The sequence below is a fragment of the Pseudophryne corroboree genome, chromosome 10 (genome assembly GCF_028390025.1).
Source record: "Pseudophryne corroboree isolate aPseCor3 chromosome 10, aPseCor3.hap2, whole genome shotgun sequence".
NCBI classification, from domain to species: Eukaryota; Metazoa; Chordata; class Amphibia; order Anura; family Myobatrachidae; genus Pseudophryne; species Pseudophryne corroboree.
In genome coordinates this window covers 380,157,811-380,228,873 of record NC_086453.1, presented here as the reverse complement: position 1 = coordinate 380,228,873, position 71,063 = coordinate 380,157,811, and the positions used below count along the sequence as shown (strand labels likewise).

Below are 71,063 nucleotides of genomic sequence, written 5' to 3'. Positions count from 1 at the left end.
ATCGCATGATACTACAGACGTTTTGTCCCTGACTTTAGTTCCGTGGCCAAACCCCTGACTGATCTGACGAAGAAGAAACTCCCCAAGATAGTTGACTGGATGACCGCATGTGAGTTGGCATTCCAGTCGTTGAAAACTGCTCTAGTACAAGCCCCAGTACTGATGGCGCCGGACTATAGTAAAAACTTTTTTGTACAAACTGATGCGTCACAGTACGGACTAGGGGCAGTACTGAGCCAGGAGGGGCCGGATGGACAGGAGCACCCTGTGGCCTATTTGAGCAGAAAGCTGCTACCGCGGGAGGTGGGGTATGCCACAATTGAAAAGGAGTGTTTGGCTATTGTTTGGGCTGTGAAGAAGCTTCAGCCCTATTTGTATGGCCGCCATTTTACGGTGGTAACGGACCACAATCCATTACGGTGGCTCCAACACACCACGGGGGAAAACGGCAGACTGTTGCGGTGGAGCCTTGCTCTTCAGGTTTATGACTTCCATATTATCCACAAGCAAGGCAAGGCTCATAGCAATGCAGATGGACTGTCACGTCAGGAGGAGCCTGAACCCCCAAAGAACTCCCGGTAACCTCATTAAGGACTGCGGGACCAGGACCCAAATCGTTGGGACATGGGTCCCTGGTTGACCCGCTTGAATGGGGGGGAGGGGAGTGTGGCCGGAGGGACCCCAGCCACGAGTAGAATGGCCGCCTGCGGCACTGAAGGGGTTAACCCCTAGTGCCCGGCGCCATTTTTAAAGAACAAAGGCCGCTTGGCGCCAGATTTTAAATGTGTTGGGCGCTAGGCGCCGTGTTTGTAAAATATTGCAGCAAATGTATTTTTAAACTGTGCCGTGGTCCCGGACCCCTCCGGAGACCACGGCAGTGAGGACAGCCCCCCGGCACGCTCAGCAGAGTGTGCACGCCGGGGGAGAGGGAGCCGCCGACCGCCGGAGTCCAGGAGCTCCGCTCCCAGCAGCGGTCGATGCAGCCCCGGGCGCACTGGAGTGTGCGCGCCGGGGAGAAGGGTGAGCGCTGCGGCTGGGAGCTCGGCTCCCGCTGCAGTGTTCTCTGTGAGAGCCGCCGCTGGGGGCCGGGAGCTCTGCTCCCGGCGCCTCAGCCCAGCACGGGTGGCCAGCCGCAGCAGCCGGGACTGCTAGCCGGCGAGGGGGGGGGGGTGCGCCGCAGCCCGGCTCCCCGCCGGACGCTGCGGCGAGGCTAATAGTCAGCGCCGCTCATGGGGGACCGGGCTAGCCGGCTCCCTAGCGGTGTGGGGGAAATTAGGCTGCCGAGCAGGATGGTGAGCGCTGGGGTCCGGGAGCTCCGCTCCCGGCGCCTCAGCGCTGAAACAAGCGAGGGTCACGGCGGCCGGGACAAGTGTCCCGGGCCGCCGGACTTCGGTACAGGGGGGTGCGCCGCTGCGTGCGGCGAGGCCACTGGTTAGTGCCACACTGGGAGGACAGGGAGAGCCAGCTCCCTGGAACCCCAGAGGCAGGAAGGCAGGCTGGAGGATGGGGGAAGCCAGCCCCATACCTCCAGCACTGAGAGAGAGCCCTAGCAGCCAGGCTGCAGGGCTAGGGAAGCCCAGCGCTGAGCGCTGGGCACAGTAGTTACAGAACAGGACATTGTGTCAAACATGCAGTGCCTAGGTATGTGGAGCCTGTGCAGGCTCAGAGTGTATTTAAATGTATAAACATGTACAGTGTGATTTAAATGTAATGTATTTAAAGATAAATTGCACTTACTTGATTGTGTGTCCCAGGAGGGGGGAATCCATAGCTGTGCAGGCTGATGGATTCTCCCAGACCTTTTCCCCAAAAACGGAATGTTTTCCCATCCAGCCTCACATTTCCAAGGGGCACAGGGAGAGAGAGAAGCAGCTTAGCTATGAAACAAGCTGAGTGGTTTCTTGGAGCTCCATGGAGATCAGCCGTAGTGCCAAGAAACCTGGACCGGGGAGCCAGGCTGCCCAGCTCTGGAGCCCAAATCCAGGCTGCAGGCAGTGAGAGGGGTCCCGGGCAGGTTTCTGGAAGTCAGATTAGGAGGGAAAACTTCCCCCCAGCCAGACTGAACGGCACCGTGGGAGTATCCTGAATCTCCAAGATGGGAGAGTCAAAGGAGACCGACCACTCCCCACTGTCCATAGGGAACAATGTAAAGCTGTGCATGAGACCAGAGCATGCACAGCTCATGGGTAAACATTGATTGGTTGTGCACCACAGGGCGGGCTTACCCCCTGTGGTAAGGGGTCTTGGAGAGGGATAAAAGAAGGGCAGTTGGCCCATAGGAGTGTATATTGTAACATCTTCTTCTGCTGAAAACATCTGATTGTATGCTGTTGCCCCTAGCAATAGGGAGGAGCCTTTTTAAAGGTTATTATCATTGAGCAAATAAACATCATTGCCTCAAGAAGACTGCTTCATCTTGTGACCAACAGGGTTAGGCCAAACCTAGCCCCGTCCTCCGGCTGTCCAGGGAAGCACCTAGCGTCTCCAAGCTCCGCCTTCCGCCAGCTACCGGTAGAGGCCTAGCAAGTGGCTAGTGGGGATTCGTCAGCACCACACAGCTGTGGTAAGGCAGTGCGTCAGCACATACATAGCAGAACCGTGGTTCCAAACGCCACGGCAGGTTAGGAGTTTGGTGGTGGCAGCAAGAACCCGCCCACAACGCAGTGGGTGGAGTCAGTAACAGGCGGTTACTGACAATAAGCGGGAATCCCCTATGTGGTCAGGCCTCGTGCGGCTTGACCTTCCAATCTGTGCGCAGTCAACGGGACGCGAAAGCGGCGAGTGCTTTCGTACGGTACCGTCCTGTCACAGACGCCAGTTCCCTTTGAAAGAAAATGGATAGGGCCGAAATCTGGACCTTTATGGATCCCAACTTCAAGCCCATAGTCACTCCAGACTGTAGAAAGTGCAGAAATCTGCCCAGTTGGAATTCCTCTGTAGGGGCCTTCCTGGCCTCACACCAAGCAACATATTTTCGCCATATGCGGTGATAATGCTTTGCTGTCACGTCCTTCCTAGCCTTTATCAGCGTAGGAATAACTTCCTCCGGAATGCCTTTTTCCGCTAGGATCCGGCGTTCAACCGCCATGCCGTCAAACTCAGCCGCGGTAAGTCTTGGAACAGGCAGGGCCCCTGTTGCAACAGGTCCTGTCTGAGAGGCAGATGCCATGGGTCCTCTGTGAGCATTTCTTGCAATTCCGGGTACCAAGGTCTTCTTGGCCAATCCGGAACAATGAGTATTGTTCTCACTCCTCTTCTTCTTACGATTCTCAGTACCCTGGGTATGAGAGGAAGAGGAGGGAACACATAGACCGACTGGAACACCCACGGTGTTACCAGGGCGTCCACAGCTATCGCCTGAGGGTCTCTTGACCTGGCGCAATACCGTTGCAGCTTTTTGTTGAGACGGGACGCCATCATGTCTACCTGTGGCAGTTCCCATCGACTTGTAATCTGAATGACGACTTCTTGATGAAGTCCCCACTCTCCCGGGTGGAGGTCGTGCCTGCTGAGGAAGTCTGCTTCCCAGTTGTCCACTCCCGGAATGAACACTGCTGACAGTGCTTGTACGTGATTCTCCGCCCACCGAAGAATCCTGGTGGCTTCCGCCATCGCGACTCTGTTTCTTGTGCCGCCCTGGCGGTTTACATGAGCCACCGCGGTGATGTTGTCTGACTGAATCAGCACCGGTTGGTTGCGAAGCAGGGGCTCCGCTTGACTCAGGGCGTTGAATATGGCCCATAGTTCCAGGATATTTATGTGCAGACAAGCCTCCTGACTTGACCACAACCCTTGGAAGTTTCTTCCCTGAGTGACTGCCCCCCACTCTCGGAGGCTCGCATCCGTGGTCACCAGGACCCAGTCCTGTATGCCGAATCTGCGGCCCTCGAGAAGGTGAGCACTCTGTAGCCACCACAGAAGAGACACCCTGGCCCTGGGGGACAGGGTGATCAGCCGATGCATCTGAAGATGCGATCCGGACCATTTGTCCAACAGATCCCATTGAAAGATCCTCGCATGGAACCTGCCGAAGGGAATGGCTTCGTACGATGCCACCATCTTTCCCAGGACTCGTGTGCAGTGATGCACCGACACCAGTTTCAGTTTTAAGAGGTCTCTGACTAGAGTCACAAGCTCTTGAGCCTTCTCCGTCGGGAGAAACACCTTCTTCTGGTCTGTGTCCAGAATCATGCCCAGAAAGGGCAGACGCGTCGTAGGAATCAGCTGCGACTTTGGGATATTCAGAATCCAGCCATGCTGTTGCAACACTTCCTGTGAGTGCGCTACGCTGATCTGCAACTGCTCCCTCGACAGAGCCGGTCATAGGCATAGGCAAACTAGGCAATTGCCTAGGGCATTTGATATGCCTAGGGGCATCAGCAGCTTCTGCTGATTAAAATGATATGCAGCATGCCTATATTCTGTGTGTAGCATTTCATAAGCAGATACAGCCACAGTCTCACACAGTATATAGGCATGCTGCATATCATTTTAATCAACAGAAGCTGCTTGTGCATCCTAGCTACATAGCAATGCAAATAAGATGCATTTTAATAAAAAAAGGTGCCCGACGTTAGCATTGAGGCAAGATTTATGAAGACACATCTGTATCCAAGCAGAGGCAGAGGTCACAGTGTTAGTGGCAGTGTGAGTGCTGTGTGCAGTAGTGTTCGGAATATGTGTAAGGAGCATTATGTGTGTCATGTAAAAATGCATTAATAATGTGCAACATATGTGTAAGGGGCACTATGTGTGTCATTATGTGTATAAGGGCATTAATAATGTGCAGCATATGTTTAACAGGGTACTGCTGTATGTGTGTCATTATGTGTATAGGGGCACTAATAATGTGCAGCAAATGTGTAGGGGGCACTATGTGTGTCATTATGTGTATAAGGGCATTAATAATGTGCGGCATATGTGTAACAGGGTACTACTGTATGTGTGTCATTATGTGTATAGGGGCACTAATAATGTGCAGCAAATGTGTAGGGGGAACTATGTGTGTCATTATGTGTATAAGGGCATTAATAATGTGTGGCATATGTGTAAGGGACATTATGTGTAAAGGGGCATTAATAAAGGTTGTCATAATGTGTAAGACGCATTATGTTTATAAGGACATTAATGATGTGTCTCATGATGTGTAAGGGGCATTACTGTGTGGAATTATGTGTATAAATGCATTACTAATGTGTGGCATTATGTGTTTAAGGTGCTCTACTATGTGGCGTTGCGTATAGAAAGGGCACTACTGTGTCGTCCAATGTGAATAAAGAGCAATAGGGTGTGGTGTAATGTAAAAAAGGAGCAATTCAGTGTGATGTAATGTGAATAAGGGGCTCTACTGTGAGGAGTAACGTTTATAAGGTAAAGTGATACTACTGTGGGATGTAATGTGAATTATGGACACTATCGCATGATCAAATGTGAATAAAGTTGCAGTACTGTGTGGCGTAATTTGAATTGGGGGTACTATTGTGTGGCCATGCCCCTTGCCAGCAAAAGCACACCCCTTTTTGGGCTGTGCGCCAAATGTGTGAACTGTTCCTATTTAAAATATAGGGGGTACAAACACCAAAATAAGGACTGTTATGGGTGAGGGGTGATGGTGCTGGGAAAGAGGTGCAAGGTCAGAGGCGGAACCAGCGGTGGTGCTAGGGGGCACCAGCCAAAATCTTGCCTAGGGCATCATATTGGTTAGGGCCGGCTCTGTCCCTCGACCTCGCCTTTATGAGGAGATCGTCCAAGTATGGGATAACTGTGACTCCTTGCTTTCTCAGGATCACCATCATTTCTGCCATTACCTTGGTAAATATTCTCGGTGCCGCGGAGAGCCCAAACGGCAACGTCTGGAATTGGTAAGAGGTACTCCTGATGAGGCGGATAAATGGGGACATGCAAGTAAGCATCCTGGATGTCCAGAGACACCATAAAATCCCCCTCTTCCAGGCTTGCAATGACCGCTCTGAGCGATTCCATTTTGAACTTGAATTAGAGATGAGCGGGTTCGGTTTCTCTGAATCCGAACCCGCCAGAACTTCATGTTTTTTTTCACGAGTCCGAGCGACTCGGATCTTCCCGCCTTGCTCGGTTAACCCGAGCGCGCCCGAACGTCATCATGACGCTGTCGGATTCTCGCGAGGCTCGGATTCTATCGCGAGACTCGGATTCTATATAAGGAGCCGCGCGTCGCCGCCATTTTCACACGTGCATTGAGATTGATAGGGAGAGGACGTGGCTGGCGTCCTCTCCGTTTAGACACTTGATTTACTAATTTTGGGGAGCATTAGGAGTACTCAGTAGTGTACAGTGCAGAGTTTTGCTGATAGTGACCAGTGACCACCACTTTTATTTATAATCCGTTCTCTGCCTGAAAAAAGCGATACACAGCACACAGTGACTCAGTCACATACATACCATATCTGTGTGCACTGCTCAGGCTCAGGCCAGTGTGCTGCATCATCTATATATATTATATATCTGTCTGACTGCTCAGCTCACACAGCTTATAATTGTGGGGGAGACTGGGGAGCACTACTGCAGTGCCAGTTATAGGTTATAGCAGGAGCCAGGAGTACATAATATTATATTAAAATTAAACAGTGCACACTTTTGCTGCAGGAGTGCCACTGCCAGTGTGACTAGTGACCAGTGACCTGACCACCAGTATATAATATTAGTAGTATACTATCTCTTTATCAACCAGTCTATATTAGCAGCAGACACAGTACAGTGCGGTAGTTCACGGCTGTGGCTACCTCTGTGTCGGCACTCGGCAGCCCGTCCATAATTGTATATACCAGTGACCTAACCGTGGTTTTTTTTTCTTTCTTTATACATACATACTAGTTACGAGTATACTATCTCTTTATCAACCAGTCTATATATTAGCAGCAGACACAGTACAGTGCGGTAGTTCACGGCTGTGGCTACCTCTGTGTCGGCACTCGGCAGCCCGTCCATAATTGTATATACCAGTGACCTAACCGTGGTTTTTTTTTCTTTCTTTATACATACATACTAGTTACGAGTATACTATCTCTTTATCAACCAGTCTATATATTAGCAGCAGACACAGTACAGTGCGGTAGTTCACGGCTGTGGCTACCTCTGTGTCGGCACTCGGCAGCCCGTCCATAATTGTATATACCAGTGACCTAACCGTGGTTTTTTTTTCTTTCTTTATACATACATACTAGTTACGAGTATACTATCTCTTTATCAACCAGTCTATATATTAGCAGCAGACACAGTACAGTGCGGTAGATCACGGCTGTGGCTACCTCTGTGTCGGCACTCGGCAGCCCGTCCATAATTGTATATACCACCTAACCGTGGTTTTTTTTTCTTTCTTTATACATACATACTAGTTACGAGTATACTATCTCTTTATCAACCAGTCTATATATTAGCAGCAGACACAGTACAGTGCGGTAGTTCACGGCTGTGGCTACCTCTGTGTCGGCACTCGGCAGCCCGTCCATAATTGTATATACCAGTGACCTAACCGTGGTTTTTTTTTCTTTCTTTATACATACATACTAGTTACGAGTATACTATCTCTTTATCAACCAGTCTATATATTAGCAGCAGACACAGTACAGTGCGGTAGTTCACGGCTGTGGCTACCTCTGTGTCGGCACTCGGCAGCCCGTCCATAATTGTATATACCAGTGACCTAACCGTGGTTTTTTTTTCTTTCTTTATACATACATACTAGTTACGAGTATACTATCTCTTTATCAACCAGTCTATATATTTGCAGCAGACACAGTACAGTGCGGTAGTTCACGGCTGTGGCTACCTCTGTGTCGGCACTCGGCAGCCCGTCCATAATTGTATATACCAGTGACCTAACCGTGGTTTTTTTTTCTTTCTTTATACATACATACTAGTTACGAGTATACTATCTCTTTATCAACCAGTCTATATATTAGCAGCAGACACAGTACAGTGCGGTAGTTCACGGCTGTGGCTACCTCTGTGTCGGCACTCGGCAGCCCGTCCATAATTGTATATACCAGTGACCTAACCGTGGTTTTTTTTCTTTCTTTATACATACATACTAGTTACGAGTATACTATCTCTTTATCAACCAGTCTATATATTAGCAGCAGACACAGTACAGTGCGGTAGTTCACGGCTGTGGCTACCTCTGTGTCGGCACTCGGCAGCCCGTCCATAATTGTATATACCACCTAACCGTGGTTTTTTTTTCTTTCTTTATACATACATACTAGTTACGAGTATACTATCTCTTTATCAACCAGTCTATATATTAGCAGCAGACACAGTACAGTGCGGTAGTTCACGGCTGTGGCTACCTCTGTGTCGGCACTCGGCAGCCCGTCCATAATTGTATACTAGTATCCAATCCATCCATCTCCATTGTTTACCTGAGGTGCCTTTTAGTTGTGCCTATTAAAATATGGAGAACAAAAATGTTGAGGTTCCAAAATTAGGGAAAGATCAAGATCCACTTCCACCTCGTGCTGAAGCTGCTGCCACTAGTCATGGCCGAGACGATGAAATGCCAGCAACGTCGTCTGCCAAGGCCGATGCCCAATGGCATAGTACAGAGCATGTCAAAACCAAAACACCAAATATCAGTAAAAAAAGGACTCCAAAACCTAAAATAAAATTGTCGGAGGAGAAGCGTAAACTTGCCAATATGCCATTTACCACACGGAGTGGCAAGGAACGGCTGAGGCCCTGGCCTATGTTCATGGCTAGTGGTTCAGCTTCACATGAGGATGGAAGCACTCAGCCTCTCGCTAGAAAACTGAAAAGACTCAAGCTGGCAAAAGCACCGCAAAGAACTGTGCGTTCTTTGAAATCCCAAATCCACAAGGAGAGTCCAATTGTGTCGGTTGCGATGCCTGACCTTCCCAACACTGGACGTGAAGAGCATGCGCCTTCCACCATTTGCACGCCCCCTGCAAGTGCTGGAAGGAGCACCCGCAGTCCAGTTCCTGATAGTCAGATTGAAGATGTCAGTGTTGAAGTACACCAGGATGAGGAGGATATGGGTGTTGCTGGCGCTGGGGAGGAAATTGACCAGGAGGATTCTGATGGTGAGGTGGTTTGTTTAAGTCAGGCACCCGGGGAGACACCTGTTGTCCGTGGGAGGAATATGGCCGTTGACATGCCAGGTGAAAATACCAAAAAAATCAGCTCTTCGGTGTGGAGGTATTTCACCAGAAATGCGGACAACAGGTGTCAAGCCGTGTGTTCCCTTTGTCAAGCTGTAATAAGTAGGGGTAAGGACGTTAACCACCTCGGAACATCCTCCCTTATACGTCACCTGCAGCGCATTCATAATAAGTCAGTGACAAGTTCAAAAACTTTGGGTGACAGCGGAAGCAGTCCACTGACCAGTAAATCCCTTCCTCTTGTAACCAAGCTCACGCAAACCACCCCACCAACTCCCTCAGTGTCAATTTCCTCCTTCCCCAGGAATGCCAATAGTCCTGCAGGCCATGTCACTGGCAAGTCTGACGAGTCCTCTCCTGCCTGGGATTCCTCCGATGCATCCTTGCGTGTAACGCCTACTGCTGCTGGCGCTGCTGTTGTTGCCGCTGGGAGTCGATGGTCATCCCAGAGGGGAAGTCGTAAGCCCACTTGTACTACTTCCAGTAAGCAATTGACTGTTCAACAGTCCTTTGCGAGGAAGATGAAATATCACAGCAGTCATCCTACTGCAAAGCGGATAACTGAGTCCTTGACAACTATGTTGGTGTTAGACGTGCGTCCGGTATCCGCCGTTAGTTCACAGGGAACTAGACAATTTATTGAGGCAGTGTGCCCCCGTTACCAAATACCATCTAGGTTCCACTTCTCTAGGCAGGCGATACCGAGAATGTACACGGACGTCAGAAAAAGACTCACCAGTCTCCTAAAAAATGCAGTTGTACCCAATGTCCACTTAACCACGGACATGTGGACAAGTGGAGCAGGGCAGGGTCAGGACTATATGACTGTGACAGCCCACTGGGTAGATGTATGGACTCCCGCCGCAAGAACAGCAGCGGCGGCACCAGTAGCAGCATCTCGCAAACGCCAACTCTTTCCTAGGCAGGCTACGCTTTGTATCACCGCTTTCCAGAATACGCACACAGCTGAAAACCTCTTACGGCAACTGAGGAAGATCATCGCGGAATGGCTTACCCCAATTGGACTCTCCTGTGGATTTGTGGCATCGGACAACGCCAGCAATATTGTGTGTGCATTAAATATGGGCAAATTCCAGCACGTCCCATGTTTTGCACATACCTTGAATTTGGTGGTGCAGAATTTTTTAAAAAACGACAGGGGCGTGCAAGAGATGCTGTCGGTGGCCAGAAAAATTGCGGGACACTTTCGGCGTACAGGCACCACGTACAGAAGACTGGAGCACCACCAAAAACTACTGAACCTGCCCTGCCATCATCTGAAGCAAGAAGTGGTAACGAGGTGGAATTCAACCCTCTATATGCTTCAGAGGTTGGAGGAGCAGCAAAAGGCCATTCAAGCCTATACAATTGAGCACGATATAGGAGATGGAATGCACCTGTCTCAAGTGCAGTGGAGAATGATTTCAACGTTGTGCAAGGTTCTGATGCCCTTTGAACTTGCCACACGTGAAGTCAGTTCAGACACTGCCAGCCTGAGTCAGGTCATTCCCCTCATCAGGCTTTTGCAGAAGAAGCTGGAGGCATTGAAGAAGGAGCTAAAAGGGAGCGATTCCGCTAGGCATGTGGGACTTGTGGATGCAGCCCTTAATTCGCTTAACAAGGATTCACGGGTGGTCAATCTGTTGAAATAAGAGCACTACATTTTGGCCACCGTGCTCGATCCTAGATTTAAAGCCTACCTTGGATCTCTCTTTCCGGCAGACACAGGTCTGCTGGGGTTGAAAGACCTGCTGGTGACAAAATTGTCAAGTCAAGCGGAACGCGACCTGTCAACATCTCCTCCTTCACATTCTCCCGCAACTGGGGGTGCGAGGAAAAGGCTCAGAATTCCGAGCCCACCCGCTGGCGGTGATGCAGGGCAGTCTGGAGCGACTGCTGATGCTGACATCTGGTCCGGACTGAAGGACCTGACAACGATTACGGACATGTCGTCTACTGTCACTGCATATGATTCTCTCAACATTGATAGAATGGTGGAGGATTATATGAGTGACCGCATCCAAGTAGGCACGTCACACAGTCCGTACTTATACTGGCAGGAAAAAGAGGCAATTTGGAGGCCCTTGCACAAACTGGCTTTATTCTACCTAAGTTGCCCTCCCACAAGTGTGTACTCCGAAAGAGTGTTTAGTGCCGCCGCTCACCTTGTCAGCAATCGGCGTACGAGGTTACATCCAGAAAATGTGGAGAAGATGATGTTCATTAAAATGAATTATAATCAATTCCTCCGCGGAGACATTGACCAGCAGCAATTGCCTCCACAAAGTACACAGGGAGCTGAGATGGTGGATTCCAGTGGGGACGAATTGATAATCTGTGAGGAGGGGGATGTACACGGTGATATATCGGAGGGTGAAGATGAGGTGGACATCTTGCCTCTGTAGAGCCAGTTTGTGCAAGGAGAGATTAATTGCTTCTTTTTTGGGGGGGGTCCAAACCAACCCGTCATATCAGTCACAGTCGTGTGGCAGACCCTGTCACTGAAATGATGGGTTGGTTAAAGTGTGCATGTCCTGTTTTGTTTATACAACATAAGGGTGGGTGGGAGGGCCCAAGGATAATTCCATCTTGCACCTCTTTTTTCTTTTCTTTTTCTTTGCATCATGTGCTGATTGGGGAGGGTTTTTTGGAAGGGACATCCTGCGTGACACTGCAGTGCCACTCCTAGATGGGCCCGGTGTTTGTGTCGGCCACTAGGGTCGCTAATCTTACTCACACAGCTACCTCATTGCGCCTCTTTTTTTCTTTGTGTCATGTGCTGTTTGGGGAGGGTTTTTTGGAAGGGACATCCTGCGTGACACTGCAGTGCCACTCCTAGATGTGCCCGGTGTTTGTGTCGGCCACTAGGGTCGCTAATCTTACTCACACAGCTACCTCATTGCGCCTCTTTTTTTCTTTGCGTCATGTGCTGTTTGGGGAGGGTTTTTTGGAAGGGACATCCTGCGTGACACTGCAGTGCCACTCCTAGATGGGCCCGGTGTTTGTGTCGGCCACTAGGGTCGCTAATCTTACTCACACAGTCAGCTACCTCATTGCGCCTCTTTTTTTCTTTGCGTCATGTGCTGTTTGGGGAGGGTTTTTTGGAAGGGCCATCCTGCGTGACACTGCAGTGCCACTCCTAGATGGGCCCGGTGTTTGTGTCGGCCACTAGGGTCGCTAATCTTACTCACACAGCTACCTCATTGCGCCTCTTTTTTTCTTTGCGTCATGTGCTGTTTGGGGAGGGTTTTTTGGAAGGGACATCCTGCGTGACACTGCAGTGCCACTCCTAGATGGGCCCGGTGTTTGTGTCGGCCACTAGGGTCGCTTATCTTACTCACACAGCGACCTCGGTGCAAATTTTAGGACTAAAAATAATATTGTGAGGTGTGAGGTATTCAGAATAGACTGAAAATGAGTGTAAATTATGGTTTTTGAGGTTAATAATACTTTGGGATCAAAATGACCCCCAAATTCTATGATTTAAGCTGTTTTTTAGTGTTTTTGGAAAAAAAACACCCGAATCCAAAACACACCCGAATCCGACAAAAATAATTCGGTGAGGTTTTGCCAAAACGCGTTCGAACCCAAAACACGGCCGCGGAACCGAACCCAAAACCAAAACACAAAACCCGAAAAATTTCAGGCGCTCATCTCTAACTTGAATCTTTTCAGATAAATGTTCAGGGACTTTAAATTTAATATAGGTCTGACCGAACCGTCCGGTTTCGGTACCACAAACATTGTGGAATAGTATCCCTTCCCCTGTTGATGAAGGGGAACCTTTACCACCACCTGCTGGAGAAATAGCTTGTGAATTGCCGCTACCACTACTTCCCTTTCTATGGGGGAAGCTGGCAGGGCCGATTTTAGGTAACGTTGAGGGGGCATCACCTCGAATTCCAGCTTGTATCCCTGAGACACAATCTGTATAGCCCAGGGATCCACCTGTGAGCGAACCCACTGGTGGCTGAAATATCGGAGACGCGCCCCCACCGCTCCTGGCTCCATCCGTGGAGCCCCAGCGTCATGCGGTGGATTTAGTGGAAGCCGGGGAGGACGTCTGTTCCTGGGAACTAGCTGTAAGGTGCAGCTTTTTTCCTCTGCCCCTGCCTCTAGCAAGAAAGGAAGCACCTCTGATCTTCTTGCTTCTTTGTGCGCGAAAGGACTGCATTTGGTAATACGGTGCTTTCTTCGGTTGTGAGGGAATATATGGCAAAAAGTTTGACTTCCCAGCAGTAGCTGTGGAAAGCAGGTCCGAGAGACCGTCCCCAAACAATTCCTCACCCTTGTAAGGTAACACCTCCATGTGTTTTTTGGAGTCGGCATCACCTGTCCACTGCCGAGTCCACAGGACCCTCCTGGCAGAAATTGACATTGCATTAATTCTAGAGCCCAGTAGGCAAATGTCCCTCTGGGCATCCCTCATATATAGGACAGTGTCTTTTATATGCCCCAGGGTCAGCATAATGGTATCCCTGTCTAAGGTATCCATTTCCTCAGACAGATTATCTGTCCACGCTGCTACAGCACTACACATCCACGCCGACGCAATTGCCGGCCTCAGTAGAGTCCCTGAATGTGTATAAACAGATTTCAGGATACTTTCCTGCTTTCTATCTGCAGGATCCTTTAGGGTGGCCGTATCCTGCGACGGCAGGGCCACCTTCTTAGACAAGCGTGTGAGAGCTTTATCTACCCTAGGGGAGGATTCCCAGCGCACCCTGTCCTCTGGCGGGAAAGGGTACGCCATAAGTAACCTTTTGGAAATCAGGACTTTCTTATCTGGGGAATCCCATGCTCTTTCACATAACTCATTTAACTCATGTGAAGGGGGAAAAGTCACCTCTTGCTTTTTCTCCCCATACATATAAACCCTCTTGTCAGGGACAGGGTTTACCTCTGATATGTGTAAAATATCCTTCATCGCTATAATCATGTAACGTATAGCTTTTGTCATTTTTGGTTGCAATTTTGCATCATCGTCGTCGACACTGGAGTCAGAATCCGTGTCGACATCTGTGTCAACCATTTTGGATAGTGGGTGCTTTTTATTATTTATTATTATTATTATCCTTTATTTATATGGCGCCACAAGGGTTCCGCAGCGCCCGATTACAGAGTACAAATGCACATAAAAAATAGGAAAACAGTGACTTACAGTTGAATACAATATAGGACAAGTACAGGGCAGCTAAGCATAACTACACCAGTAAACATAGAGATAAGTTCCAGGTGGTCAAAAAACTGTGGGATCTGGGCGGTTGAGGATTATTAAAGTAAGAAAAGTATAAGCACATGAGGGAAGAGGGCCCTACTCGTGAGAGCTTACATTCTAAGGGGAGGGGTAGACAGACAGGGATGACACAGATGGGGTACATAGAGAGCGTGGAACAGAGGGTTATGTTGAGATTTGGCTACGTTTGGTAAAGAAATGGGTCTTAAGAGCCCGTTTGAAGTTTTGTAGAGAGGTGGAGAGTCTGAGGGGGAGAGGTAAAGAATTCCAGAGAAATGGAGCAGCACGTGAAAAATCTTGGAGATAGGAGTGGGAGGAAGTAATCAGAAGACAGGAGAGACGGCGTGCATTAGCAGAGCGAAGAGGACGGGTGGGAGAGTAAAGGGAGATAAGGTCAGAGATGTAGATGGGAGAGGAGTGGGTGAGTGCTTTGTAAGTGAGTGTGAGAAGTTTGAATTGGATTCTGAAAGGGAAGGGAAGCCAGTGGAGGGCCTGTAGGAGGGGGGAGGTAGACGTAGTGCGTTTGGTGAGGAAGATGAGCCGGGCAGCAGCATTGAGGATAGATTGGAGTGGAGAGAGGTGATTGTCAGGGAGGCCAGTTAAGAGGAGATTACAGTAGTCCAGTCTGGAAATAATCAGTGAGTGAATAATGATCTTAGTGGCATCCTGTGTGAGAAAAGGTCTGATTCTAGAAATGTTTTTGAGATGAAAATGACAGGTTTGTGAGAGGTGCTGAATGTGTGGTTTGAAGGAGAGGGAGGAGTCAAGGATTACGCCAAGACAGCGTACTTGGGGGCTAGGGGAGATAGTTGTGCCATCAATGGATAATGAGATTGTGGGAGGTGAGGCTGTGCGGGAGGGTGGGAAGATGATCAGCTCAGTCTTAGACATGTTGAGTTTAAGAAAGCGCTGAGACATCCAGGAAGAGATAGCAGAAAGACAGTTTGAGGTACGAGTGAGGAGAGCCGTGGAGAGATCAGGGGAGGAGAGGTAGATTTGAGTGTCATCAGCATAGAGGTGATATTGGAAGTTAAAAGAACTAATGAGTTCACCTAAAGAGGACGTATAGAGAGAAAAGGAGAGGACCAAGAACAGAGCCTTGGGGGACACCAACAGTTAGTGGAAGTGGGGGGGAGGTAGCATCATGAGAGGAGACAGAGAAGGAACGATCAGAGAGGTAGGAGGACAGCCAGGAGAGGGCAGTATCACGCAGACCAAGAGAGTGAAGGATTTGCAGAAGGAGAGGATGGTCCACAGTGTCAAAAGCAGCAGAGAGGTCAAGAGAGTAGTGGCCCTTAGATTTGGCTGCATGGAGGTCATTGCAGACTTTTGTGAGGGCAGTTTCAGTGGAGTGGAGAGAACGGAAACCAGACTGGAATGGGTCAAGCAGTGAGTGAGAGGAAAGAAAGGCAGTGAGGCGATTATAGACAATACGCTCAAGAAGTTTGGAGGCAAAGGGGAGGAGAGAGATGGGTCGATAGTTGGAGAGAGTGTTAGGATCAAGGGTAGGTTTTTTAAGAATAGGGGAGACAAGAGCATGCTTGAAGGCAGAGGGGACAGTGCCTGATGAAAGGGAGAGATTGAGAAGGTGGGCAAGATGGGAACAGGCAGAAGGGGAGAGGTAACGGAGGAGGTGGGAGGGGATAGGGTCGAGCGGGGAGGTTGTGGGGGGGGAGGAACGGATGAGGGCCATGACTTCCTCGCCAGATACATGGGAGAAAGATGTCAGAGTTGGTAAGAGGGAAGGGGAGGGGTGGCAAGGGATGGGTGGTGGCTGGTTGCTGGTCTGGTGGGAAGTGATATCCTGACGTATGGAGTCAATCTTGGATGTGAAATAAGTGGCAAAGTCAAGAGCAGACAATGAGGAAGGGAGAGGAGGTGGTGGTGGGCAGAGGAGGGAGTTAACAGTGGCAAAGAGGCGCCGGGGGTTGGAAGACTGTGTAGAAATGAGGATTTTGAAGTATGATTGTTTAGCAAGGGAAAGGGCAGTACTGAAGGATGAGAGCATGAATTTGAAATGGAGGAAGTCTGCTTTAGAGCGTGATTTCCTCCACTGTCGCTCGGCAGTACGTGAGCATTTTTGTAGGTATCTGGTGCATTTGGTGTGCCAGGGTTGAGGTGTTGATCTGCGAGGGTGAATAGTGGTTGGCGGAGCAACAGAGTCAAGGGCAGAAGTAAGAGATGCATTGTATAGGGATGTGGCTTGTTCAAGGCATGTGAGAGAGAGAAGAGGAGAGAGAAGGGAGTCAAACAGGGAGGACAGGGATGAGGTGTCAATAGCCTCAATGTTACGCTTCGTGATTGTAGCCTTAGGAGGGAGAGATGGGGAAGCAGAGATAGATAAGTTGAAAGAGAGCAAATGGTGGTCAGAGAGGGGAAAAGGGGAATTGGAGAAATCAGAAATATCACAGCGGTGAGTGAAAACCAGATCCAGTGAGCTCCCGTTCACATGGGAGGGTGAGGTGGTCCACTGGGAGAGACCAAGTGAAGAGGTGAGGTTAAGGAGTTTAGAGGCAGGTGATTTTGTGGGGTTATCGATAGGGATGTTGAAATCACCTAGAATAATGGAGGGAATGTCAGAAGAGAGGAAGTGAGGTAGCCAGGAAGCAAAGTTGTCAAGGAATTTGGAGGAAATGCCAGGTGGACGGTAAATTACAGCAACTCGAAGATTAGTTTTGAGACCCTGAGGGCCTCTGCGCTGTAGGATCAGGCATGGGCTGAGACCCTGACTGACCCGAGGTATCAGCTTTATCCAACCTTTTATGTAAGGAGTTTACATTATCATTTAACACCTTCCACATATCCATCCAATCAGGTGTCGGCACCGTCGGCGGCGACACGTCAGTCAACTGCACTTGCTCTGCCTCCACATAGCCCTCTTCGTCAAACATGTCGACACACGCGTACCGACACACCACACACACAGGGGAAGCTCTAAATGAGGACAGGACCCCCACAAGGCCTTTTGGAGAGACAGAGAGAGAGTTTGCCAGCGCTATATAACCCAGGGATTACACAGTAACTTAGTGTTTACCCAGTAGCTGCTGTAATATGATTATTTGCGCCTAAATTTATGTGCCCCCCCTCTCTTTTTAACCCTTCTACCGTGATTCTGCAGGGGAGAGCCTGGGGAGCTTCCTCTCAGCGGAGCTGTGGAAGGAAAATGGCGCTGGTGAGTGCTGAGGAAGAAGGCCCCGCCCCCTCAGCGGCGGGCTTCTGTCCCGCGATTTCTTGTAAAATAAATGGCGGGGGCTCATACATATAACAGTGTGCCACTGTTTATATGCAGCATTCGCCAGGAGGTAACAATTGCTGCCCAGGGTGCCCCCCCTGCACCCTACAGTGACCGGAGTGTGTGGGTTAGTGTGGGCGCAATGGCGCACAGCTGCAGTGCTGTGCGCTACCTCATGTGAAGACAGGAGTCTTCTGCCGCCGATTTCGATGTTTTCTCCGCTTCTGCCGGCGGCTCTGCGAGGGGGACGGCGGCGCGGCTCCGGGAACGGACGACAAGGTCAGGTCCTGTGTTCGATCCCTCTAGAGCTAATGGTGTCCAGTAGCCTAAGAAGCGCAACCTAGCCGCAGTTAGTAGGTTTGCTTCTCTCCCCTCAGTCCCTCGTAGCAGAGAGTCTGTTGCCAGCAGAGGCTCTCTGAAAATAAAAAACCTAACTAAAATAAGAATTTACTCACCGGTAATTCTATTTCTCGTAGTCCGTAGTGGATGCTGGGAACTCCGTAAGGACCATGGGGAATAGCGGGCTCCGAAGGAGACTGGGCACTCTAAGAAAGAATTAGGACTACCTGGTGTGCACTGGCTCCTCCCTCTATGCCCCTCCTCCAGACCTCAGTTAGGGAAACTGTGCCCGGAAGAGCTGACACAATAAGGAAAGGATTTGGAATCCCGGGTAAGACTCATACCAGCCACACCAATCACACCGTACAACTCGTGATACTATACCCAGTGAACAGTATGAAATACAACTGAGCCTCTCGAATAGATGGCTCCAATCAATAACCCTTTAGTTAGGCAATAACTATATACAAGTATTGCAGACAATCCGCACTTGGGATGGGCGCCCAGCATCCACTACGGACTACGAGAAATAGAATTACTGGTGAGTAAATTCTTATTTTCTCTGACGTCCTAGTGGATGCTGGGAACTCCGTAAGGACCATGGGGATTATACCAAAGCTCCCAAACGGGCGGGAGAGTGCGGATGACTCTGCAGCACCGAATGAGCAAACTCCAGGTCCTCCTCAGCCAGGGTATCAAACTTGTAGAATTTTGCAAACGTGTTTGAACCCGACCAAGTAGCAGCTCGGCAAAGTTGTAAAGCCGAGACCCCTCGGGCAGCCGCCCAAGAAGAGCCCACCTTCCTTGTGGAATGGGCTTTAACAGATTTAGGATGCGGCAGTCCAGCCGCTGAATGTGCAAGTTGAATCGTACTACAGATCCAGCCAGCAATAGTCTGCTTAGAAGCAGGAGCACCCAGCTTGTTGGGTGCATGCAGGATAAACAGCGAGTCAGTTTTCTGACTCTAGCCGTCCTGGAAACATATATTTTCAGGGCCCTGACTACGTCCAGCAACTTGGAATCCTCCAAGTCCCGAGTAGCCGCAGGCACCACAATAGGTTGGTTCACATGAAAAGCTGATACCACCTTAGGAAGGAATTGGGAACGAGTCCTCAATTCCGCCCTATCCATATGGAAGATCAGATAAGGGCTTTTACATGACAAAGCCGCCAATTGTGATACACGCCTGGCCGACGCGAAGGCCAACAGCATGACCACCTTCCACGTGAGGAACTTTATCTCCACTGTTTTAAGTGGCTCAAACCAATGCGACTTTTCGAAATCCAACACCACGTTGAGGTCCCACGGTGCCACTGGAGGCACAAAAGGAGGCTGAATATGCAGCACTCCCTTTACAAAAGTCTGAACTTCAGGCAGTGAAGCCAGTTCTTTTTGGAAGAAAATCGACAGAGCCGAAATCTGGACCTTAATGGAACCCAATTTTAGGCCCATAGTCACCCCTGACTGTAGGAAGTGCAGAAATCGACCTAGCTGAAATTCCTCCGTTGGGGCCTTCCTGGCCTCACACCAAGCAACATATTTCCGCCATATGCGGTGATAATGTTTTGCGGTCACATCTTTCCTAGCTTTAATCAATAATTAATTTTACACATAATAAGAATTTACTTACCGATAATTCTATTTCTCGTAGTCCGTAGTGGATGCTGGGACTTCCGTAAGGACCATGGGGAATAGCGGCTCTGCAGGAGACTGGGCACAAAGTAAAAGCTTTAGGACTAGCTGGTGTGCACTGGCTCCTCCCCCTATGACCCTCCTCCAAGCCTCAGTTAGGATACTGTGCCCGGACGAGCGTACACAATAAGGAAGGATTTTGAATCCCGGGTAAGATTCATACCAGCCACACCAATCACACCGTACAACCTGTGATCTGAACCCAGTTAACAGTATGATAAAACTTAGGAGCCTCTAAAAAGATGGCTCACAACAATAAACAACCCGATTTTTTGTAACAATAACTATATACAAGTATTGCAGACAATCCGCACTTGGGATGGGCGCCCAGCATCCACTACGGACTACGAGAAATAGAATTATCGGTAAGTAAATTCTTATTTTCTCTGACGTCCTAGTGGATGCTGGGACTTCCGTAAGGACCATGGGGATTATACCAAAGCTCCCAAACGGGCGGGAGAGTGCGGATGACTCTGCAGCACCGAATGAGAGAACTCCAGGTCCTCCTCAGCCAGGGTATCGAACTTGTAAAATTTTGCAAACGTGTTTGCCCCTGACCAAGTAGCTGCTCGGCAAAGTTGTAAAGCCGAGACCCCTCGGGCAGCCGCCCAAGATGAGCCCACTTTCCTTGTGGAATGGGCTTTAACAGATTTTGGCTGTGGCAGTCCTGCCACAGAATGTGCAAGCTGAATTGTACTACAAATCCAACGAGCAATCGTCTGCTTAGAAGCAGGAGCACCCAGCTTGTTGGGTGCATACAGGATAAACAGCGAGTCAGATTTTCTGACTCCAGCCGTCCTGGAAACATATATTTTCAGGGCCCTGACTACGTCCAGTAACTTGGAGTCCTCCAAGTCCCTAGTAGCCGCAGGTACCACAATAGGTTGGTTCATGTGAAACGCTGAAACCACCTTAGGGAGAAATTGAGGACGAGTCCTCAATTCTGCCCTGTCTGAATGAAAAATTAGGTAAGGGCTTTTATATGATAAAGCCGCCAATTCTGAGACACGCCTGGCTGAAGCCAGGGCCAACAGCATTACCACTTTCCATGTGAGATATTTCAAGTCCACCGTGGTGAATGGTTCAAACCAATGTGATTTTAGAAACCCTAAAACTACATTGAGATCCCAAGGTGCCACTGGTGGCACAAAAGGAGGCTGTATATGCAGTACCCCCTTGACAAACGTCTGAACTTCAGGCACTGAAGCCAGTTCTTTCTGGAAGAAGATCGACAGGGCCGAAATTTTAACCTTAATGGATCCTAATTTTAGGCCCATAGACAGTCCTTCTTGCAGGAAATGTAAGAAACGACCCAGTTGAAATTCCTCTGTGGGGGCCTTCTTGGCCTCACACCACGCAACATATTTTCGCCAAATGCGGTGATAATGTTTCGCGGTTACATCCTTCCTGGCTTTGATCAGGGTAGGGATGACTTCATCTGGAATGCCTTTTTCCATCAGGATCCGGCGTTCAACCGCCATGCCGTCAAACGCAGCCGCGGTAAGTCTTGGAACAGACAAGGTCCCTGCTGGAGCAGGTCCTTTCTTAGAGGTAGAGGCCACGGATCCTCCGTGAGCATCTCTTGCAGTTCCGGGTACCAAGTTCTTCTTGGCCAATCCGGAGCCACGAGTATAGTTCTTACTCCTCTCTTTCTTATGATTCTCAGTACTTTTGGTATGAGAGGCAGAGGAGGGAACACATACACCGACTGGTACACCCACGGTGTTACCAGAGCATCCACCGCTATTGCCTGAGGGTCCCTTGACCTTGCGCAATATCTGTCCAGTTTTTTGTTGAGACGGGACGCCATCATGTCCACCTTTGGTTTTTCCCAACGGTTTACAATCAGTTGGAAGACTTCTGGGTGAAGTCCCCACTCCCCCGGGTGGAGGTCGTGTCTGCTGAGGAAGTCTGCTTCCCAGTTGTCCACTCCCGGAATGAACACTGCTGACAGTGCTACCACATGATTTTCCGCCCAGCGGAGAATCCTTGCAGCTTCTGCCATTGCCCTCCTGCTTCTTGTGCCGCCCTGTCTGTTGACGTGGGCGACTGCCGTGATGTTGTCCGATTGGATCAATACCGACTGACCCTGAAGCAGAGGCCTTGCTTGACTTAGGGCATTGTAAATGGCCCTTAGTTCCAGGATATTTATGTGAAGAGACATTTCCATGCTTGACCACAAGCCCTGGAAATTTCTTCCCTGTGTGACTGCTCCCCAGCCTCTCAGGCTGGCATCCGTGGTCACCAGCATCCAATCCTGAATGCCGAATCTGCGGCCCTCTAGAAGATGAGCCCTCTGTAACCACCACAGGAGAGACACCCTTGTCCTTGGAGATAGGGTAATCCGCTGATGCATCTGAAGATGCGATCCGGACCATTTGTCCAGCAGATCCCACTGAAACGTTCTTGCATGGAATCTTCCGAATGGAATCGCTTCGTAAGAAGCCACCATTTTTCCCAGGACTCTCGTGCATTGATGCACTGACACCTGGCCTGGTTTTAGGAGGTTCCTGACTAGCTCGGATAACTCCCTGGCCTTCTCCTCCGGGAGAAACACCTTTTTCTGGACTGTGTCCAGAATCATCCCCAGGAACAGTAGACGTGTTTTTGGAATCAGCTGTGATTTTGGGATATTTAGAATCCACCCGTGCTGACGTAACACTACCTGAGACAGTGCTACTCCGAACTCTAACTGTTCCCTGGACCTTGCCCTTATCAGGAGATCGTCCAAGTAAGGGATAATTAAGACGCCTTTTCTTCGAAGAAGAATCATCATTTCGGCCATTACCTTGGTAAAGACCCGGGGTGCCGTGGACAATCCAAACGGCAGCGTCTGAAACTGATAATGACAGTCTTGTACCACAAACCTGAGGTACCCTTGGTGAGAAGGGAAGATTGGGACATGGAGATAAGCATCTTTGATGTCCAGAGATACCATATAGTCCCCTTCTTCCAGATTCGCTATCACTGCTCTGAGTGATTCCATCTTGAACTTGAACCTTTTTATGTAAGTGTTCAAGGATTTTAGATTTAAAATTGGTCTCACCGAGCCGTCCGGCTTCGGTACCACAAACAGCGTGGAATAATACCCCTTTCCCTGTTGTAGGAGGGGTACCTTGATTATCACCTGCTGGGAATACAGCTTGTGAATAGCTTCCAATACTGCCTCCCTGTCGGAGGGAGACGTTGGTAGAGCAGACTTCAGGAATCTTCGAGGGGGAGACGTCTCGAATTCCAGTTTGTACCCCTGTGATACTACCTGCAGGATCCAGGGGTCCACTTGCGAGTGAGCCCACTGCGCGTTGAAATTTTTGAGACGGGCCCCCACCTTGCCTGAGTCCGCTTGTAAAGCCCCAGCGTCATGCTGAAGACTTGGCCGAAGCGGGGGAGGGCTTCTGCTCCTGGGAAGAGGCTGCCTGGTGCAGTCTTTTTCCTCTTCCTCTGCCCCGGGGCAGAAATGAGTGGCCTTTTGCCCGCTTGTTCTTATGGGAACGAAAGGACTGAGTTTGAAAAGACGGTGTCTTTTTCTGCTGAGAGGTGACCTGGGGTAAAAAGGTGGACTTTCCAGCCGTTGCCGTGGCCACCAGGTCTGATAGACCGACCCCAAATAACTCCTCCCCTTTATACGGCAATACTTCCATATGTCGTTTGGAATCTGCATCACCTGACCACTGTCGCGTCCATAACGCCCTTCTGGCAGAAATGGACATCGCACTCACTCTTGATGCCAGGGTGCAAATATCCTATCAATATTTTCAGTCAGGGAATCCGACCAAGCCACTCCAGCGCTGCACATCCAGGCTGAGGCGATTGCTGGTCGCAGTATAACACCAGTATGTGTGTATATACCTTTTAGGATATTTTCCAGCCTTCTATCAGCTGGTTCCTTGAGGGCGGCCGTATCAGGAGACGGTAACGCCACTTGTTTTGATAAGCGTGTGAGCGCCTTATCTACCCTAGGGGGTGTTTCCCAACGTGCCCTAACCTCTGGCGGGAAAGGGTATAGTGCCAATAATTTGTTAGAAATCAGCAGTTTTTTATCGGGGGAAACCCACGCTTCATCACACACCTCATTTAATTCATCTGATTCAGGAAAAACTACTGGTAGTTTTTTCACACCCCACATAATACCCTTTTTTGTGGTACTTGTAGTGTCAGAAATGTTCAATGCCTCCTTCATCGCCGTGATCATGTAACGTGTGGCCCTACTGGACATTACGTTCGTCTCCTCACCGTCGACACTGGATTCAGTATCCGTGTCTGGGTCTGTGTCGACCATCTGAGGTAACGGGCGTTTTAGCGCCCCTGACGGTGTCTGAGACGCCTGAATAGGCACTAACTGATTTGCCGGCTGTCTCATGTCGTCAACAGTTTTTTGCAAAGTGCTGACATTGTCACGTAATTCTTTAAATACAACCATCCAGTCAGGTGTCGACTCCCTAGGGGGTGACATCACTAACACAGGCAATTGCTCTGTTTCCACATCATTTTCCTCCTCATACATGTCGACACAATCGTACCGACACCCAGCACACACACAGGGAATGCTCTGACAGAGGATAGGACCCCACTAGCCCTTTGGGGAGACAGAGGGAGAGTTTGCCAGCACACACCAGAGCGCTATATATATTCAGGGATAACCTTATATAAGTGTTACTCCCTTTATAGCTGCTGTATTATATATTAGCTGCCAATAGTGCCCCCCTCTCTTGTTTTACCCTGTTTCTGTAGTGTAGTCTGCAGGGGAGAGTCAGGGAGCCGTCCTTCCAGCGGAGCTGTGAAAGAAAATGGCGCTTGTGTGCTGAGGAGATAGGCTCCGCCCCCTTCATGGCGGCCTTTTCTCCCGCTTTTTTCTGGAAAACTGGCAGGGGTTAAATGCATCCATATAGCCCAGGAGCTATATGTGATGCATTTCTTTAGCCACATAAGGTTTTTATCAAGTTTTATTGCGTCTCAGGGCGCTCCCCCCCAGCGCCCTGCACCCTCAGTGACCGGAGTGTGAAGTGTGCTGAGAGCAATGGCGCACAGCTGCAGTGCTGTGCGCTACCTTATCTGAAGACAGGAACGTCTTCTGCCGCCGCTTTCTCCGGACCTCTTCGCTCTTCTGGCTCTGTAAGGGGGCCGGCGGCGCGGCTCCGGGACCCATACAGGCTGAACCTGTGATCGTCCCTCTGGAGCTAATGTCCAGTAGCCAAGAAGCCCAATCCACTCTGCACGCAGGTGAGTTCGCTTCTTCTCCCCTTAGTCCCGCGCTGCAGTGAGCCTGTTGCCAGCAGGACTCACTGAAAATAAAAAACCTAAGTATACTTTTACTTCTAAGCAGCTCAGGAGAGCCACCTAGATTGCACTCTTCTCGGCCGGGCACAAAATCTTAACTGAGGCTTGGAGGAGGGTCATAGGGGGAGGAGCCAGTGCACACCAGCTAGTCCTAAAGCTTTTACTTTGTGCCCAGTCTCCTGCGGAGCCGCTATTCCCCATGGTCCTTACGGAAGTCCCAGCATCCACTAGGACGTCAGAGAAATATAGCTTCTAAGGCTATATTACGTGTGATTAGCCACTTTAAGGTACTCTAATTGCTGCCCAGGGCCCCCCCCCCCCAGCGCCCTGCACCCATCAGTGACCGGAGTATGTGGTGTGCACAGGGAGCAATGGCGCACAGCTGCAGTGCTGTGCGCTACCTTAATGAAGACCAGAGTCTTCAGCCGCCGATTTCCGTGAAGATCTTCATGCTTCTGGCTCTGCAAGGGGGACGGCGGCGCGGCTCCGGACGACCGAGGCTGGGCCTGTGTTCGATCCCTCTGGAGCTAATGGTGTCCAGTAGCCTAGAAGCCCAAGCTAGCTGCAAGCAGGTAGGTTCGCTTCTCTCCCCTAAGTCCCTCGTTGCAGTGAGTCTGTTGCCAGCAGATCTCACTGAAAATAAAAAACCTAATAAACACTTTCTTTACTAGAAGCTCAGGAGAGCCCCTAGTGTGCAACCAGCTCTAACGGGGACAGATTCTGACTAAAGGGTCTGGGGGAGGGGCATAGAGGGAGGAGCCAGTGCACACCAGATAGTACTAAATCTTTCTTTAGAGTGCCCAGTCTCCTGCGGAGCCCGCTATCCCCCCATGGTCCTTACGGAGTCCCCAGCATCCACTAGGACGTCAGAGAAATGGCGCTGGTTAGTGCTGGAGGATCAAGCCCCGCCCCCTTGACGGCGGGCTTCGGTCCCGCTCAATTTCTTTATACTAGCGGGGGTTTTATACTATACTGCCTCCACAGTATCTGAGACCTGTGCCAGTGTTATTTGAGGTATTTATTGCTGCCCAGGGCGCCCCCCCTGCGCCCTGCACCCTTGCTGTGCCGTGTGTGTGTGTGGGAGCAGTGGCGCGCAGCATGACCTCTGCGCGGTACCTGACTGAAGATCTGAAGTCTTCTGCCGCCTGTGAAGTCTTCTTTCTTTTTATACTCACCCGGCTTCTATCTTCCGGCTCTGTGAGGACGGCGGCGCAGCTAAGGGACGAACAGCGAGGACGACACCTGTGTTCCGACCCTCTGGAGCTAATGGTGTCCAGTAGCCTAAGAAGCAGAGCCTATCAGTTAAGTAGGTCTGCTTCTCTCCCCTCAGTCCCACAAAGCAGGGAGACTGTTGCCAGCAGTGCTCCCTGAAAATAAAAAACCTAACAAAAGTCTTTTCAGAGAAACTCAGTAGAGCTCCCCTGCAGTGCATCCAGTCTCCTCTGGGCACAGGATCTAACTGAGGTCTGGAGGTGGGGCATAGAGGGAGGAGCCAGTTCACACCCATCTAAAGTCTTAGAGTGTCCATGTCTCCTGCGGAGCCCGTCTATACCCCATGGTCCTTATGGAGTCCCCAGCATCCTCTAGGACGTAAGAGAAAATAAAGCAGCCAGTATTTACCCTGCACAGAAACAATATAACACACCCAAATCTAACTCTCTCTCTGCACGTTACATCTGCAGTGCACATAGGGGGTCATTCCGAGTTGTTCGCTCGCAAGGCGATTTTAGCAGAGTTACACACGCTAAGCCTCCGCCTACTGGGAGTGAATCTTAGCTTCTTAAAATTGCGAACGATGTATTCGCAATATTGCGATTACAAACTACTTAGCAGTTTCAGAGTAGCTTCAGACTTACTCGGCATCTGCGATCAGTTCAGTGCTTGTCGTTCCTGGTTTGACGTCACAAACACACCCAGCGTTCACCCAGACACTCCCCCGTTTCTCCAGCCACTCCCGCGTTTTTTCCGGAAACGGTAGCGTTTTTATCCACACGCCCATAAAACGCTGTGTTTCCGCCCAGTAACACCCATTTCCTGTCAATCACATTACGATCGCCGGAGCGAAGAAAAAATAAGAATTTACTTACCGATAATTCTATTTCTCATAGTCCGTAGTGGATGCTGGGACTCCGTAAGGACCATGGGGAATAGCGGCTCCGCAGGAGACTGGGCACAAAAGTAAAAGCTTGAACTAGCTGGTGTGCACTGGCTCCTCCCCCTATGACCCTCCTCCAAGCCTCAGTTAGGATACTGTGCCCGGACGAGCGTACATAATAAGGAAGGATATTGAATCCCGGGTAAGACTCATACCAGCCACACCAATCACACCGTACAACCTGTGATCTGAACCCAGTTAACAGTATGATAAACGAAGGAGCCTCTGAAAAGATGGCTCACAACAATAATAACCCGAATTTTGTAACAATAACTATATACAAGTATTGCAGACAATCCGCACTTGGGATGGGCGCCCAGCATCCACTACGGACTATGAGAAATAGAATTATCGGTAAGTAAATTCTTATTTTCTCTAACGTCCTAAGTGGATGCTGGGACTCCGTAAGGACCATGGGGATTATACCAAAGCTCCCAAACGGGCGGGAGAGTGCGGATGACTCTGCAGCACCGAATGAGAGAACTCCAGGTCCTCCTCAGCCAGGGTATCAAATTTGTAGAATTTAGCAAACGTGTTTGCCCCTGACCAAGTAGCTGCTCGGCAAAGTTGTAAAGCCGAGACCCCTCGGGCAGCCGCCCAAGATGAGCCCACCTTCCTTGTGGAATGGGCTTTTACAGATTTTGGCTGTGGCAGGCCTGCCACAGAATGTGCAAGCTGAATTGTACTACAAATCCAACGAGCAATCGTCTGCTTAGAAGCAGGAGCACCCTGCTTGTTGGGTGCATACAGGATAAACAGCGAGTCAGATTTCCTGACTCCAGCCGTCCTGGAAATATATATTTTCAGGGCCCTGACTACGTCCAGTAACTTGGAGTCCTCCAAGTCCCTAGTAGCCGCAGGCACCACAATAGGCTGGTTCACGTGAAACGCTGAAACCACCTTTGGGAGAAATTGAGGACGAGTCCTCAATTCTGCCCTATCCGTGTGAAAAATCAGGTAAGGGCTTTTATAAGATAAAGCCGCCAATTCTGAGACACGCCTGGCTGAAGCCAGGGCTAACAGCATTACCACCTTCCATGTGAGATATTTTAATTCCACAGTGGTGAGTGGTTCAAACCAATGTGATTTTAGGAACCCCAAAACCACATTGAGATCCCAAGGTGCCACCGGGGGCACAAAAGGAGGCTGTATATGCAGTACCCCTTTGACACACGTCTGGACTTCAGGCACTGAAGCCAGTTCTTTTTGGAAGAAAATCGACAGGGCCGAAATTTGAACCTTAATGGACCCTAATTTTAGGCCCATAGACAGTCCTGTTTGCAGGAAATGTAGGAAGCGACCCAGTTGAAATTCCTCTGTAGGGGCCTCTTTGGCCTCACACCACGCAACATATTTTCGCCAAATGCGGTGATAATGTTTTGCGGTTACATCCTTCCTGGCCTTTATCAGGGTAGGGATGACTTCTTCTGGAATGCCTTTTTCCTTCAGGATCCGGCGTTCAACTGCCATGCCGTCAAACGCAGCCGCGGTAAGTCTTGGAACAGACAAGGCCCCTGCTGGAGCAGATCCTTTCTTAGAGGTAGAGGCCACGGTTCCTCCGTGAGCATCTCTTGAAGTTCCGGGTACCAAGTCCTTCTTGGCCAATCCGGAACCACGAGTATAGTTCTTACTCCTCTCCTTTTTATGATTCTCAGTACTTTTGGTATGAGAGGCAGAGGAGGGAACACATACACTGACTGGTACACCCATGGTGTTACCAGAGCGTCCACCGCTATTGCCTGAGGGTCCCTTGACCTGGCGCAATATCTGTCTAGTTTTTTGTTGAGACGGGACGCCATCATGTCCACCTTTGGTTTTTCCCAACGGTTTACCATCTCTTGGAAGACTTCTGGATGAAGTCCCCACTCCCCCGGGTGAAGGTCGTGTCTGCTGAGGAAGTCCGCTTCCCAGTTGTCCACTCCCGGAATGAACACTGCTGACAGTGCTATCACATGATTCTCCGCCCAGCGAAGAATCCTTGCAGCTTCTGCCATCGCCCTCCTGCTTCTCGTGCCGCCCTGTCTGTTTACGTGGGCGACTGACGTGATGTTGTCCGATTGGATCAATACCGCCTGACCCTGAAGCAGGGGTTTTGCTTGACTTAGGGCATTGTAAATGGCCCTTAGTTCCAGAATGTTTATATGAAGAGATGTTTCATGCTTGACCACAAGCCCTGGAAATTTCGTCCCTGTGTGACTGCTACCCAGCCTCTCAGGCTGGCATCCGTGGTCACCAGGATCCAATCCTGAATGCCGAATCTGCGGCCCTCTAGTAGATGAGCACTCTGCAGCCACCACAGAAGAGACACCCTTGTCCTTGGCGACAGGGTTATCCGCTGATGCATCTGAAGATGCGATCCGGACCATTTGTCCAGAAGATCCCACTGAAACGTTCTTGCATGGAATCTTCCGAATGGAATCGCTTCGTAAGAAGCCACCATTTTTCCCAGGACCCTCGTGCACTGATGCACTGACACCTGGCCTGGTTTTAGGAGATTCCTGACTAGCTCGGATAACTCCCTGGCCTTCTCCTCTGGGAGAAACACCTTTTTCTGGACTGTGTCCAGAATCATTCCTAGGAACAGGAGACGTGTCGTTGGAATCAGCTGCGATTTTGGAATATTTAGAATCCACCCGTGCTGACGTAACACTAACTGAGATAGTGCTACTCCGACTTCTAACTGTTCCCTGGACCTTGCCCTTATCAGGAGATCGTCCAAGTAAGGGATAATTAAAACGCCTTTTCTTCGAAGAAGAATCATCATTTCGGCCATTACCTTGGTAAAGACCCGAGGTGCCGTGGACAACCCAAACGGCAGCGTCTGAAACTGATAATGACAGTTTTGTACTACAAACCTGAGGTACCCTTGGTGAGAAGGGTAGATTGGGACGTGGAGATAAGCATCTTTGATGTCCAGAGACACCATATAGTCCCCTTCTTCCAGGTTTGCTATCACTGCTCTGAGTGACTCCATCTTGAATTTGAACCTCTTTATGTAAGTGTTCAAGGATTTTAGATTTAAAATTGGTCTCACCGAGCCGTCCGGCTTCGGTACCACAAACAGCGTGGAATAATACCCCTTTCCCTGTTGTAGGAGAGGTACCTTGATTATCACCTGCTGGGAATACAGCTTGTGAATGGCTTCCAAAACTGCCTCCCTGTCGGAGGGAGACTTTGGTAGAGCAGACTTCAGGAACCGGCGAGGGGGAGACGTCTCGAATTCCAGTTTGTACCCCTGTGATACTACCTGCAGAATCCAGGGGTCCACTTGCGAGTGAGCCCACTGCGCGTTGAAATTTTTGAGACGGGCCCCCACCGTGTCCGCTTGTAAAGCCCCAGCGTCATGCTGAAGACTTGGCAGAAGCAGAGGAGGGCTTCTGCTCCTGGGAAGAGGCTGCCTGGTGCAGTCTTTTTCCTCTTCCTCTGCCCCGGGGCAGAAATGAGTGGCCTTTTGCCCGCTTGTACTTATGGGAACGAAAGGACTGAGTTTGAAAAGACGGTGTCTTTTTCTGCTGAGAGGTGACCTGGGGTAAAAAGGTGGACTTTCCGGCCGTTGCCGTGGCCACCAGGTCCGATAGACCGGCCCCAAATAACTCCTCCCCTTTATACGGCAATACTTCCATATGTCGTTTGGAATCCGCATCCCCTGACCACTGTCGCGTCCATAACGCTCTTCTGGCAGAAATGGACATAGCACTCACTCTTGATGCCAGGGTGCAAATATCCCTCTGTGCATCACGCATATATAGTAATGCATCCTTCAAATGCTCTATAGTTAGTAATATACTGTCCCTATCCAGGGTATCAATATTTTCAGTCAGGGAATCCGACCACGCCACTCCAGCACTGCACATCCAGGCTGAGGCGATTGCTGGTCGCAGTATAACACCAGTATGTGTGTATATACCCTTCAGGATATTTTCCAGCCTTCTATCCGCTGGTTCTTTGAGGGCGGCCGTATCAGGAGACGGTAACGCTACTTGTTTAGATAAACGTGTGAGCGCTTTATCTACTCTAGGGGGTGTTTCCCAACGCGCCCTAACCTCTGGCGGGAAAGGGTATAGTGCCAATAATTTATTAGAAATTAGCACTTTTTTATCGGGGGAAACCCACGCTTTATCACACACCTCATTTAATTCATCTGACTCAGGAAAAGCTACTGGTAGTTTTTTTACTCCCCACATAATACCCTTCTTTGTGGTACTTGTAGTGTCAGAAATGTTCAATGCCTCCTTCATTGCCGTGATCATGTAACGTGTGGCCCTACTGGACATTACGTTTGTCTCCTCACCGTCGACACTGGACTCAGTATCTGTGTCGACCCACTGAGGTAACGGGCGTTTTATCGCCCCTGACGGTGTCTGAGACGCCTGGACAGGCACTAATTGATTTTTCGGCTGTCTCATGTCGTCAACAGTTTTTTGTAAAGTGCTGACATTGTCACGTAGTTCTTTAAATACAACCATCCAGTCAGGTGTCGACTCCCTAGGGGGTGACATCACTAACACAGGCAATTGCTCTGCTTCCACATCATTTTCCTCCTCATACATGTCGACACAATCGTACCGACACCCAGCACACACACAGGGAATGCTCTGATAGAGGACAGGACCCCACTAGCCCTTTGGGGAGACAGAGGGAGAGTTTGCCAGCACACACCAGAGCGCTATATATATATATATATATATATATATATATATATATAGGGATAACCTTATATAAGTGTTACTCCCTTTTATAGCTGCTGTTTATAATTTAGCTGCCAATAGTGCCCCCCCTCTCTCGTTTTTACCCTGATTCTGTAGGGACTGCAGGGGAGAGTCAGGGAGCCGTCCTTCCAGCGGAACTGTGAGGGAAAATGGCGCTTGTGTGCTGAGGAGATAGGCTCCGCCCCTTCACGACGGCCTTATCTCCCGCTTTTTTCTGGAAAACTGGCAGGGGTTAAATACATCCATATAGCCCAGGAGCTATATGTGATGTATTTCATTTGCCATCCTAAGGTATTTCTGTTTTTATTGCGTCTCAGGGCGCTCCCCCCCAGCGCCCTGCACCCTCAGTGACCGGAGTGTGAAGTGTGCTGAGAGCAATGGCGCACAGCTGCAGTGCTGTGCGCTACCTTAGTTGAAGACAGGAACGTCTTCTGCCGCCGATTTCACCGGACCTCTTCGTTCTTCTGGCTCTGTAAGGGGGCCGGCGGCGCGGCTCCGGGACCCATCCAGGCTGAACCTGTGATCGTCCCTCTGGAGCTAATGTCCAGTAGCCTAAGAAGCCCAATCCACTCTGCACGCAGGTGAGTTCGCTTCTTCTCCCCTTAGTCCCACGATGCAGTGAGCCTGTTGCCAGCAGGACTCACTGAAAATAAAAAACCTAAAATAAACTTTTACTCTAAGCAGCTCAGGAGAGCCACCTAGCATGCACCCTTCTCGTTCGGGCACAAGAATCTAACTGAGGCTTGGAGGAGGGTCATAGGGGGAGGAGCCAGTGCACACCAGCTAGTTCAAGCTTTTACTTTTGTGCCCAGTCTCCTGCGGAGCCGCTATTCCCCATGGTCCTTACGGAGTCCCAGCATCCACTTAGGACGTTAGAGAAAGCCGTAAAAAAAACTATCTTCATAGCAAAATTACTTGGCGCAGTCGCAGTGCGAACATTGCGCATGCGTACTAAGCAGAAAAACGCTGCGATGCGAAGAAAATTACCGAGCGAACGACTCGGAATGAGGGCCATAGTTTTGCCCAACTGCTAACAAATTTGCTGCTGCGATCAACTCTGAATTACCCCCACAGTTCCCATTGCTGTCTATTACCAATACTAAGCACAGTAATAATAGTGAAGGAACAGGCGTGCTGTTCACCACGGTCTCTCACTCCACTGTAGCACGCTGCATGCTAGGACAAGCTTCCTGACTGTGGGTGGTATTGCGTAGTGACAGAGCAGCAGCTTAATACACTGCAGTCTCCATCTTTACACAGAGCAGCAGCTTAATACACTGCAGTCTCCACTTATAACCTGTATCAGACACATTAGACGTAAACACTGTAAGAGGCTCTTCAGTTCTCTGATGGGATGGTGAGGTATCCACATTACAACACACATGGCCTGCCCCCTCCATCATGTAAGTAGTCAATGGAGCCCTGTTGGGGTAACATTGCCATTGAGCAGTAACAAGGGACTGGTTCCCAGCTGGGCGCCCCTGAATGCTTGCACACGATAGGTTAATCTGGCTGGAATGGACACCCCTTAGGGACTGCAGGACAGCTGCAGGGTGACTTTACACAGTCCAGCACCATCTGGAATAGGGGAGAGCCGAAATAAAAGTGCACAACCCCCTACAATGTGAGTGTAAGCAGAGAGGGGAGTCCGAATATAGCCCAAGATAATTATTCCTCCCGCAGCAGCAGTACTGATCTGCGCAGGACACATTCCCCCAGCATCTTCCAAACCCAATTCCATACATCATACTGCCTGGCGGTGAAGAATAGTGCAATGGCGGTTTAACCACTCCAACCATCACTTGGCACTGCACGTGATCTGTGACTGCTCGACCGGGTGACACCCAACCCGCAGCGACTGCTCCAACTGATTAAATGTACAATACATTCTCTCCACCTGTGTAGCCTACACTTTTACTGCTGAGCTGCTGCAGCACCTCGTCCGCTGGTTCCCAGGACCCCACACAGTCCACGTCCACTGGTAGTATGGTATGCCGGCTGTCGGGGTCCCAGCGCACAGCATACCAGCGGCATGATCCCAACAGCGTGGTGACTGCAAATGAGCCCCTTGCCGGCTCGCTGCGCTACACTATCTATTCTCCCTCCAGGGGGAGTCATGGGCCCCCAAGAGGGAGAAACAGTGTCAGTATACTGGCGCCGGGACCCCAACAGCAAGCAAACTGAAGACCACCCCACTGGAGCCAGCCAGGGGTAAGACACGGCACATGCACTAGGCTTATATGCTGACTGGCATCTCCGGGTGGGGTGGTTTCAGAAGTGTGTGGAAGTGATTGGAGCATCTGACCATCACAGAGCTCCTTAGTACCACACTGCTTACTGCCAACGTTTATATGGGGACTAGTGCTATGCCCATCAGGAATGTGGACATGCCACACTGCTTACAGCGAGGTGGCGTCATACTCCCAACCGTAGTGTCCAAACTGATAATCACCTACACCAGATGTTCCCAAACGCAGCCCTCAACAATCCAGGTTTTAAAGTATATCCATGCTTGGCCACAGGTGACAATTTGATGTAACGGTCTGTGCTGGACCATGGATATACCCAAAACCTAGACCATTTGGGAGAGCCATGAGGACTGTGTTTGGGAACCTCTGACCTACACAACGTTTCATCCATCTTGAAGCATCTTGGAGAGCACAGCTCTGAGCTACAGTAAAGCTGGTTACACACCTGGCCACCCTGACAATTAGGAAGCACATACACACCAGTTGTCTTGTCAGCCTGGCAGTCCCTGCAGCAGTGTACATACAGCCAGATGCAGTATGTCTGAATGATGATCAGGTGAAACATCAATTGATGAGCTCAATGATATATCAGGTGTTCCATTCAACCAAGATAACAGATCTCAGAGTGTACCCCCCCCCCTTCACAGTACCAATCAGAGCACTGTAAGTGTGGATCACAATGCCCTATATACCAGGCCCGCCAGCTGTTGAGCTACACATCCCTGCAACAGTTTTAGCATGGCCAAATAGCAAAACTGTAGCAAGGCATGCTGGTATGTGTAGTTCAACAGCTGGAGGGCCAAAGGTTCCTCATCCACTATAAAATGGAGGACAAGTGTAGGCTGGCCATATGGAGACTATTCTCCACCACCCCATCCAGCTTTTGTTCTATAGGTCAAGACTACAAGTCCACCCAAAGTGAGGGAAGTGGGCACCTTGCATCAGGAGTACATATGGGGAATAGCTGGCACTCATGGAGCCTCCGTCTATAAGACGATCATGGAAGGAACTCCAACATATTGTCTCTGCAGATGACAGCCACCCGTACCACCTTACTGTGTACATGTCCTCTTATCCCACATTCCCATCAGCAACTCAAGGAATGGGACTATAGCAATGCAGAAACTGACTGCACCATCACTTACAGCTGTATCTCACAAGCTATCCACAGCTATTGTGGAACAGGGCCTGGTTCTGAGTAAGGCTAGTCTATATTAGAGATGAGCGGGTTTGGTTTTATTTGGGTATTTCGGGTTTTGCTTATTGGCTATCCACAACGCATGACATCCGTGATCCAATAAGATGCCGTTTCAAGCCCTGAGTAAAACCAAACCCGCACATCTCTCGTCTATATATTAGTAGATAACTGCAGCCCTGGTCAACTGCTTTCATCTTACTAAGGTTAAAGGGGCATACAGGGTGCAATATTAAACTTGCAAGGTTAGACTGTGCAGGCAATTTTGACTATATAACACAAGTTAGTCAAAAACCCATAGCAAAGACTGCACAATCAATATCACACCATGTGTATGCACCTTTACTATCTAGTGGCAGCTGAACACCATCACCACACCCCAGTATAGTTACTTGGTCTGCATGAGGTTTCATTCAACTCTTCCATTTCTAAAGAAGGCTGTCACCCACAGTGTGTGTGCGCCTTACATATACTTGCTAAGGTTGTGTGTGCTGCGGCTAAGACAACTGATGCAGTCATGACATAAGGTGTGGCCATGTACAGATGTTTTACTCAGATCTCACCAGTATTTGTGCCCTATGTCAGATGTATTGCAGTGCAGGCTGCCATGTTGTAGTGGTGTTTGTTGGGAGATGCAAGACTACCGTGTCCACAGCATCACGTGAATGTTTGTATATGTATTAAGTTACATATGGCAGTGTTCCTGTGTAACAATCACCTGCAGCTACTCTCCAGCTTACACCCTATATAGCCTCATCCATGCTGGTGGTGGTTGCTGCACACCCTACGCAGCAAGCTCACGGGACTAAGCCTGGTGACATGTGCATAGGTGGGAATGATGCTTCAATGAGACAATCACTTCCCATGCCAGGTACCCACACCACCCCAAGCCTTATCCGAGACACAAGCCAGGAAGCCAATTAAATAGATTTATTCTCCAGAACAAATGCTTGTTACATAACAGGTAAAGTGCAATGGTGTTCTGTCTGGTGGAGTGACTTCAAGTATTAATGCCCCAAAGTTAAACTTTACAGCAGCTTACATGGGAATTAACACAGAACAGCCATTATTAGGTATCGCCATAGGAATCTCAAGACAAACATCAGGAAAGAGTTTGTTTAGTCGACCTCTTCAATTGTTGGTCCGGATGATGCACCACCTGATGGTGCTCCGCCAGCACCTGGGAAGCCACTGGGCATCCCTCCGGGCATGCCACCTGCACTCTGGTACAGCTTTGTGATAATGGGGTTGCAGACCTTCTCAAGCTCCTTCTGCTGGTGCTCAAACTCATCCTTCTCTGCAGTCTGAAAAGGGAGAAAGTTAGAATCAGACAACTGCAACTAGACCAGGGTTAGACAGACATTACCACTATGCATTAGTCGCTCAGACATCCAAGGAAGGTACTGAAGCCATCATGAGCCTCACAGCTCTGGTCTGGAGGAAACTACGAATGGCAGTGGAAACATTCATCACAGCGACTAAGCACCACCTGCCCGAGACACATACCTGGTTCTTGTCCAGCCAAGCAATGACCTCGTTGCATTTTTCCTGGATCTTCTGCTTGTCCTCGTCAGAGATCTTTCCTTGAAGCTTCTCATCCTCGACAGTTGCCTTCATGTTGAATGCATAGGATTCCAGGGAGTTCTTGGATGAGACCTTGTCCCTCTGCTTCTCATCTTCAGCTTTGTATTTCTCAGCTTCTTGGACCATACGCTCGATGTCTTCCTTGCTCAGACGACCTGCCAGAAGTAGTTACAATTAGCTTTCTAAGTGAACACAGACAACACACTGCATCATAAGCTTTTATGGGTTCAGCCGCTCAGACATCCAAGGAAGGTACTGGAGCCATCATGAGCCTTACGGCTCTGGTCTGGTGGAAACTACGAATGGCAGTGGAAACATTCATCATAGCGGATGACACAAGACTGAAGGCCATCTGTGATAGTTACCTTTGTCATTTGTGATGGTGATCTTGTTTTCCTTGCCGGTGCTCTTGTCGACGGCAGACACGTTTAGGATACCATTGGCATCAATATCAAATGTCACCTCAATCTGAGGAACGCCGCGGGGAGCTGGAGGAATGCCAGTCAGCTCAAACTTGCCCAGTAAGTTGTTGTCTTTTGTCATTGCCCTCTCTCCTTCATACACCTGGAAAGGAAGACAGTGGTTAGCACATCTGGCTGTCATCCAGTATGTGTAGGTAGATGTTACAGCTAGGTGCTGGTCGCTCAGACATCCAAGGAAGGTACAAAAGCCATCATGAGCCTTGCGGCTCTGGTCTGGTGGAAACTACGAATGGCAGTGGAAACATTCATCATAGCGACTAATCAGAAGGGAACTGCAGATGTGATTACCTGAATCAAGACACCAGGCTGGTTGTCAGAGTAGGTGGTGAAGGTCTGAGTCTGCTTTGTGGGAATGGTTGTGTTACGCTTGATCAGGACAGTCATCACTCCACCAGCAGTTTCAATACCCAGGGACAGTGGGGTGACATCGAGCAGCAAGAGGTCCTGGACATTCTCAGACTTGTCACCAGACAAGATGGCAGCCTGCACAGCTGGAGAGGAAAGATACAATACAGATGTTATATTCTTTAGAGATGCAATTTAACTAGTACAGGGAAGAGGGGCGGTCGCTCAGACATCCAAGGAAGGTAACTGAGCCATCATGAGCCTCACAGCTCTGGTCTGGTGGAAACTACGAATGGCAGTGGAAACATTCATCACAGCGAACCTAGTTACAAACATGCAAGGCCTCCAGATTACCAGGCACTAACATCTATGATCAGCTTCCACATAACATACCTGCACCATAAGCCACAGCCTCATCTGGGTTAATGCTTTTGTTAAGTTCCTTTCCATTGAAGAAGTCCTGAAGGAGTTTCTGAATTTTGGGGATACGAGTGGATCCACCAACCAAGACAATATCATGGATCTGTGACTTGTCAAGCTTGGCATCACGGAGAGCCTTTTCTACTGGATCCAGTGTGCCTCTGAAGAGATCGGCATTCAGTTCTTCAAAGCGAGCTCTGGTGATTGAGGTATAAAAGTCGATTCCTTCATACAGAGAATCTATTTCTATGCTAGCCTGTGTGCTGGATGACAATGTGCGCTTTGCACGCTCACAGGCTGTGCGGAGACGGCGAACAGCTCTCTTGTTGTCAATGATATCTTTCTTGTGCTTCCTCTTGAATTCTGCTACAAAGTGATTCACCATTCTGTTGTCAAAGTCTTCCCCACCCAAATGAGTGTCACCAGCTGTGGACTTTACTTCAAATATCCCATCTTCAATGGTCAGGATGGAGACATCAAAAGTACCACCACCAAGATCAAAGATCAGCACGTTCCTCTCTGCACCAACCTGGGGACAGACAAATACATCAGGCTCTGAAATATTTCTTTGCAGAATTTAGACGTGAGGGGGTATGCTTCGTCTAGTATTCCGTCACTGACCCTACAGACAATTTCTCTATAGAACCCCATTTTACCAGAACACACGTTAAATGTGATAAGTGGTGTATTGTATGTTTTATTCCAACTTATTTACCACATCACAAAATGCAGTCTAAATATGTTCAGTACTAGGCATTTTATAATAATGATGTACATTAGGAAGCTATTGTGATTTTATAACCAGGAAGCTTCAGGTTTTCCTGAAACTAGGGACAGCCATAGGCCATTCATAAGTCAGTTTGGCAGATATGTATGGCAAAATTGTTCAATCTCAAGAACCAAGTGGTTTTCCCTCCATCAATGGCACAGCAGAACCAGATTTTCTGGGTCATCAATTGCATAGTAGACAGCCAAACTAAAACTGGCTGGGGCAGATTAAAGGGGGAGGGACAGAGGCATCCTGGGACTTCAAAAGCTTTAACTGTCTGGTGCCCATTACTCCCCAACCATCTACGCTTTAATGTCATCCCTGAGGAGACTATGGACCCTGTAGAATGAATCCAAGATGAAATACCCCCGCAGGATAATAAGTATCCGATTAGTACACAGCTGTGACAAGCACTGACTTTACACAGCATAAGACACAAGAGGAGAGAAACCCAAGCAGCATCTTAATATCAGACATTACTGATCAGATCGCTCAGACATCCAAGGAAGGTACTGGAGCCATCATGAGCCTCACGGCTCTGGTCTGGAGGAAACTACGAATGGCAGTGGAAACGTTCATCACAGCGATCAGCGAGTACAGTACTAAGTTACAGTCCCTTACCTTCTTGTCCAACCCATAGGCAATGGCAGCTGCAGTGGGCTCATTGATGATACGCAGAACGTTGAGGCCAGAGATTGTGCCGGCATCCTTGGTGGCCTGACGCTGGGAGTCATTGAAGTAGGCAGGTACAGTGATCACAGCATTTGTCACAGTCTAGAGGGGGAGATTAAGCTTTAGTACAAATGGACTAGTAACAAGCATAACAGACTTGTAGCTACAACTATATATACAGTAACATTAGCACGAGTTTGCTGCAATAACTCACAGCTGCAAGTGGCATAGGTCTGGGTATTAATGATGTCAGAGCCAAAACACAGCCAGCATTAGTGTTTAATCAGGACCACCATTGTAAGTTACCACTTACAGACTCCCCAACAGTCAGATATAAACACCTGTCAGGCTAAGGGTGGATACACATTAGGCAGACATGCAGTCAGGCCAAATTCCCTTCGTCCCAGATCATGCCAGATACATGTTATATTGGGTACACACGCCGATGTGACATCTTGCCCACCCTTCAGTACACTGCACTAGATCGCAGGTGACCTCTTCTGTTTAGCCATGCTGCATGACACTGCCAGTTTCCCCTTAGATTGTAGTTACCCAGTTTCGTGTTCAGCTGTAAAGCGCAATGGAATTTGCTGCGCTATACAAGATGTCACCTATGAGAGAGTGCAATTGCGGGTACACACTGCATGAAGTAGATTTGTCATGCTGATACAGAACGTCCTGACATGGAGCTAGTGTTTACCCACCCAAATGTTCATTGTAGGGTTACCAACTCATCCCATTTTATTCTGGCTACATTATACAGGTTCTGTGGCTGGCTTCAAGACTCCATTTCACCTGGCTTTAGTCAGCCACAGAACCTGTGTAATATGTCCAGAATTAAAGGGATAAGGTTGCAACCAATTGTATCAGACATCCAGCAGATATAGTACCCACACAGATCAGTGTATGGCCATACCATTTGGATCCTCCCCTGGGGTGGAGACATTTCCCTGCACCTCCCACATGAACAGGATAAATGTCTGCCAGTCAGCCACAGTAGCACGCACATACATATAATACAGACATTCAGGATTCAGTGTGTCTGATGAATATTTCTGGATTGGTCATGTACACGCACACCATTATATGGGCGAATCACGACATCCGGCAGTTCACCCAGATAATGCAGACAGCATAAGTAGACAGTTAGATTAACAAACCTTTCCGAGGTACGCTTCTGCGATCTCCTTCATCTTCACCAGGACCATGGAAGAGATCTCTTCTGGAAAGAAACACTTAGTCTCTGCTTTGTAGTCTACTTGAACCTTGGGTCTTCCGCCATCACTTATAACAGTGAACGGCCAGTGCTTCATATCAGACTGTACAACGGCATCTTCAAATCTGCGGCCAATCAGACGCTTGGCATCTAAAAGGACACCATTACATTATTGTACAGCAGGGAGAGGTACAACCCTCAGACAGGGGCCCGACAGGACAGATCAGGTTCCCAATTTCCCCACAAGGTTATTCTATTCTCATCAGGACCGTCCCATAGACTCCAGTCATCACTGCATGTACAGACCAAATGTAACTTACCAAATACAGTGTTTGTTGGGTTCATGGCAACTTGATTTTTGGCAGCATCCCCGATCAGCCTTTCGGTGTCTGTGAAGGCCACGTAGCTGGGCGTGGTACGGTTACCCTGGTCATTGGCGATGATTTCCACCTTGCCATGCTGGAAGACACCCACACAGGAGTAGGTGGTGCCAAGATCGATGCCGACTGCTGGTCCCTTAGACATGATTACTGCAACAGGAAATGAGAGGAGTCAGTCACAGGACATATACAGGGTGTCATATCAGTCACTGCAATGGGTCGGGTACAGGACCCCGGCGGTCACATGACCAGCACCAGGTGGTAAACTAACCCAGTCCCCCATAACCCCCCCATGAGGCCGGGAATTAAATGAGAAGACTGGCAGCCAGTCAGCTGATGGTTCTCCAGAGTGCAGGTGCTGAATGTAAGCCTTGTGCTGATTGGTTGCCATGCGCTGCACAGATGGGACACAAGGGCCGGGGATGGGCGCACCCAGGTGCAGGCCGGGTGCCATTTTGCGGCAAGACGCCGCCATCTTACTGTGCAGACCACGTGACACCGCCCCGAGGCCGCCGGGAACCGGGCATATCACCTCCTCTGCGCCACCCGTCCGCCGCCAGTGCCCCGGCCTACACAGGAGGAAGCCGGTCTCCAGCTCAGCCTCACACGATGGTGACTAGGTCCGCAGTGCCGGCTTCCCATCTCTCCCCCACGATGCTGGAACCTGAACTGCGGTTCCCCGGCCACAGGCCACCCCGCTACCCACACCCTGGCTGCACCGCGGCCTACCTGCCCCTTCCCCCCCCGTACCTGCACTGCGGCTGCGATTCCCCGGTCAGTGGCTGAGCTGCTCGCCGTCTCCGAGCTGCTGCTGAGGTGAATGAGGAGGAGTCTCGGAGCCGGCTCCCTTATATACGGCCTGAGAAGCTTCCAGAACTGGGCGCGTCCCCGCCCGCGCGTCACCCGCCCTCTACCAATCACCGCGCTCCCTGCCCGCACGTGACCCGAACACGTCACACCCTTCTGGAACGTTCTGCTGTACCCCACCCTGTGCGTGTGGGCGGCCGGCCTGCGCCGCCATTTTACATCCCATTCATAGATGCCGCTAACGCCCGGGTGCCGAACCCCGGCTGTAAGGGGAATCTCTGGCAGCGGTACCCGGGCGCTAGCGGCTTATTACTCCGCGTTTTACGCTGTTAGGTGCTGCCCTCATGTAACATGGCGGATGACGTGTACAGACACTACAGCTGCCCTCATGTGTCATGGCGGATGACGTGTACAGACACTAGAGCTGCCCTCATGTAACATGGCGGATGGGTAGATGCTAGAATCAAGTGGGCTAAGGGACCTTTTCCGTAAGGGGGAGGAGTTACGACGCAAGGGGGGAGGAGCTAGGCCAGCGGGATAGTTCCTCTACTATCCACGCCACCAACTATTACCTTTAGTAATGGCGAGCGTACTGTTCGGGTACCCTGTTCGCCCATAGCTCCTCCCCCTGCTGACGTAGCTCCTCCCCTCAATACGTCACAAGGTCCCTTCAGCCCCTCCGATATAGAACCAACCATGGCGGATGACCTGTACTAGAGCTGTCCTCATGTGACATGGCGGATGATGTGTACAGACACTACAGCTGCCCTCATGTGACATGGCGGATGACGTGTACAGACACTACAGCTGCCCTCATGTGACATGGCGGATGACGTGTACAGACACTACAGCTGCCCTCATGTGACATGGCGGCTGTGTGTCAGGTACGGTTGGGAACCGCAGGGTTCTGATTGGCTGCTGGCATCACGTGCTGTCCGGAGCGGGAAGTGGCGGCCAATTAAGGCGAGGAGTGTAACCGTCATCCCGTTGCTAGGCAGCAGCTGCGTCCCCATGATGTCATTCCCCGATCGCATCCGCTCCGTGCTGCAGCCGCTGCTTCGCCTAGTTACCAATGCCGCTGACATCGCGATAGCACCGGGCTCGCTCATCTGTAGCCCTGCCGCGGGACGGGATGCTGGGCCCACTCTGGTGAGTACACGTCCCACCCTCAGGGGAGTGGGAGAGAAGCCGCAGCAGACGGACCTATAGGTGGGGAATATATCAAGCAGGGTACAGAGTGGAGGAGTTGCCCATAGCAACCGGCCAGCTTTGATGTATCATTTATCAAGCATTATAGAATGGATATCAGCTGACTGGTTGCTATGGGCAAATATTAAATACTCAACCCTACACTGCTTATGCATCTCCCCCATAACCCCTGGGTGAGGTGCTGGCGGTATAAGGTAGAGCCGACATTGCCGGCTTTTGCTGTGTGCAGCCGACATTGGCCTGATGATGGGTAACCCCTAGAAGGCGGTATGGATGGCCGTCAAAGGGCTGATCATCAGTGGTGCCATCGGTGCTGTTATTCCCCCACTGCTCCCTCTCTGCCATCGGTGGCGTGGGAGCTGCGGGGCCTCTGCCACCGGTGGCGAGGGAGCTGCGGGGCCTCTGCCACCGGTGGCGTGGGAGCTGCGGGGCCTCTGCCACCGGTGGCGTGGGAGCTGCGGGGCCTCTGCCACTGGTGGCGGGGGAGCTGCGGTCTACATGCAATGGAATTTTTATGAAGAATAAATAATCTTATTTTCATCTGTAAAAGTGAGTGCTGGTACACTCTTTTTTTTCATTACCTGGGAAAGGTGAGTGTCAGTATTAACCCTTTTTTGACCTTGCACCAACATTGGTTTTGTTGGTTATATCTTTCACTGAGTGCTATCTTTTCCATTTACCGTATATACTCGAGTATAAGTCGACCCGAATATAAGCCCGAGGCACCTAATTTTACCACAAAAACCTGGGAAAACTTATTGACTCGAGTATAAGCCTAGGGTGGGAAATGCAGCTCTAGCCGTACACAGCCCTCAGTGCCAGATATGCCCCCACAGTGCCAGATATACCCCCTCATAGTGCCAGATATGCGCCCCCCCCCAAGTGCCAAATATGCTCCCCCAGTGCCAGTTACTTACCTTCCGCCGCTCCTGCGCTGTCTTGTGAAGGAGGGGCACAGCGCACGCCTCTCCTGTGTCCCTCCTGCGTCTCCGGCGGGTCTGTTAAATGAAGTGTCGGTTCGTGAGCCAATCAGAGCTCACGAACGGGTACTTCCTTTAATAGACCCACCGGAGACGCAGGAGGGACACAGGAGAGGCACGCGCTGTGACTTCAGTGTCCCTCCTTCACACTGCACTGACTGCTCTCCGTGTCCCCACTCCTTCCCTGCACTGACTCGAGTGTAAGCCGAGGGGGCTTTTTCAGCACAAAAAAAAGTGCTGAAAAAGTCTGCTTATACTCGAGTATATACGGTATATACTTATAGATAGCTGGATATGGGACTTTTCCTGTATAAGCTCATATACATTGATATGCTTTGATGTGGTGGCATATTATCTGTTGTCTGCATTAAATATGTCTACGAGATATGAACACATTGGGGGTTAATTCACTAACTGGTGGGTTGTCAAAGTCAGTGATCATCTGCAGCATTAACCTATGGATTGTAAATGCAATAGAAATAAGGCTTGTTTAGCAATTATTATATTATCACTTACAGTGTATCAGTTACAGCCGCTGCTGATTGGCTCTGGCAATCTGATGGGTTAGTGAATGCACCCTCTTAGATAGATAGATTACTGCTGATACCTATCTATCTATCTATCTATCTATCTATCTATCTATCTATCTATCTATCTATCTCTATCCCACCCCATTACGTATGTCATTGTAATCTTAGTAGTTACATGACACTATATTTCTCTGACGTCCTAAGTGGATGCTGGGACTCCGTAAGGACCATGGGGAATAGCGGCTCCGCAGGAGACTGGGCACAACTAAAGAAAGCTTTAGGACTACCTGGTGTGCACTGGCTCCTCCCAATATGACCCTCCTCCAGACCTCAGTTAGATTCTTGTGCCCGGCTGAGCTGGATGCACACTAGGGGCTCTCCTGAGCTCCTAGAAAGAAAGTATATTTAGGTTTTTTATTTTACAGTGAGACCTGCTGGCAACAGACTCACTGCAGCGAGGGACTAAGGGGAGAAGAAGCGAACCTACCTAACAGGTGGTAGTTTGGGCTTCTTAGGCTACTGGACACCATTAGCTCCAGAGGGATCGACCGCAGGACCCGACCTTGGTGTTCGTTCCCGGAGCCGCGCCGCCGGCCCCCTTACAGAGCCAGAAGCAAGAAGTGTTCCGGAAAATCGGCGGCAGAAGACTTCTGTCTTCAACAAGGTAGCGCACAGCACTGCAGCTGTGCGCCATTGCTCCTCATGCACACCTCACACTCCGGTCACTGATGGGTGCAGGGCGCTGGGGGGGGCGCCCTGAGGGCAATATAAGACACCTTGGCTGGCAAATCATCACAATATATAGTGCCAGGGCTATATATGTGATAAATTACCCCTGCCAGAATCCATAAAAAAGCGGGAGAAAAGTCCGCCGAAAAAGGGGCGGGGCTATCTCCCTCAGCACACTGGCGCCATTTTTTCTTCACAGTGCAGCTGGAAGACAGCTCCCCAGGCTCTCTCCTGTAGTTTTCAGGCTCAAAGGGTTAAAAAGAGAGGGGAGGCACTAAATTTAGGCACAATATATGTATACAAGCAGCTATTGGGAAAAAATCACTCAGTTATAGTGTTAATCCCTGCATTATATAGCGCTCTGGTGTGTGCTGGCATACTCTCTCTCTGTCTCCCCAAAGGACTTTGTGGGTCCTGTCCTCAGTCAGAGCATTCCCTGTGTGTGTGCGGTGTGTCGGTACGGCTGTGTCGACATGTTGGATGAGGAAGGTTACGTGGAGGCGGAGCAGAGGCCGATAAATAAGATGTCGCCCCCTGTGGGGCCGACACCAGAGTGGATGGATAGGTGGAAGGTATTAACCGACAATGTCAACTCCTTACATAAAAGGCTGAATGACGTAACAGCTGTGGGACAGCCGGCTTCTCAGCCCGCGCCTGCCCAGGCGTCTCAAAGGCCATCAGGGGCTCAAAAAAACGCCCGTTACCTCAGATGGCAGACACAGATGTCGACACGGAGTCTGACTCCAGTGTCGACGAGGTTGAGATATATACACAATCCACTAGGAACATCCGTTACATGATCTCGGCAATGAAAAATGTGTTACACATTTCTGACATGAACCCAAGTACCACATAAAAGGGGTTTTATTTTTGGGGAGAAAAAGCAGCCAGTGTTTTGTTCCCCCATCAGATGAGTGAATGAAGTGTGTAAAGAAGCGTGGGTTCCCACGATAAGAAACTGGTTATTTCTAAAAAGTTACTGATGGCGTACCCTTTCCCGCCAGAGGATAGGTCACGTTGGGAGATATCCCCTAGGGTGGATAAGGCGCTCACACGTTTGTCAAAAAAGGTGGCACTGCCGTCTTAGGATACGGCCACCTTGAAGGAGCCTGCTGATAAAAAGCAGGAGGCTATCCTGAAGTCTGTATATACACACTCAGGTTCTATACTGAGACCTGCAATTGCCTCAGCATAAATAGTGCTGCTGCAGCGTGGTCTGATACCCTGTCAGATAATATTAATACCCTAGACAGGGATAATATTTTGCTAACATAGAGCATATTAAAGACGTCGTCTTATATATGAAGGATGCACAAAGGGATATTTGCCGGCTGGCATCCAGAATTAATGCAATGTCCATTCTGCCAGGAGGGTATTAGAAACCCGGCAGTGGACAGGTGATGCTGCCTGTAAAAGGCACATGGAGATTCTGCCTTATAAGGGTGAGGAATTGTTTGGGGATGGTCTCTGGGACCTCGTATCCACAGCAACAGCTGGGAAGAAATTTTTTTACCTCAGGTTTCCTCACAGCCTAAGAAAGCACCGTATTTTCAGGTACAGTCCTTTCGGCTTCAGAAAAGCAAGCGGGTCAAAGGCGCTTCCTTTCTGCACAGAGACAAGGGAAGAAGGAAAAAGCTGCACCAGCAGCCAGTTCCCAGGATCAAAAATCTTCCCCCGCTTCCTCTGAGTCCACCGCATGACGCTGGGGCTCCACAGGTGGAGACAGGTGCGGTAGGGGCGCGTCTCGGGAACTTCAGGGACCAGTGGGCTTGCCCACAGGTGGATCCCTAGGTTCTGCAAATAGTATCACAGGGATACAGGCTGGAGTTCGAGGCGACTCCCCCTCGCCGTTACCTCACATCAGCCTTGCCTGCTGCCCTCGGAGAAAGGTAGTACTGGCGGCAATTCACAAGCTGTACTTCCAGCAGGTGAAATCAAGGTACCCCTCCTTCAACAAGGCCGGGGTTACTATTCCAAAATGTTGTGGTACCGAAACCAGACGGTTCGGTGAGACCCATTCTAAAATTGAAAGCATTGAACACTTATATACGAAGGTTCAAGTTCAAAATGGAATCGCTCAGGGCGATTATTGCAAGCCTGGAGAATTTCATGGTATCACTGGACATCAAGGATGCTTACCTGCATGTCCCTATTTACCCTCTTCACCAGGAGTACCTCAAAATTGTGGTACAGGATTGTCATTACCAATTCCAGACGTTGCCGTTGGTCTGTCCCCGGCACCGAGGTATTTACCAAGGTAATGGCCGAAATAATTATCCCGTACTTGGACGATCTCCTTATAAAGGCGAGGTCCAGGGAGCAGTTGTTCGTCGGAGTAGCACTATCTCGGGAAGTGCTACAACAGCACGGCTGGATTCTGAATATTCCAAAGTCGCAGCTGGTTCCTACGACGCGTCTACTGTTCCTGGGTATGGTTCTGGACACAGAACAGGATAAAAAGGGTTTCTCCCGGAGGAGAAGTCCAAGGAGTTGTCGTCTCTAGACAGAGACCTCCTAATACAAATACAGGTGTCGGTGCATCAATGCACGCAAGCCCTGGGAAAGATGGTAGCTTCTTACGAAGAAATTCCATTCGCCAGGTCCCATGCAAGGATTTTCCAGTGGGATCTGTTGGACAAGTGGTCCGGGTCGCATCTTCAGATGCATCGGCGGATAACCCTGTCTCCAAGGGCCAGGGTGTCGCTGTTGTGGTGGCTGCAGAGTGCTCATCTTCTAGGGGGCCGCAGATTCGGCATACAGGACTGGGTCCTGGTGACCACGGATGCCAGCCTTTGAGGCTGGGGGGCAGTCACACAGGGAAGAAACTTCCAAGGCTATGGAAAAGTCAGGAGACTTCCCTACACATAAATATTCTGGAACTAAGGGCCATTTACAATGCCCTAAGTCAGGCTAGACCCCTGCTTCAACACCGGCCGGTGCTGATCCAGTCAGACAACATCACGGCGGTCGCTCATGTAAACCGACAGGGCGGCACAAGAAGCAGGATGGCGATGGCAGAAGCCACAAGGATTCTCCGATGGGCGAAAATCATGTGTTAGCACGGTCAGCAGTGTTCATTCCCGGAGTGGACAACTGAGAAGCAGACTTTCTCAGAAGACACGACCTCCACCCGGGAGAGTGGGGACTTCATCCAGAAGTCTTCCAAATGATTGTACACCGTTGGGAAAGGCCACAGGTGGACATGATGGCGTCCCGCCTCAACAAAAAGCTACAAAGATATTGCGCCAGGTCAAGGGACCCTCAGGCGATAGCTGTGGACGCTCTGGTAACACCGTGGGTGTACCAGTCGGTGTATGTGTTCCCTTCTCTGCCTCTCTTACCCAGGGTAATGGGAATAAAAAGGAGAGGAGTAAGAACTATACTCATTGTTCCGGGTTGGCCAAGAAGAGCTTGGTAAGCAGAACTCCAAGAAATTATCTCAGAGGACCCATGGCCTCTGCCGCTCAGACAGGACCTGCTGCAGCAGGGGGCCTGTCTGTTCCAAGACGTACCGCGGCTGCGTTTGACGGCATGGCGGTTGAACGCCGGATCCTGAAGGAAAAGGGCATTCCGGAGGAAGTTATCCCTACGCTATTTAAAGCTAGGAAAGAAGTGAACGCAAACCATTATCACCGCATATGGCGGAAATATGTTGCGTGCTGTGAGGCCAGGAAGGTCCCAAAGGAGAAATTTCAGCTAGGTCGATTTCTGCACTTCCTACAGTCAGAGGTGACTATGGGCCTAAAATTGGGTTCCATTAAGGTCCAGATTTCGGCTCTATCGATTTTCTTCCAAAATAGAACTGGCTTCACTGCCTGAAGTTCGGACTTTTGTTAAGGGAGTGCTGCATAGTCAGCCCCCGTTTGTGCCTCCAGTGGCACCGTGGGATCTCAACGTGGTGTTGGATTTCCTGAAGTCGCATTGGGTTGAGCCACTTAAATCCGTGGAGCTATAATACCTCACGTGGAAAGTGGTCAAGCTGTGGGCCTTGGCGTCGGCCAGGCGTGTATCAGAATTGGCGGCTTTGTCATACTATAGCCCTTATCTGTATTTTATATGGATAAGGCGGAATTGAGGACTCGTTCCCAATTCCTTCCTAAGGTGGTATCAGTTTTTCATGTGAACCAACCTATTGTGGTGCCTGCGGCTACTTGGGACTTGGAGGATTCCAAGTTACTGGACGTAGTCAGGGCCCTGAAAAGTATATGTTTCCAGGACGGCTGGAGTCAGGAAAACTGACTTGCTATTTCTCCTGTATGCACCCAACAAGCTGGGTGCTCCTGCTTCTAAGCAGACTATTGCTCGCTGGATCTGTAGCACGATTCAACTTGCACATTCTGCGGCTGGACTGCCGCACCCTAAATCTGTAAAAGCCCATTCCACGAGGAAAGTGGGCTCTTCTTGGGCGGCTGCCCGAGGGGTCTCGGCTTTACAACTTTGCCGAGCTGTTACTTGGTCGGGTTAAAACATTTTTGTAAGAGTCTACAAGTTTGATACCCTGGCTGAGGAGGACCTAGAGTTTGCTCATTCGGTGCTGCAGAGTCATCCGCACTCTCCTGCCCGTTTGGGAGCTTTGGTATAATCCCCATGGTCCTTACGGAGTCCCAGCATCCACTTAGGACGTCAGAGAAAATAAGATTTTACTCACCGGTAAATCTATTTCTCGTAGTCCGTAGTGGATGCTGGGCGCCCATCCCAAGTGCGGATTGTCTGCAATACTTGTTTATAGTTATTGCCTAACTAAAGGGTTATTGTTGAGCCATCTGTTGAGAGGCTCAGTTATATTTCATACTGTTAACTGGGTATAGTATCACGAGTTATACGGTGTGATTGGTGTGGCTGGTATGAGTCTTACCCGGGATTCAAAATCCTTCCTTATTGTGTCGGCTCTTCCGGGCACAGTATCCTAACTGAGGTCTGGAGGAGGGTCATAGTGGGAGGAGCCAGTGCACACCAGGTAGTCCTAAAGCTTTCTTTAGTTGTGCCCAGTCTCCTGCGGAGCCGCTATTCCCCATGGTCCTTACGGAGTCCCAGCATCCACTACGGACTACGAGAAATAGATTTACCGGTGAGTAAAATCTTATTTTTTCCACACACCACGCTATAGGGAAATGTGCGATTAATGTTAGGCTACTGGAACAATGGCCCTCATTCCGAGTTGATCGCTCGCTAGCTGCTTTTAGCAGTCGTGCAAACGCTATGCCGCCTCCCACTGGGAGTGTATCTTAGCAGAAGTCCGAATGAAAGGATTGCAAAGCGGCTACTAAACATTTTCATGCCGTTTCTGAGTAGCTCGAAACTTACTCCTAGCTAGCGATCACTGCAGACAGTTTAGTTCCTGTTTTGACGTCACAAACACGCCCTGCGTTCGGCCAGCCACTCCCCCGTTTCTCCAGGCACGCCTGCGTTATCTGCTGACACGCCTGCGTTTTTTAGCACACTCCCGGAAAACGGTCAGTTACCTCCCAGAAACGCCCCATTCATGTCAATCACTCACCGATCAGCAGAGCGACTGAAAAGCGTCGCTCAGCCCTGTGTAAAACTGCAAAGTTTTGTGTGAAAGTACTTGGCGCATGTGCACTGCGGCCTATACGCATGTGCAGAACTGCCGATTTTTAGCCTGATAGCTACTCTGCGAAAACTGCAACGAGCGATCAACTCGGAATGAGGGCCCATATCTATATCTAAGCACAGGCCTCTGGAGTGTGATTAATGTTTATTGTTTGGTTATTACCAGCTTTCCAAACCCATGGCCTCTGTCTGGTCTTTATTCCCTGTTCATGCACTGTATAGTTTACAGGAAAGTAGCAGATACGCTATAAAATGCCCGGCCATACATATACATCCTGACGTGTATACAACTGTCAAACGCCATAAAGAACAAAAGTGAAACTAAGCTATTTGTGATGGTATCCGTTCACATGGTCGACCATGTTATGGTCGACAGTCATTAGGTCGACCACTATTGGTCGACATTGACATGGACACATGGTCGACACATGAAAATGGTCGACACATGAAAAGGTCGACATGATTTTTTTTTTCTTTTGGGGAACTTTTCCATACTTTACGATCCACGTGGACTACGATTGGAACGGTAAACTGTACCGAGCGAAGTGGTAGCGGAGCGAAGGCACCATGCCCGAAGCATGGCGAGCGGACACGGTGCACTAATTGGGGTTCCCAGTAACTTTACGCAAAAAACGACACCAAAAAAAGTTAAACTCATGTCGACCTTTTCATGTGTCAACCATTTTCATGTCTCGACCATGTGTCCATGTCGACCATGTCAATGTCGACCAATAGTGGTCAACCTAATGACTGTCGACCATAACATGGTCGACCATTCATACCAGAACCATTTGTGATGACCCAGTGCGGTAGTATGGCAGCATAGTGCGAGAGCAGGCCCATGATAACTGAGCTTGTGGTGGAACTCACAGCTGCTTCTTTACCCTTTTCAGAGATGGTGACCTGCAAGCTGTGGCGGAGGTGTTGCGCACAGTGAGGCGTCGCGCATCACTGACAGGAAGGGACCCCTCACTGCTGAGGTGCTGAACACCGCTAACATGTGCGAAGGGGCATCCAAAATAAGTGGGCCAATTCCCCCCGACCCCACCCTCTTTCCAGACTACTACAGGCGTCCGGCATCAGCCCGTGGGAGGTTGGAGGGCACTGATCTGAAGCTGGATTTTCTGTCTGGCCCTCTGGCACCAGACCCCACGTTATATCCAACTTGTTACACATCACGACCTGCCCAGCCTGCCCCCAGAATCCGCCCCAACGCCCAGGACATTTTGCAGAGGGGGCAGAAGGGCACTGTGGGTGTCCTCCTGACACTGGAGGGGATTTCTCTCCACACAGAGTCCCCTCCTCCAAGAAAAAGTAAGGACTTCGGAAAGGAAAATGTGCGCCGTATGAGGGAAATCCAGAAACGGTGCCGAGATAAGGAGGTGGACAAGGCACGGGAGGCTCCTAAACCGGTGAAAGCTCTATGGAAATCCCCTAAATATGAACATGTGGAGTCCAGGGTCAAAATCAAACTCCAAGAGCCACCCACCCTTCCCAACACCGTGCAGACAGCCTTCCTCAAGTCACATTCTAAGTGCGGTTCCTGCGTGCCACCCAAGAGGTCTATGTCACCAGTGCCCAGCCGGCCTGCCACTGCCCGGGACACCATGGAGATTCAAGGTTCAAGTATTGACTTTGTAGCACACAATGCAAGAAACGCTAAGAAGGTCCAAATCCGACGCTCCCGTTCCATGGAAACCCTGAATGACCTCCTGGAAGAGAAGAAACGGCAGCAGAAAGATTACGATTCCAAGCAGAAGGGACAAGTCCCCCAGTACCTCCTGGATCTAAAGGACAAATGGATGAAAGAAAGAGCAGAGCTCAAGAAGCAGACCCCCGACCCATCCATGCCACCTGGACACACTCTAATGCCAGAACGTGAAAGACAGGACACGCTTAATAAGATCAAACAGACGCAGTCGCAGCTCATTAAGGACTTACTGATGCTGCCGATCCGCGCCGACACTCTCAGCATCCAGAACCGACGCACAGAACTGGAGAAGAAACTCTCGGAGATTGAGGAGGCTATCAAAATATTCTCCCGTCCCAAAGTCTTTATCAAAATAGATACTTAAGTGTCAGTCTTTGGTGGTCATTCCGAGTTGATCGCTAGCTGCATTCGTTCGCTGTGCAGCGATGAGGAAAAAAACCCAGCACTTCTGCGCATGCGGCGCAATGCGCATGCGCGACTTACTATCACAACGAATGATGTAGTTTCACACAGGGTCTAGCGACGCTTTTCAGTCGCACTGCTGGCCGCAGAGTGATTGACAGGAAGAGGGCGTTTCTGGGTGTCAACTGACCGTTTTCAGGGAGTGTTCGAAAAAACGCAGGTGTGCCAGGAAGAACGCAGGCGTGGCTGGGCGAACGCAGGGCGTGTTTGTGACGTCAAAACAGGAACTGAACAGTCTGAAGTCATCGCAAAGCGCTGAGTAGGAATTGAGCTACTCTAAAACTGCACAAAAAAATTATGCCGCCGCTCTGCGATCCTTTCGTTTGCACTTCTGCTAAGCTAAAATACACTCCCAGAGGGCGGCGGCATAGCGTTTGCACGGCTGCTAAAAACAGCTAGCGAGCGAACAACTCGGAATGACCCCCCTTTATCCCATAAGCTTCCTTCTTTTTCTGTGTAACGGTCTGCAAGAGCAGTAGGAGATACGGGTGGACTCCTGGCTTGGATTCTACATCTGAAGAGACAATTACACCCTTTCAGAGTACTTCTTGTGTTGCCTTAAAAGTGAATGAATGATTGAATTCTGGACCTTTTGTTTGGTTTAAGTAATTTTAATATAAAAATGATTACCAGAATGTCATGCATATGTGACCATTAAAATCTGTAGTTTTGCACTGTGTATTGTAAGGTATTTGTACAGGCTGTAGCTGCGTTGTTCCATTTATTTCATCTATTGGAATATGCTAGGTAAGGATATCCATGCTTCAAACCTTTAAATGTTTGCTGCGGGGCCTCTACCACCGATGGTGGGGGAGCTGCGGGGGCCTCTGCCACTAGTGGCGGGGGAGCTGCGGGGGCCTCTGCCACTAGTGGTGGGGGAGCTGCAGGGCCTCTGCCACTAGTGATGGGGGAGCTGCAGTATACTCTTTTTCTCTGACGTCCTAGTGGATGCTGGGAACTCCGTAAGGACCATGGGGATTAGCGGCTCCGCAGGAGACTGGGCACAAAAGTAAAGCTTTAGGACTACCTGGTGTGCACTGGCTCCTCCCCCCATGACCCTCCTCCATGCCCCAGTTAGATTTTTGTGCCCGGCCGAGAAGGGTGCACACTAGGGGCTCTCCTGAGCTTCTTAGTGAAAGTTTAGTTTTAGGTTTTTTATTTTCAGTGAGACCTGCTGGCAACAGGCTCACTGCATCGAGGGACTAAGGGGAGAAGAAGCGAACTCACCTGCGTGCAGAGTGGATTGGGCTTCTTAGGCTACTGGACACCATTAGCTCCAGAGGGACCGAACACAGGCCCAGCCTCGGAGCTCGGTCCCAGAGCCGCGCCGCCGGCCCCCTTACAGAGCCAGAAGCAAGAAGAGGTCCGGAAAAATCGGCGGCAGAAGACATCCTGTCTTCACCAAGGTAGCGCACAGCACTGCAGCTGTGCGCCATTGCTCCTCAGCACACTTCACACTTCGGTCACTGAGGGTGCAGGGCGCTAGGGGGGGGCGCCCTGAGCAGCAATAAAAACACCTTGGCTGGCGAAAATACATCACATATAGCCCCCAGGGCTATATGGATGAATTTTAACCCCTGCCAGATTCCACAGAAAAACGGGAGAAAAGGCCGCCGAGAAGGGGGCGGAGCCTATCTCCTCAGCACACTGGCACCATTTTCTCTCACAGCTCCGTTGGAGGGAAGCTCCCTGGCTCTCCCCTGCAGTTACTACACTACAGAAAGGGGTTAAAAAAGAGAGGGGGGCACTAATTAGGCGCAGTATAACAATACAGCAGCTATAAGGGGAAAAACACTTATATAAGGTTATCCCTGTATATATATATATATAGCGCTCTGGTGTGTGCTGGCATACTCTCCCCCTGTCTCCCCAAAGGGCTAGTGGGGTCCTGTCCTCTATCAGAGCATTCCCTGTGTGTGTGCTGTGTGTCGGTACGTTGTGTCGACATGTATGAGGAGGAAAATGAGGTGGAGGCGGAGCAATTGCCTGTAACAGAGATGTCACCCCCTAGGGAGTCGACACCTGAGTGGATGAGCTTATGGAAGGAATTATGTGACAGTGTCAGCTCTTTACAAAAGATTGATGACATGAGACAGCCGGCGACTCAGCCTGTGCCTGTCCAGGTGTCTCAAAAGCCATCTGGGGCTCTAAAACGCCCGTTACCGCAGATGGCAGATCCAGACGCCGACACGGATACGGACTCCAGTGTCGACGATTAAGAGACGAATGTGACTTCCAGTAGGGCCACACGTTACATGATTGAGGCTATGGAAAATGTTTTTACACATTTCTGATAATACCAGTACCACTAAAAAGGGTATTAGGTTGGGTGAGAAAAAACTGCCTGTAGTTTTTCCTGCATCTGAGGAATTAAATGAAGTGTGTGATGATGCGTGGGTTTCCCCCGATAAAAACTGTTAATTCCTAAAAAGTTATTAGCATCATACCCCTTCCCGCCAGAGGATAGGGCACGTTGGGAAACACCCCTTAGGGTGAATAAAGCGCTCACACGCTTGTCTAAACAGGTGGCACTACCGTCCCCGGATACGGCGCCCTTAAGGAACCTGCGGACAGAAAGCAGTAAAATATCCTAAAATGTATATACACTCACACGGGTGTGATACTGCGACCAGCAATCGCCTCAGCCTGGATGTGCAGTGCTGGGGTGGCTTGGTCGGATTCCCTGACTGACAATATTGATACCCTAGATAGGGACAGTATATTACTAACTATAGAGCATTTAAAAGATGCATTTCTATATATGCGTGATGCACAGAGGGATATTTGCTGAAGGGTTACCTCTTCTGTCTTGGTACATATTACTTTTTATATGATCAGTTTCCTTGTGGTGGTTACAGTGTAAAAGTGAATATTTCTATTTCCCTAGTGAAGGGTTAAAACATGCTATATGAACTCTTATGTGTTTGCATGGATGCGTGCTGCCCTGTGCTAGGTGCCTTTGTCTCTCATACAGATACCAGGCCTGTGTGGGTCTGGCATCCAAGGTCAGTTCCATACCAGATGAAACTTGTTCTTTCTACCCAAATATACTGTGTTACAAAAACTTTGTTAAATGTTTGAGAAACTTGTAGAAAACCCATATATGGACATCCGCCTTTTCTGTTTTGCCTGGTAACTATTAACGAACCAATGGGAGTGTAACGACATGTCAGTTACACCCATATGCATTGTCATATATACTTTTGTTAACTTCATAATAAACAGTGTGAATTTTTACTGCTTGTGTTGTGCATGTACCTTGTGGTTAAAAGTTTACACTCCAGACGTCTAAGAGGCCATCACATCGAGGGTTAATGAATATAAGGGCAAATCCTTTCAGCTGGGGGCTATGTCCGGAATTCAGTGATCGTCCCTGAATGGTAAGATAGAGAATTTATTGTCTGTCTTTGCCATACAGGATTGCGGTCATACACTGAAGCTGAATCCGTGTCAGTGTTCCGGGAACACGTGACAAGGTAATATTTAAGTCCGGGACTTAATATTACGAAGTTTTATGTAAAAGCATAAAACAGGTATCAGGGATACCATAGAATCTTTAATGTCTGGGACTTAAAGATACGTCTGAGAAAGGACCCGGGGTCCAAGCGCAATTCTCCAAAGACGTCAGTATCTGGGATACTTAAAAAAAAAAAAATAGACCTGGGAGTCTATACGTAACGTAGAGAATACCTCGATTTGATCGTCTATATTCTTGTATGTTTGTAGTGAGATAAGTTCTTATATTTGGTCCAGACGGCTGGTAAGTTTTCGTCTGCCAGATATCTTTACTCAAACACTTTTCTTGCTTCCTGTTTAAAACGCTGTATTTTTCTGACATCTTGTACGAATGTAAGTATCGTACGCGTCAAAAGATTTCATGTTCTCACTATACAGATAATATTGTGATATTGTCAATGACTAATTAACTGGTTAGCTGATGCATGTATAGTAGAGTTGTAAATTTTAGATATTTTCCTTTAAAGTTGTACTGTTGATTTATATTACTGTCTGACAATGGGCTCTAGTCAGAGTAAAAAAACCTGCATATTCCCCGCCCCTCCCTGGTGAGACATGCAAGATGTATGTCGCCCGCAACTCTACCTCAGAGTATTACTTAGTTAACCCATGGGTGGATAATTTAGCGGGATGGACAGAGAAAGCAGGACAGGACCCATTCCTACGGGAAGGCAGTAATTACCCTTTCTATATGGAGATTTAAGAAAAAATGTCAGTTCCCAATAGCACAGAAGCGAAGCTGCAGAGAACTGTAAATCTTTGAAAATCCCTCTCGCCTCCCCCCTTTGCATTCCAATGTATCCTGCGCTCAGAGACACAAATCTCTTGGCAGCAGTAACCCTTTCACACTAGATGGGATCGCCTCCAACTTCACTGCTGGAGGGTGCGTCCACTAGCTCTATCCCTAGCACCAATAACCCAGAGTTTAGATAATAGTAAAACACTGTCCCAAGCCCACTATTACCCTCGATGGCTGTATATCTTATTTGCGCAAAGCTTGCAAAGGACGCAGCTATACACATATGAAGGAGGTCTTTAAAACCCGTGCTCCTTTGCCTGTGTTTTTTTGCCTGTCGCTGTGGCTTGTAAACAGAAACCTTCATAGTCTGTTACTGCGTTTTGGAAAAGGTTTAAGGACTGCTGGACAGATGACGCTGGCTTACCTTTGCTTAACTCAGAAAGCTTACTCATTTCCCCACCCACTCATGCCTATCAGACCTCCGGACGCTTTGACAGACAGAGCCGGCCCCGCAGTCAGGGAAGATTCCAAAGACCCCGCGCACTGACGGGGCCCGGAGGAGGGTATCCCAGCCTTTATTCAACTCTCCCGTCATAGTAAAGATTCACCTCTGCTGCCACTTATTATAAATGGAAGTAAAATTCCCTTTTTAGTGGACAGCGGTGCAACAACCAGTGTTTTGTGTTCTGACCTATGCAGTATCCCCTCTCACCAGAAAAGATAGAAGGTCTCCGCCCCATGATACAGCAATTCTTACAACAGGGTATTCTCAGACATATTGTATCACCATACTGTACTCCTGTGAACCCTGTTGCCAAAGCTGATGGCAGTATAAGATTTGTACAGGATCTCAGAGCGATCAATCAGTTAATTGTCCCAGATGTAAACTCACTCATTTCTGCAATCCCTGCAGATGCTGCGTTCTTCTCTGTAATTGATTTGAAGAATGCCTTTTTTCAGCATGCCTGTAGATTCACAGACACAATTACTTTTTGCCTTTTCTTTTGAGGGTAAACAACTTACCTGGTGCAGATTATTGACGCACCTGTTGTCTCCAGGCCACATTGAGGCCCTGGCAACCTCACCATGGTTCAGTCCTGCTACAGTATGCAGATGATCTGCTGCTCTGTAGTAAAACTGAGGAGGCCTGCCGAGAGGATGGTGTTTCATTACTAAACTGGCTTTGTGAATGTGGACACAAGGTGTCCAAAATAAAAATGCAATGGTGTAAAAAGCATGTTGATTACTTAGGTTTTGTGCTCACTCAGGGAGAGAGGAAAGTCAGTCCACAACGCATACAGTCTGTATTGGGCCTGGTCACCCCAACTACCCAGAGGGAACTACTGTCCTTCCTGGGTATGGTAAATTACTGCAGACAGTGGATATCTGATTGCTCTTATTATGATAACATTTTGAGACAAGCCACACTGAAGGACAAACCTAAAACTGTACAATGGTCACAAGAAATGTTAACTGCATATGAAAGTTTAAAATGTATGTTGATAAAAAGTCCGGCACTTGGCCTCCCCAATTATGTACTACCTTTCCATCTATATGCAAGGGACAATTGTAAAACCATGGCGGGGGTGCTCACACAGTTTCATGGAGGGAAGTTGCGCCCCGTGCATTTTTTTTCCAAAGTCATGCCAGTGTCTGTGCAAGGTATGCCTGCCTGCCTCAGGGCTTTGGCAGCCTGTGCAATGGTTGCAGAAATGGCCACTACCCTCACTTTAGGCCACATCACAGTACTCCACACCACACATGATGTCCTGGCAATACTTAAAGGCTTACACACACAGTACATGTCAGCACAACGCCTTAGTGGATATGAAGTACTCCTTTTTAGTAACCCTACCCTTACCATTAAGTACACTGCTAGTTCTTCTGGCCCTGCACCCATTCTCAATGCCCTTTTAGGCTTGAAAGGTCCCGAGGATGAACCACCCGACCTACATGACTGTGCTGCTTCCATTGAAGCTGAAACTTCTCCCAGACTTGACATGTCTCCCGTTCCCATACCAGGCGCAGACATAGTTTTTGTTGACGGCTCCTGTAGTAGGCCCAATGACAATGCATACCAGGCTGGCTATGCCATTGTCACCCTCCCTGACACTGTGTTGGAAACCCTACCAATACCTTATCAGTCCGCGCAAGCTGCAGAACTCATTGCACTCACTAGAGCATGTTCCTCCCTTGACAACGTCCATCTGCTCACTCAACTTCAAGCTGCTGCGACTAATACTGATCTCTCCGACTGAACTTACCCAATTCTGCAGAAAAAATCCTAAATCAGGATTAATCTGCAAAGAGGGGAAACCCTGTATACCCCAGTCCAGTGCCCCTTTGCTCGTTGCCCAGTGCCGTGGTGTTGGTCACCGTGGTGAAGCCACAACGCTCCTCCTACTAACCAATGATTTTTATGTTACTAATGCCAAATCACTTGTGGACCAGTATGTTAGCAGATGCATCACTTGCCTCAGGAACAACCCTAATAAAGCTAAACACCAGCATCTTGAATACCCCACAGAAAACTCTAGGATACTCACCCTTTGAAATACTAATGGGTAGACCCTTTTCCTACACCCTGGGCTAAGAAACCACTAGTAATACAGGAAGGAGATCTAGAACTCATCAGAGAAGAGTATGTCAGGTCCCTGATAACAAAACTGAATGAAATTGAACATGAGGTTGTTTGTAAAAACCCTTTGAATCCACAGGAACCTACACACCCCTTTAAAGTCGGAGACAGAGTCGTGGTGAAGGTGCTCCCCAGGAACAAGAGCCCAGGAGACTTCACCTATGGTCCAGAGACAGAGGTCGTAGCAGTTACCCGAACAGCAGTCCTGACAGAGGAAAGTCCTACCTGGATCCATGCATCCCGAGTAAAAAAGGTTCCTAGACCAGACCTAGAGAGGGAAGCAAGTGATTCCAGTGAGGTACGAACCGGGGCAGACAGCCCTGACCTCCCACCTAGCGAAGAAAGAAGAACAGAAGAAGATGAAGAACCTGCCCCCTATCTCTATCCTGGGGACTATCTCGATAGCCCTACTGGCCCTCATTCACCTCACAATATGTGAAGTCGACATCACACAAACAGATGGGGTCCCCACCTTGTGGTACAATTCCTCCAATACACACGTAGCCACATACATCCTTGATTATTTCATGTTCCCTAAACTTGCTGACAACAAACATTTCATACAGCAGAAAAGGAAATCAGGAATGTCTGAGACAGTATATATTTGTGTTACTGACGAATGGTACTATGACATTAGATATTATGGATCTAATTGTAATTCCTGGGAAGCTGTGGGGTGGAATACAGGAGCAGATTGGAAATATGGCCCATCATTTGCAAAAAATAGATATAGCAAATATCCCCAAAACAAACCTTTAAAGCCCCATATTGCCACTTCTAAAGATATGGTGGCTATTACTAACCCTACCTTTGAAGACACCCTAGCTATTGAAACTGGTTTCCCTGACATTAATTTTTGGTTGGAATGGATGAAGTATAGTGCTAACAAACACAATAAAAGCAACTGTTATGTCTGTGGCAAATCTAGGCCCCACCTAGGTACAGTGCCCCTTAATATACCCCTAGAACAGGAAAATTGTTTTTTCAGCCTTTTTAATGATCACCGATGACCCCACTCCTCCCTCTAATACTCCTGCTAATCGAAAGAAAAGAGCACTCCCAGGAGGTAGCTTTGACCCCCACGTATACATTGATGCTATAGGGGTCCCAAGAGGTGTTCCAAATGAGTTCAAAGCTAGAGATGAGGTGGCTGCGGGTTTTGAGTCATTATTTCCTATAGTAACTGTAAATAAAAACGTAGCCTGGATTAATTATATATATTATAATCAACAAAGATTTGTTAATGATACCAAAGATGCTCTTAAAGGTATAGCTGAACAGCTAGAAGCCACTTCCCAAATGACATTTCAAAATAGAATGGCCCTTGACATGATTCTAGCAGAAAAAGGCGGTACATGTGTTTACATTAGTAAGGTGGAAGGCTGTTGTACATATATTCCTGACAACACTGGTCCCAATGGTAAGGTTACTTTAGCCATAAACAAGTTAGAAACCTTATCCATAGAACTTAAGAAAAATTCAGGTATTGATAACCCATGGAGCCAATATTTTGGGTGGTTTGAAAATTGGAAACAGGCTCTTGTGCAAATAAGCATATTCATACTTGTAACTTTAATTCTTGTAGGCATTATAGTTTATTGTGTAATTCCCTGTGGAAAGAAACTTACCTCCAAAGGCATTGATAAGGCCCTGATGTACTATGATATAACCACCAGTCCTGTCACCTCCTCTGATAGTGAGGGACCCGACGATTATGTCCAATATCTCAAGAACTGGAGGAACAAGAAAGGAGCCTCACTCAAGAATCATGTCATATAATAATCATGATTCTAAGAGGGGATTGAAGGGTTACCTCTTCTGTCTTGGTACATATTACTTTTTATATGATCAGTTTCCTTGTGGTGGTTACAGTGTAAAAGTGAATATTTCTATTTCCCTAGTGAAGGGTTAAAACATGCTATATGAACTCTTATGTGTTTGCATGGATGCGTGCTGCCCTGTGCTAGGTGCCTTTGTCTCTCATACAGATACCAGGCCTGTGTGGGTCTGGCATCCAAGGTCAGTTCCATACCAGATGAAACTTGTTCTTTCTACCCAAATATACTGTGTTACAAAAACTTTGTTAAATGTTTGAGAAACTTGTAGAAAACCCATATATGGACATCCGCCTTTTCTGTTCTGCCTGGTAACTATTAACGAACCAATGGGAGTGTAACGACATGTCAGTTACACCCATATGCATTGTCATATATACTTTTGTTAACTTCATAATAAACAGTGTGAATTTTTACTGCTTGTGTTGTGCATGTACCTTGTGGTTAAAAGTTTACACTCCAGACGTCTAAGAGGCCATCACATCGAGGGTTAATGAATATAAGGGCAAATCCTTTCATTTGCCGACTGGCATCAAGAGTAAGTGCGCTGTCCATCTCTGCCAAAAGAGGGTTATGGACAAGACAGTGGTCAGGTGATGATGATTCCAAAAGGCATATGGAAGTATCGCCTTATAAAAGGGAGGAGTTATTTGGGGTAGGTCTAACAGACCTGGCGGCCACTGGAAAATCCACATTTTTACCCCAGGTAGCTTCTCAACCTAAGAAGACGCCGTATTATCAGGCGCAGTCCTTTCGGCCCCATAAGGACAAGCGGGCAAAAGGCGCCTCATTTCTGCCCCGTGGCAGAGGGAGAGGAAAAAGGCTGCAGCACGGTGGGGGCCCGTCTCAAGAAATTCGAGACGTCTCCCCCTCGCCGTTTCATAAAGTCTGCTTTACCGACGTCTCCCTCAGACAGGGAGACAGTATTGCAAGCCATTCACAGGCTGTCTTCCCAGCAGGTGAAAATCAAGGTACCCCTCCTGCAACAGGGAAAGGGGTACTATTCCACACTATTTGTGGTACCGAAGCCGGACGGCTCGGTGAGACCAATTTTAAATCTAAAATCCTTGAACACTTACATACAAAGGTTCAAATTCAAGATGGAGTCACTCAGAGCAGTGATTGCAAACCTGGAAGAAGGGGACTATATGGTCTCTCTGGACATCAAAGATGCTTACCTACATGTCCCAATTTACCCTTCTCCAAGGGTACCTCAGGTTTGTGGTACAGAACTGTCACTATCAGTTTCAGACGCTGCCGTTTGGATTGTCCACGGCACCCCGGGTCTTTACCAAGGTAATGGCCGAAATGATGATACTCCTTCGAAAGAAGGGAGTTTTAGTTATCCCTTACTTGGACGATCTCCTGATAAGGGCAAGATCCAGGGAACAGTTGGAAGTCGGGGTAGCACTATCTCAGATAGTGCTGCGGCAGCACGGTTGGATTCTCAATATTCCAAAATCGCAGCTGATCCCGACGACACGCCTTCTATTCCTAGGGATGATCCTGGACACAGTCCGGAAAAAGGTGTTTTCTCCCGGAGGAGAAAGCCAGGGAGTTATCCGAACTAGTCAGAAACCTCCTAAAACCAGGCCAAGTGTCAGTGCATCAGTGCACAATGGTCCTGGGAAAAATGGTGGCTTCCTACGAAGCAATTCCATTCGGCAGATTCCACGCAAGAACTTTCCAGTGGGACCTGCTGGACAAATGGTCCGGATCGCATCTTCAGATGCATCAGCGGGTAACCCTGTCACCAAAGACAAGGGTGTCTCTCCTGTGGTGGTTGCAGAGTGCTCATCTTCTAGAGGGCCGCAGATTCGGCATTCAGGACTGGGTCCTGGTGACCACGGATGCCAGCCTGAGAGGCTGGGGAGCAGTCACACAGGGAAGAAATTTCCAGGGCTTGTGGTCAAGCCTGGAGACATCACTTCACATAAATATTTTGGAGCTAAGGGCCATTTACAATGCGCTAAGCAAAGCAAGACCTCTGCTTCAAGGTCAGCCGGTGCTGATCCAGTCGGACAATATCACGGCAGTCGCCCACGTAAACAGACAGGGCGGCACAAGAAGCAGGAGGGCAATGGCAGAAGCTGCAAGGATTTTTCGCTGGGCGGAAAATCATGTGATAGCACTGTCAGCAGTGTTCATTCCGGGAGTGGACAACTGGGAAGCAGACTTCCTCAGCAGGCACGACCTCCACCCGGGAGAGTGGGGACTTCACCCAGAAGTCTTCCACATGATTGTAAACCATTGGGAAAAACCAAAGGTGGACATGATGGCGTCCCGCCTAAACAAAAAATTGGACAGGTATTGCGCCAGGTCAAGGGACCCTCAGGCAATAGCTGTGGACGCTCTGGTAACACCGTGGGTGTACCAGTCAGTGTATGTGTTCCCTCCTCTTCCTCTCATACCAAAAGTACTGAGAATTATAAGACGGAGGGGAGTAAGAACTATACTCGTGGCTCCGGATTGGCCAAGAAGGACTTGGTACCCGGAACTTCAAGAGATGCTCACGGAGGACCCGTGGCCTCTACCTCTAAGAAGGGACCTGCTCCAGCAAGGACCCTGTCTATTCCAAGACTTACCGCGGCTGCGTTTGACGGCAGGGCGGTTGAACGCCGGATCCTGAAGGAAAAAGGCATTCCGGATGAAGTCATCCCTACCCTGGTCAAGCCAGGAAGGATGTAACCGCAAAGCATTATCACCGCATTTGGCGAAAATATGTTGCGTGGTGCGAGGCCAGTAAGGCCCCGATGGAGGGATTTCAACTAGGTCGATCCCTGCATTTCCTGTAAACAGGAGTGTCTATGGGCCTAAAATTGGGGTCCATTAAGGTTCAAATTTCGGCCCTGTCAATTTTCTTCCAGAAAGAACTAGCTTCACTACCTGAAGTTCAGACGTCTGTAAAAGGGGTACTGCATATACAGCCTCCTTTTGTGCCTCCAGTGGCACTTTGGGATCTCAATGTAGCTTTGGGGTTCCTAAAGTCACATTGGTTTGAACCACTTGAATCTGTGGAGTTAAAATATCTCACATGGAAAGTGGTCATGTTGTTGGCCCTGGCCTCGGCCAGGCACGTGTCAGAATTGGCGGGCTTTATCCTGTAAAAGCCCTTATCTGATCTTCCATTCAGACAGGGCGGAATTGAGGACTCGTCCTCATTTTCTCCCTAAGGTGGTTTCAGTGTTTCATCTGAACCAACCTATTGTGGTACCTGCGGCTACTAGTGACTTGGAGGACTCCAAGTTGTTGGACGTAGTCAGGGCCTTGAAAATATGTTTCCAGGACGGCTGGAGTCAGGAAATCTGACTCGCTGTTATCCTGTATGCACCCAACAAGCTGGGTGCTCCTGCTTCTAAGCAGACTATTGCTAGTTGGATTTGTAGTACAATTCAGCTTGCACATTCTGTGGCAGGCCTGCCACAGCCAAAATCTGTAAAAGCCCATTCCACAAGGAAGGTGGGCTCATCTTGGGCGGCTGCCCGAGGGGTCTCGGCGTTACAACTTTGCCGAGCAGCTACTTGGTCAGGGGCAAACACGTTTGCTAAATTCTACAAATTTGATACCCTGGCTGAGGAGGACCTGGAGTTCTCTCATTCGGTGCTGCAGAGTCATCCGCACTCTCCCGCCCGTTTGGGAGCTTTGGTATAATCCCCATGGTCCTTACGGAGTTCCCAGCATCCACTAGGACGTCAGAGAAAATAAGAATTTACTTACCGATAATTCTATTTCTCGTAGTCCGTAGTGGATGCTGGGCGCCCATCCCAAGTGCGGATTGTCTGCAATACTTGTACATAGTTATTGTTACAAAAATCGGGTTATTATTGTTGTGAGCCATCTTTTCAGAGGCTCCTCTGTTATCATGCTGTTAACTGGGTTCAGATCACAGGTTGTACGGTGTGGCTGGTATGAGTCTTACCCGGGATTCAAAATCCTTCCTTATTGTGTACGCTCGTCCGGGCACAGTATCCTAACTGAGGCTTGGAGGAGGGTCATGGGGGGAGGAGCCAGTGCACACCAGGTAGTCCTAAAGCTTTACTTTTGTGCCCAGTCTCCTGCGGAGCCGCTAATCCCCATGGTCCTTACGGAGTTCCCAGCATCCACTACGGACTACGAGAAATAGAATTATCGGTAAGTAAATTCTTATTTTTTTCATTACCTGGGAAAGGTGAGTGTCAGTATTAACCCTTTTTTGACCTTGCACCACCATTTGTTTTGTTGGTGATATCTTTCACTGAGTGCAGTCTTTTCCATATATAAATATTTTTTCCTGTATAAGCACATATACATTGATATGCTTTGATGTGGTGGGATATTAGCTGCTGTCTGCATTAAAGATGTCTACGACATATGAACACATTGGGGGTTAATTCACTAACCGGTGGGTTGTCAAAGTCTCTGATTATCTGCAGCATTAACCTATGGATTGTAAATGCAATAGAAATAAGGCTTGTTTAGAAGTTATTATACACTGCTCAAAAAAATAAAGGGAACACTAAAATAACACATCCTAGATCTGAATGAATGAAATATTCTTATTAAATACTTTGTTCTTTACATAGTTGAATGTGCTGACAACAAAATCACACAAAAATTATCAATGGAAATCAAATTTATTAACCCATGTAGGTCTGGATTTGGAGTCACACTCAAAATTAAAGTGGAAAAACACACTACAGGCTGATCCAACTTTGATGTAATGTCCTTAAAACAAGTCAAAATGAGGCTCAGTAGTGTGTGTGGCCTCCACGTGCCTGTATGACCTCCCTACAACCCACACAAGTGGCTAAGGTAGTGCAGCTCATCCAGGATGGCACATCAATGCGAGCTGTGGCAAGAAGGTTTGCTGTGTCTGTCAGCGTAGTGTCCAGAGCATGGAGGCGCTACCAGGAGACAGGCCAGTACATCAGGAGACGTGGAGGAGGCTGTAGGAAGGCAACAACCCAGCAGCAGGACCGCTACCTCCGCTTTTGTGCAAGGAGGAACAGGAGGAGCACTGCCAGAGCCCTGCAAAATGACCTCCAGCAAGCCACAAATGTGCATGTGTCTACTCAAACGATCAGAAACAGACTCCATGAGGGTGGTATGAGGGCCCGACGTCCACAGGTGGGGGTTGTGCTTACAGCCCAACACCATGCAGGACGTTTGGCATTTGCCAGAGAACACCAAGATTGGCAAATTCGCCACTGGCGCCCTGTGCTCTTCACAGATGAAAGCAGGTTCTCATTGAGCACATGTGACAGACGTGACAGAGTCTGGAGACACCAAGGAGAATGTTCTGCTGCCTGCAACATCCTCCAGCATGACCGGTTTGGCAGTGGGTCAGTAATGGTGTGGGGTGGCATTTCTTTGGGGGGCCGCACAGCCCTCCATGTGCTCGCCAGAGGTAGCCTGACTGCCATTAGGTACAGAGATGAGATCCTCAGACCTCTTGTGAGACCATATGCTGGTGCGGTTGGCCCTGGGTTCCTCCTAATGCAAGACAATGCTAGACCTCATGTGGCTGGAGTGTGTCAGCAGTTCCTGCAAGACGAAGGCACTGATGCTATGGACTGGCCCACCCATTCCCCAGACCTGAATCCAATTGAGCACATCTGGGACATCATGTCTCGCTCCATCCACAGACTGTCCAGGAGTTGGCGGATGCTTTAGTCCAGGTCTGGGAGGAGATCCCTCAGGAGACCATCCGCCACCTCATCAGGAGCATGCCCAGGTGTTGTAGGGAGGTCATACAGGCACGTGGAGGCCACACACATTACTGAGCCTCATTGTGACTTGTTTTAAGGACATTACATCAAAGTTGGATCAGCCTGTAGTGTGTTTTTCCACTTTAGTTTTGAGTGTGACTCCAAATCCAGACCTCCATGGGTTAATAAATTTGATTTCCATTGATAATTTTTGTGTGATTTTGTTGTTAGCACAGTCAGCAATGTAAAGAACAAAGTATTTAATAAGAATATTTAATTCATTCAGATCTAGGATGTGTTATTTTAGTGTTCCCTTTATTTTTTTGAGCAGTGTATTATTGCTTACATTGTATCAGTTACAGCCACTGCTGATTGGCTCTGACAACCTGATGGGTTAATGAATGTACCCTCATAGTTACATTAGTATCAGCAGTAACACATCTATCTATCTATCTATCTATCTATCTATCTATCTATCTATCTATCTATCTATCTATCTATCTATCTATCTATCTATCTATCTATCACCCCATTACGTATGTCATTGTAATCTTAGTAGTTACATGACACTATTTTTCCATACACCATGCTATCCGTAAATGTGTGATTAATGATAGGCTACTGGACCAATATCTATATCTAAGCACAGGCCTCAGGCGTGTGATTAATGCTTATTGCTTGGTTATTACCAGCTTTCCAAGTCCGTGGCCTCTGTGAGGTCTTTATTCCCTGTCCATGCATTGTATAGTTTACAGGAAAGTAGCAGATACGCTATAAAATGCCTGAACATACATATACATCCTGACGTGTATACAATTGTCAAACGCCATAAAGAACAAAAGTGAAACTAAGCTATTTGTGATGACCCAGTGCGGTAGTATGGCAGCATAGTGCGAGAGCAGGCCCATGATAACTGAGCTTGTGGTGGAACTCACAGCTGCTTCTTTACCCTTTTCAGAGTTGGTGACCTGCAAGCTGTGGCGGAGGTGTTGCGCACAGTGAGGCGTCGCGCATCACTGACAGGAAGGGACCCCTCACTGCTGAGGTGCTGAACACTGCTAACATGTGCGAAGGGGCATCCAAAATAAGTGGGCCAATTCCCCCCGACCCCACCCTCTTTCCAGACTACTACAGGCGTCCGGCATCAGCCCGTGGGAGGTTGGAGGGCACTGATCTGAAGCTGGATTTTCTGTCTGGCCCTCTGGCACCAGACCCCACGTTATATCCAACTTGTTACACATCACGACCTGCCCAGCCTGCCCCCAGAATCCGCCCCAACGCCCAGGACATTTTGCAGAGGGGGCAGAAGGGCACTGTGGGTGTCCTCCTGACACTGGAGGGGATTTCTCTCCACACAGAGTCCCCTCCTCCAAGAAAAAGTAAGGACTTCGGAAAGGAAAATGTGCGCCGTATGAGGGAAATCCAGAAACGGTGCCGAGATAAGGAGGTGGACAAGGCACGGGAGGCTCCTAAACCGGTGAAAGCTCTATAGAAATCCCCTAAATATGAACATGTGGAGTCCAGGGTCAAAATCAAACTCCAAGAGCCACCCACCCTTCCCAACACCGTGCAGGCAGCCTTCCTCAAGTCACATTCTAAGTGCGGTTCCTGCGTGCCACCCAAGAGGTCTATGTCACCAGTGCCCAGCCGGCCTGCCACTGCCCGGGACACCATGGAGATTCAAGGTTCAAGTATTGACTTTGTAGCACACAATGCAAGAAACGCTAAGAAGGTCCAAATCCGACGCTCCCGTTCCATGGAAACCCTGAATGACGTCCTGGAAGAGAAGAAACGGCAGCAGAAAGATTACGATTCCAAGCAGAAGGGACAAGTCCCCCAGTACCTCCTGGATCTAAAGGACAAATGGATGAAAGAAAGAGCAGAGCTCAAGAAGCAGACCCCCGACCCATCCATGCCCCCTGGACACACTCTAATGCCGGAACGTGAAAGACAGGACACGCTTAATAAGATCAAACAGACGCAGTCGCAGCTCATTAAGGACTTACTGATGCTGCCGATCCGCGCCGACACTCTCAGCATCCAGAACCGACGCACAGAACTGGAGAAGAAACTCTCGGAGATTGAGGAGGCTATCAAAATATTCTCCCGTCCCAAAGTCTTTATCAAAATAGATACTTAAGTGTCAGTCTTTGGTGGTCATTCCGAGTTGATCGCTAGCTGCATTCGTTCGCTGTGCAGCGATGAGGAAAAAAAACCAGCACTTCTGCGCATGCGGCGCAATGCACATGCGCGACTTACTATCACAACGAATGATGTAGTTTCACACAGGGTCTAGCGACGCTTTTCAGTCGCACTGCTGGCCGCAGAGTGATTGACAGGAAGAGGGCGTTTCTGGGTGTCAACTGACCGTTTTCAGGGAGTGTTCGAAAAAACGCAGGTGTGCCAGGAAGAACGCAGGCGTGGCTGGGCGAACGCAGGGCGTGTTTGTGACGTCAAAACAGGAACTGAACAGTCTGAAGTGATCGCAAAGCGCTGAGTAGGAATTGAGCTACTCTAAAACTGCACAAAAAAATTATGCCTCCGCTCTGCGATCCTTTCGTTTGCACTTCTGCTAAGCTAAAATACACTCCCAGAGGGCGGCGGCATAGCGTTTGCACGGCTGCTAAAAACAGCTAGCGAGCGAACAACTCGGAATGACCCCCCTTTATCCCATAAGCTTCCTTCTTTTTCTGTGTAACGGTCTGCAAGAGCAGTAGGAGATACGGGTGGACTCCTGGCTTGGATTCTACATCTGAAGAGACAATTACACCCTTTCAGAGTACTTCTTGTGTTGCCTTAAAAGTGAATGAATGATTGAATTCTGGACCTTTTGTTTGGTTTAAGTAATTTTAATATAAAAATGATTACCAGAATGTCATGCATATGTGACCATTAAAATCTGTAGTTTTGCACTGTGTATTGTAAGGTATTTGTACAGGCTGTAGCTGCGTTGTTCCATTTATTTCATCTATTGGAATATGCTAGGTAAGGATATCCATGCTTCAAACCTTTAAATGTTTGCTGCGGGGCCTCTACCACCGATGGTGGGGGAGCTGCGGGGGCCTCTGCCACTAGTGGCGGGGGAGCTGCGGGGGCCTCTGCCACTAGTGGCGGGGGAGCTGCGGGGGCCTCTGCCACTAGTGGTGGGGGAGCTGCAGGGCCTCTGCCACTAGTGATGGGGGAGCTGCAGTATACTCTTTTTCTCTGACGTCCTAGTGGATGCTGGGAACTCCGTAAGGACCATGGGGATTAGCGGCTCCGCAGGAGACTGGGCACAAAAGTAAAGCTTTAGGACTACCTGGTGTGCACTGGCTCCTCCCCCCATGACCCTCCTCCATGCCCCAGTTAGATTTTTGTGCCCGGCCGAGAAGGGTGCACACTAGGGGCTCTCCTGAGCTTCTTAGTGAAAGTTTAGTTTTAGGTTTTTTATTTTCAGTGAGACCTGCTGGCAACAGGCTCACTGCATCGAGGGACTAAGGGGAGAAGAAGCGAACTCACCTGCGTGCAGAGTGGATTGGGCTTCTTAGGCTACTGGACACCAT

General features: G+C 49.1%; 3 protein-coding genes and 5 non-coding genes across 8 annotated transcripts; 2 read left to right on the top strand and 6 right to left on the bottom strand.

The window, feature by feature from the left end:
- Positions 1-36,154: 36,154 nt before the first annotated feature.
- On the bottom strand, positions 36,155-41,953 carry HSPA8 (heat shock protein family A (Hsp70) member 8). Its single transcript, XM_063943821.1, has 9 exons — positions 41,858-41,953; positions 41,048-41,257; positions 40,672-40,877; positions 39,461-39,613; positions 38,044-38,599; positions 37,594-37,796; positions 37,189-37,387; positions 36,746-36,978; positions 36,155-36,543 (listed from the first exon to the last, which is right to left on the bottom strand). Exons 2-9 carry the CDS (start codon positions 41,250-41,252, stop codon positions 36,358-36,360), a joined length of 1,941 nt encoding a protein of 646 aa, XP_063799891.1. The 5' UTR covers positions 41,253-41,257; positions 41,858-41,953; the 3' UTR covers positions 36,155-36,357.
- On the bottom strand, positions 36,619-36,717 carry LOC134967813 (small nucleolar RNA SNORD14). The gene has a single exon (XR_010189170.1). It is a non-coding gene; the product is annotated as a small nucleolar RNA SNORD14 (small nucleolar RNA).
- Positions 37,055-37,153, bottom strand: LOC134967815 (small nucleolar RNA SNORD14). The gene has a single exon (XR_010189171.1). It is a non-coding gene; the product is annotated as a small nucleolar RNA SNORD14 (small nucleolar RNA).
- LOC134967810 (small nucleolar RNA SNORD14) lies at positions 37,464-37,562 on the bottom strand. Its single transcript, XR_010189168.1, has one exon. It is a non-coding gene; the product is annotated as a small nucleolar RNA SNORD14 (small nucleolar RNA).
- LOC134967812 (small nucleolar RNA SNORD14) lies at positions 37,872-37,970 on the bottom strand. Its single transcript, XR_010189169.1, has one exon. It is a non-coding gene; the product is annotated as a small nucleolar RNA SNORD14 (small nucleolar RNA).
- Positions 39,328-39,426, bottom strand: LOC134967816 (small nucleolar RNA SNORD14). The gene has a single exon (XR_010189172.1). It is a non-coding gene; the product is annotated as a small nucleolar RNA SNORD14 (small nucleolar RNA).
- Positions 41,954-42,973: 1,020 nt separating the features above from the next.
- Positions 42,974-53,785, top strand: LOC134966801 (enkurin domain-containing protein 1-like). The gene is made up of 2 exons (XM_063943822.1): positions 42,974-43,063; positions 51,827-53,785. Exon 2 carries the CDS (start codon positions 51,932-51,934, stop codon positions 53,006-53,008), a length of 1,077 nt encoding a protein of 358 aa, XP_063799892.1. The 5' UTR covers positions 42,974-43,063; positions 51,827-51,931; the 3' UTR covers positions 53,009-53,785.
- LOC134966803 (enkurin domain-containing protein 1-like) lies at positions 42,977-70,438 on the top strand. Its single transcript, XM_063943823.1, has 2 exons — positions 42,977-43,063; positions 68,480-70,438. Exon 2 carries the CDS (start codon positions 69,152-69,154, stop codon positions 69,659-69,661), a length of 510 nt encoding a protein of 169 aa, XP_063799893.1. The 5' UTR covers positions 42,977-43,063; positions 68,480-69,151; the 3' UTR covers positions 69,662-70,438.
- The last annotated feature ends 625 nt before the right edge of the window (positions 70,439-71,063 follow it).

Coding starts and splice junctions, on each gene's coding strand:
- HSPA8 (XM_063943821.1), bottom strand. CDS start 41,252: ATGTCTAAGGGACCAGCAGTCGGCATCGATCTTGGCACCACCTACTCC. Junction 38,600..39,460: donor CCTATGGGTTGGACAAGAAG/GTAAGGGACTGT, acceptor GTCTGTCCCCAG/GTTGGTGCAGAGAGGAACGT. Junction 36,544..36,745: donor CTTGGCTGGACAAGAACCAG/GTATGTGTCTCG, acceptor CTCCCTTTTCAG/ACTGCAGAGAAGGATGAGTT.
- LOC134966801 (XM_063943822.1), top strand. CDS start 51,932: ATGTGCGAAGGGGCATCCAAAATAAGTGGGCCAATTCCCCCCGACCCC.
- LOC134966803 (XM_063943823.1), top strand. CDS start 69,152: ATGTCACCAGTGCCCAGCCGGCCTGCCACTGCCCGGGACACCATGGAG.